Raw genomic sequence first — 72,089 nt, forward strand, 5'->3', positions numbered from 1 at the left:
CTGTTTTGTCAAGACGGACTCTATGGGGCTTCACATATATATGTTAGTGAGTTGGGGAAGTGGTCACTACCATATATATCCGTGCCCAAGCCTCACTCAAGACATGGAAAGAGAACTGCGGAACCTATAGCCAAGTCAACATGTGAGTATGTATTGTGCCTAACGTTATGGTATGTAGGCAGTTTTTTGTTCAACGGCATGCTCCAGAGGAAGTAATAAACATCTTTACTTGGCGACCTCAGGAGTCCATTGGTGACTAGCCCCAAAGATAGTTGTGCGCAATAAGGTCGCCTGTCAGAATGAATGGCTCGGGTAGCTGGTTAACCAGTGCCTCGAAATCAAACCTCAGATGTGTAAAATCAGGAGGGATTTAAATGCAGCATACATTATCCACCTAATAAATAATTTCATACGGATTGCTACAGCCTCAAAGACAGTGCTTGAAGAGAGAGGTTGGCATGCAAATGATTACTGGGTAGCAATGGGCACACCACCCGAAGAGTATGCTCAGCCAACCCTGTCTTTCTGAATACCATATTGTATTGTTGTTTGTATTGTATTGAATTGTTTGTTTGGAATTTAAATGTGTTTCTTGTAGACAGAGGACACTTTGCTGATTGGAGTGCAGTATCTCGTACGCATCGTAAAAATTTATGAGGCCTCTACAGTTCCATTGAATTATGTTTCGTGTTACCGATATTTACTATGAGAGCTAGTGGAGTGTGCATGTTTATGTTTTGTCCTTCAAGGCTGGGACTCTATAATTGGGATTTTTGGCCTTTTTGTAAGCTTGTAAGTCGGAGGCCGCTCCTTGCGCTGCGTTACATGCAGGAACGGCCCGACATCCGTCTTCTCGTCAGATATCAGTGAGGCACCCGACGGGCGCGGCTGGAGGAAGGGGAGGCTGGGACAGGAGCGTAATCGGTTTCAACAGAGACAATATGCCCCACAACCACTGCTGCCTTAGCAAGCGATGTGGTGACTGGTTAGGCTGCCTGAGGCAACCGAAGGGAAGGAGCACGCGGAACCGAGTCCGACTCGTGGTACTGGGTCGCCGCCGAAACCAGACACCGCTCCGCCCCCCGGCAGCTGCGTCGGCGTACCTCTCCAGGAGGAAAGCGCCGAACATCTTTCGTGCCTCTCGAAAGGTGAAGTTTTCAGTTACCTTTATATTTATGATCATCTCCTGCTTAAACATCTCACATTTTTTAGAGTAGGTGGCCTGGGGTCCATGACCGTTGGCGCAGGTGAGGTTTGATAATGGACAATTGTCAGATGGGTGATCACGCTGGGCGCACTCTGCGCATGTCAGATGGCCATGGCAGGAGTTGGTTCCGTGCCCGAACCGCTGGCACTTCCGAAGGAGCGGTGCGGGTTTGGAATGTTATGAAGAAAGCAGCATCGGATGAACCTTGCGTTGATATGTTCAGGAATCAAGGAGCGGTTGATTGTCAGGTTAATATGTTTCGTGGGGATAATCTTATCATCCCGCGCATCGTGATGCGGCGCACGGCTGTGACACCCTGATCCTTTAAACCTTCAAGAGAGTCGCATCTGTCTCGTTAAGAATATCTGGCTCATAGATTACACACTTCGAGCTATTCAGGTTGCGGTGGGGAGTGACACTGATGTCCCGATCGACAATTTTCGTCTGAGCAAGAAGTGTGGTTGCCTGCTGCTGATTTTTTACATCAACAACGACTACACCTGTATGTTGTTTTTGGCATTGTAGGATTGCCCAATTATTCCGTCAAAGTATTTTGTAATCAAAAATAGTGATTGTGAAGCTAGAGGGATGGCTTTGTCAAAAGATTTGATAACAAGGAAACGAGAATAGTTGTTCACGGTTGTCGAAAAGACAGTTCTTGAAAGAGCTGAGAATGAAACTTCTGTGCGGCCCCTTCTGAAGGACCGATCACATTTGGGCGGGTTTTAGAAAATAAAATATAGCATAGGATAAAAGCAGGGAAACGGCAGTACTTTCTTCATCCGCCTTACCTGATAGCTGAAGAGGTCCCGGAGCTCCCTGCCTGGTAAACGGACCGGAAGCCTATTCGCAGGAGCTTGATCGGGGCTCCGACGGCCACCGTTTGAGGTTTCTACCCTTCACCTTAAAACGCATTACCACAGTCGGTTACAGCGTGCGTATTGGGGCTCAGGGTTCGCGGTGTCGCCAATACCGTCACGAAGACTTCTCAAGGTGCTCCGTGCGGGGAGGGTCGTGCTTATGCCATACCAAAAAAAGCATGACGTCATGGTTGTTGTGAAGCTTTTCTGGGAAAAGGATGATTGGGACATGTGATACCATTAAATGCCGAATTGATATGGCTCGGTTACTCAATAACATGGTACCATATGCTCTACTGTCTATCAAGGCATCTCATACTTGCCATTCATGTTTCACTTTTAACAATATCCCATTACAATTTGGTACAGACGCAACGGCTATGAGTAATTCTTTCTAATTCAGATCGCAAAATGAGTGCAAAATAATTGGGGTGTAGAGATAAAGTTCGGGAACTAATACACATACCGATATTGTTACTTCTGTCTAGGCACACATAGCATAACCGGGTGACAAAATCCAGAAAAATCACACCATAAAGTCCTCGTTGAAGTGAACCGCTTGCATGCAAATTTACCATTAAGGGCCAGAAATTGCTATCGACTTTCCAGCCGCCTTCTTTTTTTGCACACTGGTGTCTTTGCATAAGGTGCATATCGACATACGCCCGAGTGCTGACCAGTAGATAAGGTTTACGGGTGTGTTGTATTTTCTAGTGTTTTTTCTAGCCTCACGTTTTGATAAAGGAGCGGTTGTTACAAAAATACAATTCCGAATTGAGTACATGTATTCCCAATGGGTATCTTCCAAAATGTTTCAGTGGTGCTGTGTTGAATCATCGGTGTACTGCGTCACACATTGTGGAAGTTTTTCTTCCTGGTTGATGAATCAATTGAGACAATAAATGAGTTCCTTTCAAGGAGCAAGCAAACATTTCAGAGCTCGTTTCTCTCTCAGCAGAACGTCGGGGGTCTTTTACATAGAGGACGTTCGGTGTAGGGCATACGCTGCTCTATTCGTGAAATACGGCGGCCTGAGCTGAGCTCAATCTGTAGATGCGTCTTGTCATGCTATTGATTACCTTAATGCGAACTCTGGCATTGATGCAAAAAAGAGAATTGGTGGCAAAAAACTTATAAAATAGAACAACGACGATTCCAGAGAGTGTAAGGGTGACCCGGGTGTTTATGGGGTGGCCTTTTGTGCAAACGCGATTTTGTAGGCAGCGAACGCAAACTTTTTCATTGAATATTGATCTCCGCCAATTACAGAGACTCGTGTTGCTAAGCAGAAAATGGTTGCATGCCACACACAGTTTGCAACTGGCTAACCCGCACTGAAGAATACAAGTGGCTGCCAAAAGTAGATAGCACTAACCTTGCCGCATGCAGGCAAACGCAATTGACTAAAATATCCGGATAGCAATTTCGCTAGCCAAGCAGCCATACACAACTGCCTCCCACAAGCGCATATCAACTGCCACGGCCGTAACGTGCAATTCACTTTCTATGAAGCTGGCAGAAACCTCTTTAAGTCTCCGATATGGCAAGTGGAATGACCCCTCTTGGCAGCATGCACTGTTTCCAGGGCTCATATAATAGTAGGATAACAAGTGCTCTCCGTTGGCCTTGTGGTATGGTTCGGTCCAGAAATATTAACCAGGATTTATTGCACAGACAGTTTGGTCGAACTGAACGCAATATAGCAATATATGATTAATTAGGTGGCAAGAAGACATTATAAAATACACTCCCCCAGTCTTATGTACTCATAATAATAAATACCATAACAAGGAACATAGGACATGGAAACAGAAATGTTGCGTATCCCACACTTACGACGGAAAAAATTATGCAAATCCCACAACTTCGAGCGGGGCCAACACCAGCAAAAGTAAGAGGAATTTTGGACCAAATGGCGTTGAAGACACAAAAATACAGTTAAACACTGTAGTGGCCACTGCAACACTTACTTTGTTAATAACGATGCTCCTATAAAAAAAGGGTCCATCTCGTAAAAAGGGCGTATATTTTAAATGGAGAATACATAAGGTTTTGGGCCCCGCACGGGGCACCTTGAGCAATCTTGGTGACGGTACTGGCAATACCGTGGACTCCGAGCCCCCAAACATAAGCTGGATCCAACCGTGGCGATGTGTTTATAGGTGGAGGGTTGGAAACCACGAACGGTGGCCGTCGGAGCCCAGGTCAAGCTCCGGCGGTTGGGCTCCTTGTCTGTTTACCAGGCAGGGAGTTCCGGGACCTCTCAGGCTATCAGGGTAAGGTTTGTGAAGAAAGTACCCCCGTCCCCTGCTTCTTTTACATGCCATATGGTAAATCGTAAACCCCCCCCCCCCAAATATGATCGGCCCCTGAGAAGGGGCCGCACCGAAGGTTCATTTCCCCCACTCCAAACCCTCAGTCTTCCAAAGCCCGATAACTACCCCCGTTTTTTGGTGTTGGAATCCATTGATCAAGAAAAACCTCTTGCATCACACTCCGTGTTCGTAATATCAAAATTTCTGGAGGGCATCATTGGTGACAAATATAAGGCCAAAAAACAAAGAACTGGAGAAATCCTGGTTGAAGTACACAACCAACAGCATGTCAAGATCCTCCTTGAACAAACTCGCATAGCCAATCTTGAAATCAGGGCGACACCCCACCGGAGCTTGAACAGTACTCAAGGTGTCATCTCCGAACTAGACCTGATGAATGAGACAGATGCTGACCTGCTGGAGGGCCTGAGAAATCAGGGCGTGACAGCTGTGAGGTGCATAACTATGAGGAGGGATGACAAAGTAGTTTCGACCAAGCATATCATCCTTACGTTTGACCGGTCCACACTCCCAGAGTACGTCAATGCAGGTTTTGTACATTGTAATGTGTGGCCCTACATTCCTAACCCGTGCCACTGCTTTAAGTGCCAGCGGTTCCGGCATGGAACCAACTCCTGCCGTGGTCGTCTGACCTGCGCAAAGTGCGCTCAGCATGATCATCCTTCTGATAATTGTCCATCATCAACCCTCACCTGCGCCAACTGCCAGGGACCCCATGCCGCCTACTCTCGAATGTGCGAGAAGTTTAAGCAGGAGAAGGGTATAATTAATGTGAAGGTCACTGAGAACATCACCTTCCTGGAGGCGCGAAACATCACCATCCCCCTGGGGAGGTACGCCGACGCGGCTCGCCGGGGGGCGGAGCGGTGTCTTGTGTCCACAGGGACGCAGTTCAGCGAGTCTGACCTGGTCCCTTCCTCACCCCCCCCTGGGGTGCCTCAGGCAGCCCAATCCGTCGCCACGCCGCTTGCTGAGGCAGCAGCGGTTGTGGTGACAACCTCTTCTGTAGGGACCGGTGCCGCTCCCGGCCCTGCCTCCCCGTCCTCCAGTGCGTTGGAGGGTGCCGATCGGATGGACACCGGGGGCCCCGCATCGGCTCCCACTGCCACCACACCTCCCGTGCCACCTTTGGTGTCCCGGGCACCCTCGGCGGTGGCGGCTCAAACGAAGTGCTCCCGAAAGGGGGCCAAGTCCTAGGGGCCTGGTCCGCCGGGCACCCTTCTGGCATCCGACGAGGAGATGGATGTCGCGCCGTTCCTGCCTGCAACGCAGCGCAACGAGCAGCCTGCGATGTCCAAGCCGCCAGAAAGGCCTAGAAATCCTAGAAGAACAGCCCCGAAAGACGACACATGAACAAAAACACACACGCACTCCAGTTATTGTTAAATTTAAATAATGGGAACTGAAAACATCATCCAATAGAACTGCAGAGGCCTCCTTAAAAATCTTGACGATGTGTATGAGATGCTGCAGGCCAATCAGCCAAGTATCATGTGTCTCCAGGAAACCCACCTCAATCCTAAACAAACAAATTTTTTAAATAGGTACATGGTATTCAGAAAGGACAGGCTTGGCTGCACACACTCTTCAGGAGGTGTGGCAATTGTCGCCCAGAAATCCTTAGCCTGCCACCCTGTCACTCTGAACACTGTCCTTGAGGCTGTAGCAATCCGTACGATAATATTTAATAGGTTGATAACGGTATGCTCCATTTACACCTCTCCTGATCATGCACTTTCGAGCTCTGACTTCGACGCACTGGTCGACCAGCTACCCGAACCATACATACTAACAGGCGACCTTAATGCGCACAACTCTCTTAAAGGCTCCACAAGAATGGATGCCCGAGGTCGCCTGATAGAGAAATTCCTCACATCTTCAGGAGCATGCCTTTTCAACAAAAAAAGTCGACATACCATAACTTAGGACACAATACATACTCGCATCTTGACTTGGCTATTGGCTCTGCTATTCTCTTTCCATGTCTTGAGTGGGACGTGTGCACGGACCCATATGGTAGTGACCACTTCCCCACTTCCCTAACATACATAGGCAAAGGCCCATGCAGTCCATCTTCCCAGAACAGGTTTAATGAATCAAAACAAAACTGGAGTACATTCACAGAAACATCTAAACTACACCACACAACCATAAAACACTTGCACGTGGAGGAAGCAGCCGAACTCGTCACGGCACACATACTCGACGCCGCCGAAAAGTCCATGTCCCAGGCCTCCAGTGCGTCCCGCAACCCAAGGAGGCCCTGGTGGAACGAGGACTGTAGGCGGGCGCGAGAGGCCCAGAACAAGGCGTGGGGTGGCCTTCGCCGGTATCCCACGCCAGATAATCTCATTTCCTTTAAACGGGCAAAGGCTCTTGGGAAGCGTGTGCGTCGTGAGGCGAAACGAGAGAGTTGGCGCGCCTTCCTCACTTCCATCAACTCATACACCGACACTCACAAAGTCTGGACATGGATACGCAAGCTAAAAGGGCAAAAGACACACAGCCTGCCCCTGGTTAGCACAACAGGGGACACACTCGAAGACCAGGCCAACATGCTTGCACAACACTTTGAACACGTGTCCAGCTCAGCACATTACACAAACACTTTCATGAAACACAAAACATCTGCAGAAAAAAGCCCTTACACGACAAAGACAAATCAAAAACTTCTTACAACTCTGAATTCACTCTCTATGAGTTGAGGGCTGCCCTGAGCACGTGCAAACCTTCAGCCCCAGGCGCAGATAAGATTACATACACCATGATACAACACCTACACCCAGACACTCTTGAAACACTCCTACATCTATACAACAACATATGGCTTTCGGGGCACATTCCTCGCTCTTGGAGAGAGGCCATAGTAGTGGCTATCCTAAAGGAAGGGAAGGAATCTTCCTCTCCCGCCAGTTATCGTCCCATTGGCTTGACAAGCTGCCTGTGTAAGCTCTTTGAGAAGATGATAAACAGGAGACTCGTGTACTTCTTAGAGTACAATGGTCTTCTCGAGAGCTGCCAGGCAGGCTTCAGGGCGGGGCGATCTACCAACGTTCAACTCGTTGCATTAGAGGCGTATATAAAAGATGCTTTCCTCCATAAGCAGTACTGTATAACAGTATTCTTTGATCTAGAAAAAGCCTACAATACCGCGTGGTGGTATGGCATCCTAAGCGACTTCAAGTCCTTCGGCATGGCAAGTAACATGATGAACACACTTGCCAGCTACTTGTCTCAAAGAACCTTTCGTGTGCGAGTTGGAACTGCACTCTCTAGGGTTCATGTGCAGGAAAATGGAGTGCCGCAAGGTGGAGTGTTAAGTTGCACCCTTTTTATTGTGAAAATGACTTCCCTTAGGAAGGCGCTGCCACCGTCGATTTCCTGTTCAATCTATGTAGACGACGTTCAGCTGTCCATTAAATCCTGCAACTTGTCTGTCTGTGAGCGCCAGATCCAGCTTGGTGTTAACAAGCTAGCTGGTTGGGCAGATAGCAACGGTTTTAAATTTAATCCAGGGAAGTGCACTTGTGTCTTGTTTTCCAAGAGGCGTGGCATCCGACCGGATCCAGACATTCAACTCCACGGTGTCTCGATTCCTGTAAAAAAGGAACACACGTTTTTAGGTATAAGCTTTAACGAAAAGCTCACGTTCATCCCACACATAGAACAACTAAAACATAAATGCTTAAAACCAATGAATATCCTGAAGGTTCTCTCGCACATCTCTTTTGGGGCTGACAAACAGCTTCTGGTGCGTGTTTTTACCAGCTTGATAGGTTTACGATTGGACTATGGCAGCGTTGTCGATGGGCCATCCACTAAAACATCGCTCAGAATGCTGGACCCTGTGCTTCATCTAGGGCTCCACTTGTCGTGTCGCGCCTTCCGGACTAGTCCGGTCGAAAGCCTGTATGTAGAGTGCAACAAATGGAACCTACAACGTCAGCGAGCATACACAGACCTCCTTTAAGCTTTTAAAATTTCATCCATGCCTCACCATTCTTTTAAATCAGTTTTTCATGATACTTCCATGACTGAACTCCTTTTAAATCGACCATCGTTCTCTGCGCCCTTCTCTTACAGAGTTAGAGAGGACGCGTCAGAGCTTGCTGTCTCCTTTTTAGATACCATCCAAAGTTCTGTAACAGATTTCATAGCACCATGGTATGTCCGCCCTCTGTCATGCGACACATCATTCACACATGTAGATAAAAACCGAGCTCCCACATGCGGAATTCCGCAGCATTTCTTGTTTTTGCAGCAGAAGTATAAGTGCTCTGAGTTTTGTACGGATGCCTCTAAGACTTCCACCTCTGTGTCCTGCGTGGCGCATGGTCCCGGCCTTAGTGTCACCAAAACTTTAAATAGTCATACTAGTATTTTTACGGCAGAGGCTTACGGTGTACTTCTTGTTTTCAATCATATACTTCAAAGCCACATCCTACAATTCATTATCTATACTGATTCCCTCAGTGTTGTGTGGGCACTGTCGTCAGCAATGCCGTCGAAAAACCACGTTGTCAATCTGATTGTCAAGGGTATTATGTCTGTGTATGTACGCAAATTTGAACTGGTTCTTTGCTGGGTCCCTGGCCACTGCGGTATAGCCGGGAATGAAGCAGCGGACCGAATGGCTGGTGCTGCTACACTCACGAATACAGTAGACATAACCACAATACCCTACACCGACGTGAAACCACACATCAGAAAACAACATCGCAAAACATGGCAAACACACTGGAGTAAACAAACAGACAAATTACACGTAATAAAACCACACTTGGGACCATACACCACCGACACACGTAATTGATACATTGAAGTCGCCTTGGCTAGATTACGGATAGGGCACACTCATGCAACGCACTCGCACCTTCTCACGGGGTCTCCAAGACCTCTGTGCAGCAGGTGCGGAGAGGCCCTATCCGTGATCCACATCCTTATACAATGTGAGGCACTTGACACAACACGACACAAATACTTCCCACAATTACACACGCGACATATTCCACCACACCCGTCATACTTCTTAGGAGATGAAGCCATGTTTTCAATCAAACGCGTTTTCGAGTTTCTTACCAACGTAAAATTTTTACATCTCATTTCTGATCATGCATGTTGACAACCTGGCCCTTTACACCAGTCATGTTCATTACGTTGTCTTTTACTTTGTTTATTTTTACTGAAATGTTCTACTTTTACTTCCATGCCACTTTCATGTAATCACTATTGTTTGGCGCTCTTTGCCCTTAGTCGGCCTTGCGCCATTAAACCCCAAACATCATCATCATCACATTAGGTTTTGGAAGGAAATAAGTCATCATTAGCAACTAAAAGTGTAAATTAATCCTTTCTCTGATACCTGGTTGAAAATAGGCTCGAAAGCGTCGTTTTTGCAAAGACACTTTTTGCATCGTTTGGAGAGTTTTTATCTGTTTCTGTGAAAGTCCGCAGCCTAAGCCTAATATTTGTAGCTTTATGTCTGCATGGGTGAAATCCTTGAATAACAGCGAGAAATGCCCTCAATAACCTGACCCATTTTTATTTTACTGCACAAAAACTCTTGTAACTTCCAATTATTTGTAACCCATTGCTCTTTTTTCCTATTTGAGAGCGGGTGGGGTCAGAGGGATAGGGTTTTGGAGTAAGTCCAAATATTCCGCCATTATTTGAGGCTACCAGGCATTGTCCCTTTACCATCCCATTTCACAACAAACTGTAAAAGATATAGTAATTACACACTGAAACCTCACAATGCTCAAAGGTGACGCCAGGAAGCGTGGGTAATCCTGGCAGTGCATTCGACATGGAAACAGCTCAGTCAGTTTCAATGCGGACTGATAAATACGCAAACAGGGACCGGGAAGACTCCACCTAATATTTGGTTTTCGTAGGCGATGGCTTTTAAATATCTTATTCATTCTAACTGCAATTATAAGAAGGTCAACAAGCTCCTCACTTGCACTGTTGCCTTCGTGCGTTCTGGCTGCATACTTAAAGGAGTAATGCAGACAAAATAAAAGTTTGTTTTATTCCAAAGATGGCGTCTTTTATAGTGCCCCCAGCGCTTATGGTGATGCAAACGATGCTTAGGCACTGAAAAATTAGTTCAGCTAGGTTAAATTTCTCCGTTTTTTGTCAATCGCGTGTTTTCGCAGTCTTGAAAGGAATCACAGGAGCCGACAGCTGCGCAGCGAAGCCTTGTTTACCGTTACTGAACTTACATTGCGCCATCATAACGCGACAAGCGGTTTTCTACTTTTGGTTTATTTTGACCGTATTTAAACCTTGCTTTTTCAGTGGGAAAATATTTGTTTTTTTAAACATATTGCTCGGTCGGCAAATATGGTCACGCAAGACAGCGTTGCTTGCGTCAGTCGGTCAGTGTCGTCTGAGACAACCCCAAAGCCCATGCAGTCATGTGCAACCAAACCAAGCATACCAACAGCAGTATGCATCGGTTACACCATTCGTTACACCATTCGTTACACCAAGTTACACCATTCGTTCCTTCAGTATTACTATTTTAAAAAAGTGCCATACATTTCACCGAAAACAGCTCTTTCGGCAAGGTAAAGGAATTGCCTAATTTGCCTATTTTGTGCCGGCCTCCGCCAAACGTAAAGCTGGCTGGAATGACATTCTGTTGCAGGAAATAGTATGGTGTGTCAAAGGGCAAGTACTTTTTTTCTTAATTTATATATATAGCTTACTTGAGCGAAGTTCACGCTAAAAGTCTTGTCAGTATGATTGTAACGAGGCAATCTATAAATAAACGAATTTTGTCTTTTGTCTTCATAACCTTTTTAAGCATCTTCTTGTAGTTTAGCTGAAGAGGGATGTAACATGCTCCTCGTCTTTTCTGACCACAACGCAGACTTTATCCACCGAGCTCGCTTACAGAGTTGGGCTCATTCTGGGACTATTCTTCAACTTAATACCTTACTACTCACCGCTGCACGACATATTATCCCAGAGCCGAGATGAAACCATGAAGAAATACCGCGGACATTAAAAGAACTATACATGAAGAAGAAAATCAAGAACGCGAAAAATTGCACAATCCGCACGACCGCATTATGCCGAAAGAGCTCTCCTATCTTGAGTGGTTCCCCCCACTACTTGGCGAGAAGTTTTGTAGAAATAATACATAGAATCACAGCAGGACTACTGAAATACAACGAAATTATTCCCTGGGGACTAACGAATTAAAATTACGAATCTAGTTAAATCTCTGGGCGTTTACTTTAGTGAGTTTATGCTGTGGGTTGCTCATTTCGAGCACCTGCACACTAAACTCTGGTACAGTGGGAATACTTATGAAGTTGTGACAAACGCTGCCGTGAAAACAAAGCTTCTTTTGTGCTTTGCATTATTTGAGTCAAATATGAGATACTGAAATTTAATCTGGGGTACCACCACTTCAACCAATGTTAGTGAACTTTCGGTGTAACAGAACGGCGCTTTGAAAGCCGTAGCAAACGGCCAAAGTATACTTTCTGTCGACAACTTGTACGCAAAATATAACATAATTAAACTTACTTCTTTCTATGGTTTCTGCCTGCTTCAACTGTACAAATCATTAATCCGAACGTCGAGTGACTTTTCTTGATGAAGGAATTATTTTACGAAAGAACAAGCACTCCCACCAAACACGTTATTATGAACGCTTGCACGTGTCTCGCTCACGGACTACTAACGGATTTCAAGCGCTAAATTATGCGCTGCCTACTCTGCCTAACTGTTTCGATCTCCCCAATACTTGCGGCTGTTTGCTGTCCGACTAACAGATAAAAACGTTCTTTTCAGAAGGTGTTTTCAGTGTATGTATTACTTTGGTTGCCTATCGTTTAGTAGTTCACTTGTTTTTTCGCTAACCCTAACCCTGCCATTCTCTTTGCCATATTTTTGATAGCACTTGTGTTGTATATATTTCTGTAAAATTTTTCTGTAGGAGAAGTTTTAGTGGTACACGGGCAATGTATAATTATTCAACTGCATTTCAATAGACCAAACACTGCGTTGCTGTTTTGTTTCTTTGTACCGGTTGTTCGCTACCCTTATTGCCGATGTAGCTCAGGGGAAGGTAGCGTTGTCGAGCCGCTGGCTTTTTTCCCTCCTCCACAGCAATGTAATTTAAAAGTCTCAAATAAACTTTAAACTTGAAACCTTGTTGCGTCTGAAGTAAGTAGATTGTTGATCAAATTGAGCTTGAAATGTCTATTAGCGGCCGCGTCATTTATTAATTCTATGCTCGTGGCCTTATGTTATGTACACTCACATCCTATGGCACTGTTTCATGCGATCATAGCAATCGATAGTGTAATATCAGACATTAATAGAGTTATCTACGGCATCGCGCAACGTGAAATTATCAAGACATCCTTCACTAGCCTGCAGGTATGCCTTGTACCGTAGCCGGATACGGGATAGTGTACAAAGAAGTCTAAAAGTAGGTTTCCAAAATAGCTTGTTACCGTGTGCAATGTTCACGATGTTGTTTTTAATTACGCCTTGTACCTTAAAGGAAAATTTTCAAGGAATGGTTTGGGACTCCATGAAGATGTGTGACGTATAACAAGATGTCCACCGAGTTGTGTTTGTGCTTCCGACCTCACTTGCAAAAAAAGCCGTTATGAACCCTCATTTATCCCAAAACTTTGGGTTTAGTAGCGGCACCCCCCCCGGCACTGTTCTAGCGTGGCTGAACCTGAAAGCAACCGGGTTTTTAAAGCAAATGCTCCTATCAAATTGTGGTCATTGGTCGCAAAACTTCAAATTATCGGCTTTTTCAGTCGCGGTGCCACATAAAACCAGATTAGGGCCGATGCAAATTCCCTCTGCACTAGTCTGCAGCCAACCGTCTACCCTCCGTAGAGCGCACGAAGGTAAAAAGGCTACGTTAAGAATGAGCCAGCTAGATATCTCTCCGGACATCCCAACGTGTGCGAACCTGTGATGCATACTCGCATTCGCGCACCACAACCCAAGTGCGTGCGGACATTCCCGCTAATCACTTGGTAGATGACTGAACATGTGGTGCCACTGTGCGATTTCGAAGGATAGCTTGGGTAGAACCAGCGCGATAGAAAATATTTAGTGCATGTACACCTTTGAGAGAACAAGTGAGTTGGGAGACCGTTGTCGATTTCTTTTTTCTCTGCTCAGACAGCGGCCACGCACTGGCGCCGTATTGGGCAATCTGGAAGGCCCGGAATTCATCGTCCGGGTGTGAAATCAGCTGCTGCTCTCCCACATCTCCGACGAGGTAACGCCTAGCGTTTGAATGTTTTTGTTGAATAGGCTCCATATTCTGGATCGAAATAATTTACACGTATTTTCATAGGCACCGGTGTAGCAATGGCTCTGTGGCATTGGGTTCTGGAGTGTGTAGTACTGAAGTGGACACCACGCTGCTGACTGTTACATTCTCAAGGTGGAATGCCTAATCGGTTTTATCAATGTGCCCTACAGGTTGCGAGGCGGTCTCTATAACCCGTGCGGAATGATGTCTCAGGTATTTTTGGACAGTCTCGGAAGCTCAGGCCTCGAGCTGCTTCGTGAGCGTTCGTCCCCAGAAGTGCACAAGGCGGCGGTGAACATTTACTACATCAGAATGTAATGCGCTAAAGTAATACAAACAAAGCCACTGGCTTGGTTTTTCGTTTGTCTATGTGGTTGCCAGTGTTTTCTCTCTGTAAAGTCTCCTTTCCCCTGCTGGAAGCTCTATTCAAGGCGAGCGGAGTTGAGCAGAGTAGAACGAAGCGTGCGCTAACATAATCCTGGCATTCGAGCAATGCCAGCGCCTAAAAGCACACTGTTTGGTTTATGCGACCTTCTGTTTTTAGCACTCGGATGACTCCAACTGCGTATTTATTAGACAATACCTGTTGAGGAATAAATCATGGGGGAAGTGAAATAATTTTCAGGAGTTATTTCTGTGGAATGATGAAGGTTAGCAGCTCGAAGGGCATGCGTCGAAAAATATTGTTCTTGTTCTTTCGACGCATGCCCTTCGTTCTTGTTCTTCTGGTGTATATTTTCATTGTTCTTGTTGTGTATATTTTCAATAAAAAGAGTCTTTTGTTCTTCGAGGGATAGCATGTTTGTGGTTTTATATGCAGTGTGATGACTGCGCTACAGGTATTGCAATATCATTTTTCAGTTATAGTGTACTCTGGTGCATTTATGATGAGAAATGATAGCGGCAGTTTTTAACGTAAAAAGGTTTATTATGATAGGCTTCATATAAAATTTATTACCCATAGCCCTGCTTTTTGAGAAGCTCTCTCGGGATTCGGGTGTATGATTATCCTATCTTGACTGAGTGCAATAAATAACCATTTTTTTGTTGTCGCGGTATTTTCAGAGTAAGACAAAACTTTCGTTAATTAAAATGCAATATAAATTCAATTGTACACACATGAAGCATACGGGACATCTGATGAACGAATGTGTTAGCTGGGAAGGTAGAATTTGCAATACGTAGTCTCGTGATAGCACGATGCACGTCAGGGTCGTCTTTATATCATACAACAAAAAAGCATTACGACATAGTTGTTGTGAAGCTATTCTGGGGAAATGGTAGACTGCGACATGCTTTCCCATTACATGCAGAAATCATATTGCTCTCTTACACAAGAATATGGTATCCTAAGCTCGACTGTCTTTTAAGGTATCTCCAAACTTGCAATTTACGCTTCAATTTTAGCAATAACCCAGTCGTACTTGGTACAGATGGAATGGCTATGAGTACTTTGTTCTAATCCAGAGCGAAAAATTAGTTCAAAATATTTAAGACATAGGAATAAAGCTGAGAAATTAATACACATTTAGATATAATATGTTGCTGCTCTTTGGACACTTATATAATAACAAGGCGAAATAAATGCAGCACAATAGTTCCCTAAATAAACCATTTAGGGCCCAAAAATGCTATGGATGTTCCATCTGCCTTCTTTCTATGCACACTGGTGCCTCTGCATAAAGTGGAATTGCAAGGCACCAGATTGCTGAGTAGTAGCTAAGCTTTATATTTCGCGCATCTTCAGTTATGTGTGTATTGTATTTTGTGGTGTTTTTTCTATCCTCCCTTTTCTGTAAAGTAGCTTGTGTCACATACACGCAATTGCAAATTGAATACATGATTTGTAAAAGGTACTGCCTTGTTGTATCTTCCAAAATGTTTCAGTGATGCTCTGTGCAATCTTCGGTGTACCGCTTCACGCAATGTCCAAGTTTTTTATGTGCGAATGCACTTCTTCAGCGACCCTGAACCTGCGTCCACCGGCGATGTCCGCATAGCATACCCACGTGGGGGATTGGCCAGGAATCTCCTCGTCTTCCTTGCAACGGGGGGAGATGGGCGCGCGCTGCCTGGCCGCTGACATGGCACATACCCACGTGGGGGATTGGCCAGGAATCGGGCGTGAGAAGGGCTAATGCACCCGCTTAAAGGAGTACTGACACGAAATTTCAAATCTGAGATCCGCTCTAGCAATCAAGTACAACGACAACACAAATAGGTGTCTGTGAATAAATGCATCTTTCTTTCATTGTAGTTGTGTGTGTGTGTGGGTGATCTCTCTTTCGCGAACATTACCGAACCGCGCAAATTCAACTCGTGCATTCGCACTTTCACATTCTTCCCCTCGGGGAAATGCGGGGAATTTTTTACCTTGTTAACAAATCACTTAAGACAATAAATGAGTTTCTTCCAAGGGGGCAAACAAACAGTTCTGGGCTCATTTCTCTCTCAGTGGAACGACGGTGGACTTTTGGATGGAGGACGTGCGGTATAGGACATACCCAGGCGGCACAGAAAGTGTGTCCTAAGGCCGGCCCGTCTATGGCCGCTTTCTGGTATGTCCGGCCAGCATCCAGGTTCTGGCAGCCACTGATCATGCGTTGAACGGCCAACATTCGGCAACCAGCGCTTCGGTATTTTTCCGTCCGCCCGTGTACGGACGTACGACGGCAGCTAACCGGCTGCCAGATATTAAGTTCTCTTACGGCTGCCGATGTTGATAAAGAGAACGGCCGAAGTACGGCCTTAGGGCATCCGTTTTTTCTTCGGAAAGCGGTAATCGGCTGAAGCACGGCACGCGGCCGGCCACCGAGTATTGAATTCTTGTGTCAGTTGGTTTTTGGCTGGAGACCGGCCGGAGTGCGGCCCTCGTGCATTCGCTTTTCTTACGGTGAACGGCAAACGTCCGGCGGCAGTTCTTCCGGCAACCGGATGACCGGCTGACGTACGGCCGCAGAGCGTACGTTTTGCATTCGGTGAGCGGTTTTCAGCAGAATCACGGCAAGCGACCGGACACCGAATATTTGGCAGCCGGTGTTCAAAAGGATAACGGCCGGCGTAAGGCCCCAGGTTATCCGTCTCGGCAAGCGTCTGGATGCCGAGAACCTGGCAACCAGTGTTTTGAAGGAGACCGGCCGATGTACTATCGGCGTCAAATGAAACGCGAAAAGGAAAATATAAACCTTAACGCATAAATAGTGCGATTTGTTTCCATGCAAGCCAAAATGACGCGTGGCTTAGTTCCAAAGCTAAAATTCCAGTAGAAATTTGTATCGGTCCAATAGAACTAATGTATTGGTCCTATAGGTGAGGCTATTGGTTGTAGCAGCCAATGCGGCGCACGGTATACACCACAGGTGGTCAAAATTAATCTGCAGCCCTGCAAGCAGCGTTTCTGCACGAAGACATTCGATCAACTTAACCTGCAAGCATTTTGCGTTTAGCAAGACTCAAAAATAATGTCCCTGTCGCGCTTAAAAATTTCCCGGTAGAATTAACGAGTTGCACCCGCCGGCGCATGTTGGATGCCCGCAATTCTTCCGACAAGCAAAAACGCCGCGCGTATGATTCCGGGCCTACATTAGTTATATATTTTTTCGCGAGCGTCAGCTCTCGCCTTCATAACCATTACCTATAATTTTTCTAATCTCGTTGTACCGCTATAGTGCCGCTAGTGCCGCGGAGCTAGCGGAGCGGCCATATTTGGTTTCGGTGCCGATTCAACGCCGATTCTTAGGGTGAGTGTCGTACTTCATATGTCTGCGGAAAGTAAAGCCTACATAATCAAAATTATCACAAATAATTAAGCCCGCATTATAAAATTTTGCCATAAATTTAAGATAAAATACATTAATTAAAACTGCTCAATAATGCTTTTCTGACAATATGAACGTGGCGGAGATGGCGGAGGTTTCGTATGCAAGACAAAGCAATATGGCTTCTTCCATGTCCGGCGCTTCGCTTTGGCACGATCCCCGGCACGGGCGTTCATCTCAGCGGCCAGCCACCGTGTTTGTGAATTTTAGTGCCACACATTGTATTTGCTAGTTTAGAAGTTATGGGGACATCATCTGTGGAGCACTAGAACGTAAAGACACCTTCGACGTCGCTCGTATTCAAGGATTCTTGTCTTCACGCACGCCGAGGTGACGAACGTGCACGCATTACACAGCTCGGATTTTTGCATTTGAAGGTACGTACACATCTTTTTTCACCAGGATGCTGTCAAAGCTTTCGCTTTCCTGATAATTTTTTTTATTATAAATAGCAAAGCAAGTCAACAAGCGGCGCTCTAATTTTTGGAAAAGCCGCTATCGATGCAACCATGTGTGAACTGAGCTCACTGACTGGCCAGCGTCACTGTTAATTATTGATAGGGACGCTGGCTAGTCAGTGAGCGGAAGCGGTTTGGCCGGTTGAGTAAAAATCAAGACAGACTGCTCCCATCCAGTACAGCTATCCTCGCTGGTGTCGTGTCGCAACTGCAACTGATTAGTCTGTCTTGAGCAACTGCAACTGATCAGTCTGTCTTGATTTTACCCAGCCGGGTAGGGGGTTGATTTGGCAACGCCTCCGAGGACCTTGCCGAACTGAGTACAAATACTACATGCAAGACTTTGTGTTCCGATTAACGACTGTGCATATAGCGTTTCGTACAGATGAAACGAAGTTCCGCGGGTAATGTTTCATGCAGATGGAATCGAAACGGAATGTCTAGCTTTCGCAGCGTTCCGTCCACGTCGGCGTACTAACGTACCGTAGTTTGTTGGGGTCTAGCAGCGTGCTGCCGAACAGTGGTTTGTTTCGCTTGGACGAAATGCTAGACTCGCATATAAAAATGTGCAATTATTGCGAAAGTTCCTAATTATTGTCATACTGTTTTTGCAGGTCTTGCAGCTCTGACTCGAGAAATATATGCACCGAAAATTCGACAGCCTGTGGAACATAGTTGGGCAATAAAACTGCAGTCAACCAGCACTTACAGCTTTGTGGTATGTGAAGGATAGTGGGACCACATTGTGTTTAGAAACTTGCTGACATGGCGAAATGAATGCAATGAACTAAAGGCCTTGGCATGCATTTGGCCATATTTCAATTGGTGCTGCAGTGGGCTCATGATACCAATACACCTACAGGACTAGACCAATACACCAATAGGTAGCAATACACCTATAGGACTAGACCAATACACCAATAGGTACCAATACGCCTATAGGACTAGGCCAATATACCAATACACCTATAGACTGATACACCATTAGCTATTGGTGTCAATAACCCAATAAGCTCTTGGTTTTGTATATTGATGATTTTTGCTAGGAAAGACAAACATGGCATAGAAAAAGTGGATTTCAAAATATACCAATAGCGTGCCTTTATATGAAGTCTGAAAACAGTATTTTTCAATTTTGCACGGTCTGGTTCGTATTTTCGTGTTCGTGTTTTATTTGACGCCGATAGTACGTCGGGTTTTTCCTTCAGTGACGAAAAGGCCGCTGTGGCCGAGCGATGCAGACGCATTTTTATCTGCTAGGTGTTTCTACACTTTAATGAACGACCTTCATTTGTAACACAGCAATGAGTGGTAGCAGGTGAACCGGCAAGGTGCAAGGCCTTATTGGACATCACCAGTTGACCTTTTAGGCCATCCTAATACATTTATCGCCACAAGAATGTGCCATGCCAACGGGTCCACCTCGCCTCGTACTTCCCTCTCCTGTTCCCGCATTTTCCTTCTCCACATCACACTTTTCACTACCCCATCGATCTGCCGTACCTCCCTTCCACATCCCCTTCGCCTCCCACTCAACAGTATCGCCTCCTTTTATTCACTCCTCTCCCTCACCCATTTTCTCTTCCCATTTCTCTCCACCATCGATTTTTTCTCTCTTGCTCGCCCTCGTATTTCAACTTTACCCAAATTTCCACCCAACCTTCACCTTGAAATTCCTGCTCTTCCCACTGCCCTTCCCCTCGTACACCCATCACAACACTTTTCATCCCACTTTTACTGCTTTCCTTTTGCATTACGCTGCACTCACACTCCCCCTTTTATTTCCCTCGCTATCGTGCGTAATCTAGAGCTCCTGCACTCCGTGTCCTCTATCACCCATTTCCTCCTGCTGCATTTTCTCATTTCCCTCTCGTCCATTTCATTTTCCCTCCTCCTATCCCACTAAACTCTTCTCTTCCCCTCTATCTATATTACTATGCTTCTCTCTCTAGCCGCCCCATCAAGTGATTCACCTGAGCGTCACACCACCCACAAATGACAAAGTCACAGGTCACTACATAGTAACCAGTCAGTAATCAGTCGGTCAGTGGAGATTTTTTAAGTCAGGTTACTGCATGGTGGTCACCATTTGCTGGCCCACCAATGCCAAATGGGCCAGGGTCCCATACTAGAGCATGCCGGTTCACCGTGTGACATTCACAGGCTGATTCAGGTGGCCGGGTCCGTAGGTGACAGACCGAGGGAAATTTTCGCATTTTGGTGGAGCCCGACTTAGCACGGTTTCAACGGTGCCTGCATTCGTCACCAACATGGCTATCCTATTATAGATAAGACTGTGAAAGCCAAGTGTGACTAAAGTGACTTTTAAAAAGAAAACTAAAACCTTCAACTTTTTATGCCTGACTTCTGCTGATTCTCAAATGTCAAAAATTCATGAAATTTACATGCACAATGTTTTTGTATTTTACCTATATATTTTGCACCCATCACTAACTGCACCAATTGACTAAAAACCTCTTCATGTGCGCATATCCAACCTTATTATGAATTCCTTTCTACTTGCACATTTCATAACCTGATCGATTCGCATAAGGTAGTTGGAATTTAATGTTTAATGTTGATGGGGTGGTGAAGATGAAACACAAGTGCACAATTGTGTCCCATCTTCACAATCCTTGTCCCTTAGCTGCACCCGAACCATCAAAATATTGAGTGTAACTTTGTTTAGAGGCACTTTTTTCATCATTTACATCTCTCTATGGCTTGTTGTTTCATCCTCAAGTGACATCACTGTTATGTCATAAATTGGCACTTCAGTGTCAGTCAACTCTAAAGGGCAGCTCCAGAAATTTTATCATGTTCGCAATACTGAGTAAAAATTGCATATGCTCACCATGCTGTTGCTCAACGCAATGAATGGTGCGTACATAAACTTTTTACACTCCTTCGTATAAATCTCAAAATTTAGCTCCATCCAACCGCACCACACAGCCAGTGAAGCAAATCCTGGTGGTGTAAGTCCTTTTTCCACTATGTCATACTGTTAATGTCACAACACATTGCCTGCGGCCACATCTAGTTTGTTTAGTGACATTTTATTATTTCGTCCCAGATCAAGCTGACACGGGCTGCTTGCTCTGTGGTGGGTGGTAGTTGATTTGCAACTACGCTACTTGAGCTTTGTCAAGATTACCAGTCTGCTGCTGTCTCTTTCTGATGTGCGCCAAGCTTCGGATCATTCTGGCAAAAGCTGTCCAGCACGAAAGCTGGCTTCCAAGAAACCGGAGCTAGGCTTATTCGAAATGGTACTCTAATGAGGCTGTGTACCACAGGAGCTCAGAAAGAAAGCCGACACACAACAAATGTACCCGACTGCCTTGCAAACCAGTAAATGGCAATTGGAAAAGTCAGCTTGAACACATTTAGCATTTTCATAATGTATGTAGCACATTTGACGGAAACAAAATTCAAAATTGCGTAGGTTTTCATCCAGTCAAGCAGCGTGCAACTGCTGACAAGATTACCACATGCAGCAGTCTTGGCATAAGCTGTAAACTTGCTAATTTCCCATTTCAAAAGCACGAAACATACTGTAGAATTTAAGACAATTATCTAAGTACTGCAGCTACCAACCACATGTACAGTGCTTGTCATGTATCATTCCCGTTCAAGTGATTACTATTATTATTGTATTAGCAGTTGATGAACAACATTGCATAATTTTCACAGAGTGCTGTATTTATTTCTGCATTGCCCTGTCAGCAGAGTGAGCATAGGGGAGCACAGAACCACAGGGTGCAGATAGTGCATGGAGCGAGCTGCCCTCACAATGCTGGCCCCATAGCAACAGCGCCGACATATGAAAGCGCGGCATGCATGCTGCTTGTGCCTTGACGGTTCTTGCGGCACCCACAATCGCTTGTGAGCATTATGGAATCGAGCCTGGAGCGAGTGCAGGGTGGCAAAGGTGGAAGAAGTGGAAAGTTTGACTAAATGCTGATACTGATGGGTAACAGAAGAAGGGACAAGCAGCCAAAGCCACAGTTAAAATAAGCAAACCTGACCTCTCCGACATGTAGTGTTCTGTTTGGTGTACGAAAGCTGAAACAAAATGTGTGCATTGGGCTAACATCAAGAGGGAAAAGATGGTCACACTGCCCTAGACAATCAATGAATTTTAAATTTATTTACACAAATTCATCACTTCAAAAACGTGTACACAAGCACAATACAAAAAACATGCCCAATGTGACTTTTTGTCTAGTCCATCACAAACCATCCACAGTACGAGCAGGTGGCTTGCCGTTACACTATCCCTTCAAGAGCCCATGCAGACCAAAGATAAATTTTGTTTATTCATATGGCTGTATTGACCAATATGACATTAATGCAAACTCTTAACAAATCATCAAGACATTAAAGAATACAGGTGAAGTAGTGGCAACTTACCACGCCCTTGTTGGGACTTATTACACTGCGAAGATTTCTTTTGACACTTGGCAGCCATAGACCAAAGCCACTCACAAAAAATATGACTAGGCAACTGCAGCAGTGCAATCGCCTTCCTTTTGATCTGATCACTTAAATGCAAATGTGCAATTATTGCTAAATTGTGTGTTCAGTGTCATGTTTTAATGCTAAACACTGCTGGTGCCATGCAGCGCAAGACTTGGGAGTTTTTTAGTATTACTGCCTGCCTTATTCGGTAAAGGACACATCCTTTGGAGATGGAATCAACTTGAGTGTGGTGTCAAAGATGACTTCTTTGAAATTAAAGTTTTACTCGCTCTTCATGGCCCTTTAAAAATCTTCCAAGGCAGAAGTACTCTAGCACCATATCTCTCCAACAAACTGATTGACACAATCCCCATGTGCACAATCAAGCAGTCACACAATTAAAACAAACATGTTTAGTGCAGTCTGTTTACCTCAAAAAACAAACTGACTTTTCACACTCAATAGTGTAGGCAAGGCATTCACTTGCCCAACGACAGGTGCTTCTCATAGCTATGAGTTATGTGTGAAAGGAGATAGATGAGAAAAAGAAAGTCGCAAAAAGTCTTGTCACCATCTAAAAGCACAAAAAACTCTAAACTTGCCCTCATGTAGCGGAGCGTGTAGTTTACCTGTAAGCAAACAATGCTTGCTGGCTTTGTTTATCAGCACTGAGCAGACCCCGAATGGAGGGCTGTTGATGGCACAGTCTACTGCACCCCTTAAAAGCTGGGATTGGCAATGCATGACTAACGTTGACCACTATGCGGTTTCAGCTCATGCGTTTCTTTTTGTTCTCTTTCAAAACAATTTTTTTCATCTTTTATCTAAACATTTCCAAGTTCTCACTGTTGCAAATCAAGCAAAAACTCAATGTTATCAAATGCTCGCTCAAGCTGCTGTTCATGGTACCACATGATGCACAGCAATGAACTGGTCTGGACCTTTAAACCTTGTTTCATCTAGCCGAAAATAACACAAGTCCACTCCCTGAAGCGCTACAACCTCAACAGACATCTAGTGTCCTGAAAACAACATTTTTGAGAACCCTACACTGAATGGACTGAATGCCTCAGTTTTTGTAATTGAGGCTTTGCTTTTGTTGGTGCCATTGGTATACAGCCAAACTGCCTGTCACAACAGCTTACTGAAATAGACTACCGTGCACATATTGCAACTACAACCCAAGTACAAAAGCAGTTAACGTAGTTTCACTAGCCCAAAGCTGGGTTCAAGGTTGCAGATTGGAATCCCTGCTGTTGCACCTTTTATTATTATTATCTAGGCTCCACTTCTGTTCAATATTTCAACTTAATTAAAGATCACCCGCCACAGTGGCTCAGTGGATATGGCGTTGTGCTGCTGATCCCAAAAATGTGGGTTCTATTCTTGGCTGCAGTGGCCACTTCTCTGACGGAGGCAAAAAGCGAAAATGCCCGTAGGCTCGAGCTTTCGGTGCATGTTAAAGACCCCAGGTGGTCAAAACTAATTTGGAGCCCTCCACTACGGTGCGCCTCATCACCTGTGAAGCGTCTGCTCAGTAAACCTCCTCATCAATCAGCTTAATTAAAGATCTAAAAGTGGTTCAAATTACTATGCCTCGCAGCCCAGGTGACCTTTGGAACCTAAAACACAAAAATGAATTTGTCACTTCAGTTCACGAGTTTCTTGAATGAAGGATTGGGAAGCAGGCGTAGGCATTACCACTTGGGAAGAGACAGCACTTGGCCTTGATGTCGTCAAGTTCGCAGACAAAATTGTTGAGGGACAGTCGGCTCACCATTGCCACATCAAGCAAACTTGACCTGCATGGATAAGTGTACAGGTCTTCCACGGAGCGAAAACGCTTCCCCACAATGCGCACTTTCCCGTCACAGCTCAGTATGTTCTCAACAATCGCAAACTTGCCAGTGTGGAGAAGGATGCAATTGTCCGGTTCAGTTGTCTTCAAGGTGCACCCATTGTACACTACATCTCCAAACTGCCTTGCATTATTGACCCCTGCTGGAATGGGGCCTCGAACGTGTTCATGGGAAAGTGACCGTACATCCTCTGCTTCGCTGGTTACAGAATTATTCTCCATTATTCGCTTGAAAACTTGAACTAATGGCCTGTTCCCAGAGCGGACAGCCCTTTTCAAGCTTCCCAGATAGTTTTCAAATGGGAAGCCTGAGAAGCAGTCCAAAGGACCAAATGTTCGAGCATCTTGTGCGAGATGAATAAGTCCGTGCACATTGTACACCAAAACAGTCTCACCATAAAGTTTCTCTGATCGCGCCTTTTCCACGAAGAACTTAAGCAGTTCTTCAGCATACGAAACCAGCTTGTTGGAGGAGTCTTTTGCACACAAGATTCGGATCGCGACATGGAGGACTAGGAAGTGCTCATAAGATTCCTCAGTAAGCATTCTCTTTAGCACGCAGGGGCAGATGTAAAGCAAAAACAGCCTGGCTTCCGTTGCCTTCCACCTCTCCCCATCTTTCATTGGCCGAAGCTTTCTGCTGAAATCGCAAGGCGTATACGGGTGCAGCAAAGAGATCCTTTCGTTGATAACAGCCAGCTGGGCATCCGATCGGCGGACAGTGTACGGCCCCTCAGCCCAGTACTTCACAAACTTTCGAACGACACCAAGCAGCACCAGGTGCATGTAATCTATCGGAAACTGCGTGACCATTTTCAAACCAAGCTGCTGCATTGGAGAAACTCCAGTGTGATGCTCCTCTTGCAGTTGTGCATTGAATGATGCATCAGTCCGGAGAGGTGCGTTCGAATCGGGAAAAGTCATTCTGCCCAGCCACTTTCCTGTCTGAGTGCACTTGTCACACCCGTAGTACGACGTGTGACCCTTGGCACACTGCACAAATACCCTTGCAGGATAATCACACACTACAGCCCGTATAATCACTTGGCACCGCTTTCCAGATCACACAACACCCTCTCGTTGAACTTCACACATTTCTTTTATGAACTCATCGAGGTAGTCATCCAGGCTGGCAGGCTTCTTTACACCACAGAAAATTCCAATGGGGAAAGGTCCACTATCTCTGGTTTCTTCGACCATTGCCAGTATTGGCCACAGATAGCGGCTAGAGTTCTTGAACAGTGGCAGGCCATCGATGTTCAAAGTTAAATGAAGCTGTTGCAAGTCAGCCACACGCAAACCCGAAGACAGGCATTTGGCAAGTCCTGCCTTCAGTCCAAAGTGGACATATTCTCCATTCGAAAGGCGGCGAATAGGAGATTCCCTTGGTGTCGCTAACAGCGTTCTGGCATCACAGGGGAGGTCCGGTTTCAGCTCTTTAAGAATCCGCAGCAAGTCGTTCAGGGCGGCATGAGAAATGTTGTGGGAGCCAGCCCAATCACGTAGCTTGTCTAATAGACTGGTCTCGGAAGCGACAGATGAACTAGCTTGCTCTTCAAAAGTGCCATCGTCCTCAGAAGTGTCCCCACGTCCTTCGTCAGAGCAATCACCTTCAGACAAAACCCACGATGTTGAGAGCAAACTTCCTCCCGGCGGCTGTGGCTCCCAGGATCATCGCAGTCAGAGCTAAGGGTAGGCTTGTATCTGAAGTAGGGGACTTGAGCATCTCTTAGCTGACTTGCGGCGCGAGCTTTGACCCACCGAAGTTCCCGCCGCCTTGCGTTGCGATCAGCGGCGGCTCGCAACATCGCAGCTGGCAGAGAAACTCGCGGATGTTGACGGTTATGCCACAGATAAAGAAGTGATGCCAGCCGGAGCGACGATTTGTTTTCCGACTCTACCTGTTGCCGCAACAACGCGATAACGAAGCACACAGCCAAGAAAACTGAGTGGAAATTGCTTACCGTTGCCTGAAATTTGCGCGCGCTATTACCACAATGGCTCAAAAAAAAAACCGCCAAAGAAATACATCCTGATTGGTTACCCTTCGTGACGTTGAAATGCAAAAAATGCAAACACAAACAAAACACGCTTTCGTGACGGAGAGAGAGGGATAGCGGGCGTCGTCTATTTAGAACAGCGGTGATGCGACTCGTTCGAGCTTCCAACAAATACTTGCTCACAGAGATTAAAAAAATATTACGCCAGCGCCCCAAGAACTGGTACAAATAAATGTACAGCCCATATATGCTACTAAATTACCCAGATATATGAATGTAGCAGAGGATGAGCCGAAAAATAACGACATGAAGCCGACTGTTTTCAACATATTATTGCAGCAACAATACTCACGCTTACATTCACAGCGTAGCACTCGCACTACTACACACTGGTTGTTTCTCTTCATCAACGCCGAAGGTTCTGTCTCCGTTGAACAGATAGGCACAAAACAGCTGGCAAATCGATCGATCTCTCGCCATTCATTTTCATATCCACGAAAATTGCTTGCTTCTACGACGAAACACGTTTCTACGCACTGAAGATTTCCACATTGTCCTTTGAGTTGACCACATAGGCACGCTGACTACAAACTGCGGTGCAGGGCAACTACTTATAAAACACTGGGCTACATAGACATTACACAAGATGTACACATACGAAAACGCAACTAAGCGCAAGTTGCGCTTTCGTGTCTGTGCATCTTGTGTTGCGCCGTCCTTCGTCTTCGTCAATGTCAATTTAGCGCAGTGTTTTATGAGTAGTAATATACAAACTAGCCCAGAAGCAAGCTCTCATTGCAGGGCAACGTCAGTTTGAAAGAACGGGCCGGGCGCCATTGCAACACGCCGGATGTAAACAAACTGATGCTGTCGGCGCTTTTGCTACTTGCTACTTTCGGTTTCGGTCGCAAAGTGACGTCAACGATTCGCATTTCCCCATGACAATAAGTTCTTTTTAAGCCTTTCACTGAATATTTTGTTTTTTAGTATTGTGTTGTGTTGAAACATTTTCGCAATGGTTTTTGTTTTTTGGCAGTTGCGGATACCACGGCCGCGGTTGTTCCGCGGCCTTTGAATGAAAGGTACACTGTGCCTGACCTCAGATAGAATCCCGAAAGCCGTGCAACAGCACTGGCACTGCACAGCGTTAAAAATATGCGAAAAGAAATGTGTCAGCATGTCCTACAATAACGTCAAGCCAGATACGCAATCATGTAATGAGTGCGAAAGCATATGTATGTGTCGGTAGTGACGTTGTTCGGTGATTAAAGTCGTGCTTGCGGCTGATGTACGTCATCGCGCGAAGCGCGAGATTTAATTGGGACTGTATACGTTCTACTGAAGTGTTTGTTTACCCCGAAGCTTTCTTTAGTCATGGGTGCTGTACACCATTTATTTTGTTTTGCTAACAGTACTCAATTCTAGCCAAGCTGGAAATACTCAACAAACCTGGCATTATAAGCGCTTCCTACAGGGAACTTCTAATTAGTCGGACGCTAACATCAATGCGCTAGAGGACCTCGCTCGCGACAGGCTCGATCCTATTGAGTGCAGATACTATAGTTCCCTCACCCCAGCTTAAATTATCCAAGCTCTGAAAGAACACCTGCAACGGGCAAAAAAATAAACCCCATCGGCCCCATGCACAGTTTAATGGGTCTCCCATTAAACTGCTATCCAGCTGTCGACCTGAGGAACGGCTCCTGCTTCTGAACAGTTTGCTCCTGGATTGAGGAGCCACGCTCACATTATATGTGTAATAAAGTTCTTTCTCTCTCTCTCTCTCTCTCTCTCTCTCTCTCTCTGTCTCATATATATATATATATATATATATATATATATATATATATGTATATAGAATCTATCTATCTATCTATGATCTGTCTCCGTTCTTGTCACAGCTCTCAATGGAAGGCGGGCTGAACAGCAAAAACACCCCCCACAGTTAAAAGACAGCCAAACAACCATGAAGCAGTGGTTTTTCTATTGGCATATCCGTGGGCCTTGTCACGTGCATAGGACGCACATGGGCTTATTGTACGTTTGCCCTGCAGTTGGGTTCTGGACAGCCGATGGAGTTTCCAGAAATGATCGCAATTCACGTTGTTAGACGATGGCTTCAGACACTAAAAATCGGGAAAGAATCCATGGTGAGGCCTAAACGCGCCGACGATGACATCGCCACCACCAAGTTGTTAAGGCCACTATAGGCCACTTTTTCCCCAGGTGTGTGCCAGTTCCATATGCAGGATTAGGAAACAAGTGACTGCAGTTAGCGGCAGTTTTTACTTTAACGTACCTAACGCGTTCGCCGTTTTCCCACTGCTGGCTCCCATTTAATATTTCGTGTGTCTGTATTAACATTCACATGTCTACGTGAGTCTTGGACGCTTATAGTGGGGCTGCTTGTAAAGAAATAAACTAAACAATATCTTACTACCGAGTTCTATTTTTGGTAACTCGATCAGATATCGCTCGTGCCGGGCGGTAAGACTCTAGTCCTTTCCTTTAGCGCAATTTTTATAATACATAGAATGATGTGGCTGTTATAATTTTTGTTCATTCGATAAGTTGTTTTGAGGTTACCAGAATTTTACTTGACATCGCGCTGAGAACACATTGTGGGTTGATTCCCCTAAGCAAGTGTAATAAAGGGCGGTGGATACTCTTGCATGTGCCCCGTGATGTAGGCAATGAGAGCGGTTAAAACTTGAAGACAGAGATGAAAAGTGATAGCTTCTATATCGCAGAAAGTGAAAAAAAATGATTAGTTGCTTCCAGGTTAGAGCCTTGGCAGTGTGAAGCGACTACTTGGTCTACGTATGCGGACTACCTACACACGAGTTCTGCAATCATGCCTTACATTGAGACCTGGTATTTTCTTGTTTTAACAACGTGAGCGTTCAAAAATGGTATGTTTAAAATCCGGAGATGAAAATTGTACCATTCTTAACCTCAGGGTGTAGAAAACACCGAAACCCAGTAGCCCTCGTGAGAACGAATCAATCAAAAAGCAAGGAATTAGAGCTCGAACTTTTGCAGATACATTTCGGCTTCTTCAATCTCTATCCCAATCTTCCCCTCATCAATTACTTGAGTCATCTGCAATCCACTTGTGAGCAGACCCGCCAGTACGCAATTTTGTGTGATATGAGTAACAGGCATTTTCAAGCTTAGGTATCCCCCAAAAGAATAAATCCTCGAAAAAAACCGTAACTATCGCGCAGAACCTGGCAAGCAAACAAATAAAGGAACGTTTTGTCAAGACCCAGGGTGCGCTGAAAACACCCTTTAGTTTATTTGGCTGCACCACGGACAGCAGTACTTACTTATTTTAGGTGCTATATGCAATTGTCGATCGAAGCGCCCTTTCATTGGCAGTAGACGGACAGATATGCTTTACGCTACCACCGAATAAAGCGCCCTCTCACTTGTGGTGAACCAGCGGAGCCCGGCTGATAAGGAGGAGTCGAACGGAATAACTGTACATGTTATGACTCACGATCCCTGCGCGGGCTGTCGTTGGCGGGAGTCGGGAGTGGCGGGATTGTCCATTTTGGCAGCGGCCACCTCCATTGTGCAACTGTGAAGAGAAGGTGTTGCGGCCTCGACATCCTAGGAAACTTTGCAGTTCCAGATGGCCAAGCCGTGAGTATTTGCAGTTCTTTTCGCACCGTCTGCCTTGCTACGCTAATTACGAAACCATGGGCCTAATTATGTTTGACGGCGCCCTCATTTTCTCTTACGTGTTATTGGCGTGACAAGTGGGTCATTTTATCTTTACGTGGTACTAGTGTGAGAAATACGTGTTTTCCTTCGTTCAGGAGTCCTAGCATGCGAGGGCAAAGAGGAAACAAAGAATGCAGCTGTCCCTATCAAGCTACTGCACTCTGTACGTGTTTACTTTCTGTACTCGCATGCTAGGGTCCGGTGGCGTTCCTCAGGGGATTAGCAATGACTCCCTCGTTGTGCCGGCGAGCGCGCGCGGACAACTGCGGGGCGTCGAGGCCAGGACACTGGGATGTTGTCCGCGCCAGAACTACGCTAGGCGTTCGGCTGTGGCCTTGTGTATGCGCCGCCCGCCTGGCGAAATGGTTTGACCACTCCGCGCGGTCAGCGACTCTATGTCTATGAGTGCATGAGAGTGAGTGCTGTGTGACGTGACTGCGGGTGGGGACATGTGTGGGATTGAATTGGTTCATGTGGCCAATCAATGGCTCATATCAATTATTTTGAAAGGGGTCATCGCTCCTTATTTTTATTGTTACAGTTCCTTTAGGTACATATGTATATATATTTGCTGTGTTGCTGCCATTTCTTTATGAATCTGCCTCACTTCTACGCCTGTACCATCAACCATCACCTGCTGTGGAATTTCTGTACTTGCTCTCCCCTTATGTAATAACCCCGCAAGGGGCCCACTAAAGTATAATAAATGATGATAATGATGGTGATGATTGAAGGAAAACACTCATTTCTCACATCCGCACCACGCAAGGTTAAAATGGTAATTAGATCTCATGTATGCATTACGGTTTTCAGTGGGTCTTTTAACTGAACAGAATGTAGTTTTTCTGCAGTTCTATTGTTAGGCTTTTTCAAAAAGGCCGTGAAGACAAAATACGATGTACATTGTTCATTCATAAGAACCATAGCTCTTTCTAATTCTTTCAGCGCCATTCCAGCCTCGAAAGATGCTTTGCAACAAAAAGAAAAACGCAGCAAATGGTTAATTGATAATGAGGCTTAACGCGCCGATGCAACGCAGGCGATGATGCGCGCCGTATTAAAGGGCTTCGGATTAGTTGTGACCACCTGGGGACCCGTTAAACGGCAGGGAAATATCGAACACACGGGCGTTTTCGCTTTTCGCCTTACAAGAAAAGCGGCTCGCAGCAGGGAATCGAACCCGGGTCCTTGGCCTCAGCAGCACAGCAACACAGCACCTTAGCCACTGAGCCACCATTAAGGGGGGGGGGGCGAGGGGAGGCAAGAAATGTCAGTAAACTCCAATTTAATGCAACAGTGTTTAAAGGGCAGGTGTGACGCAATGGAGGCCAGCTGTACAAACAGTTATCACTGTGTTAATTGCACGTAAGCATGAAAGTGACAGGATCAAACAGTACCAGACACTCCACTACAAGCGCCCCATTATGTATCTTAGCAGTGGCTTTGGTAGGCTACCCTTGATTACACACGCAATGTTATGATATTATAGCGGCGTGGTGAGAAAGGAATTGGGCAGTTCCGACTGTTTCTTCTACTTTCTTTAATATGTACATCATTTGTTTGAATTTTGTGATGAAATTGGTATCGCTGTTATCAGAATAAAACAGTCTTTTCAATGAACCCAACTTGTATTTTGCCTTCACAGCCCCTAGGAGCCTTTTTTTTCGGTATTTGAAGAAAACCGTGACACGTCTTTTTTATGTTGATGTTTTTCTGTACGCATTAAAGCTAATCATTTTTTCTATTCATTAATTTTTCTAGATCAGCACTCTTTTGCTGGGACATAAAAAAATATCAGGCTGACACTACCTATCATCCTGATGTTGGTCACTTTTCAGGTACTGAGGGGGCATCAAAAAGCTCTGATATAGTGTGTGGATCGTTTTTAGTATTTTAAGGCATTGTTAATTCATTTCAGGATGCGAGATTTGGTGTGTGTTTGTTACCATTCGACTGCAGTACCTTTCAAGATTTAGACAAGACTCGTGCATCTTTCCAGGCATAAAGCCACAAAGTTGGCAAAAACTGCAGCCACTGCTTATGCATTTCAATTTTTTTTATTGCGAACTAGAAAGGTTACAAAACAATTGAGTTCACTTTTAGGTTATTCACCTGTACGTGCATAAAAAAAATTGAAAAAAACAAAAAATACACACATACAAGTACATTTGTTCTCATGGGGTAACCCTCTGATGGTTTTGAAATGCAGGTCACAGTAAAAAGCCTAACCCAAATAAATTTTATTCCACAGATTCCATGTAGTCGAATTTTTGAAGGACAAGAGCACGTATGCTGTGCCAGAGTGGTGGTTACAAAGGAATGAAACCGGGATCACTGCTTTTTGGCCACCTTTTTCATCCAAGCAACAAGTCATCCAAGCCATGCGAAGACGTGAGCCAATTACAAGGCACTGGGTTCAGCACGATGTCAAAATATTGCACTCGTACAGTAAGTTACATTTTTCTTTTTTTACGTAGTATTTAAAATATCACAGCACAACCAAGGAGGGACAATTTTATACACGTGAATAACCCTAATGTAGATGCAGGTGGCTTGCATTATACTTGCTCTGAGGAAAATAATACCCCCAAATTCTGGGGTTTTATGCACCGAGGTTGCCCATGGGCAATGAGGCATTTTGCATGCAGATTACTATAAATTTAGACCAACTGAAAAGATTCAACCTGCCCTGAAATCTTATTGCGTCTGCATTTTTGTTTTTGCTTTTTGAAAGAAATCCGATGAGGCAAGGGACAATCTGAAGCTCTTTTTCCCAGCAGGATGCTTTAAGTTGTGAGCTTCCACGGGGGGTAAACATCGTACATGTAAACCGTGTTTCCCCTCATTGTCCCAGAATGCATAAAGTTGCCCTTTGGGTTAATGGCGGTCATTGGCATAAAGTAAATTTCAGTCTTTCAACCATTAGAGCACAAGCATCCTGCTCAGATACTAATATGTGCTACACGGAAAACGGCCACTCAAGTTTCGTGCTGCCACGAGAGATGTCATACGTTCTTTTCTTACTTCGACTCGGTTGCATAATAGCTTTTCTACTAACTCTAAAATCAACAAGCTTAAAGGCAACACTTTTTTTCTTGTTGGCCTCCCAAGAAGCTCTTAAAAATTTTCTGAAAAAATGTATATCTTTTAAGAGCTATGCCTTTGTATTATCAGAATGACTTCAGACAGCCTTAAAAAAGCAATGTAGGAGTTTATTGCAGCCACATACGACATTTAAGCTTCTTAATTAGCCATGGCAAGTAAACTTGGAACACGTCACGGTACATGATGGCATGCTTGCGCTGAAAGGTGGCTCACAAGGACCTTAGCTTAGGTACGGGTTAATTGGCGTATTCATACCTATAAGGAAGGGAAGCTTAAAAGTGTTGCCTTTAAGGGCGTCAGAGAAGGAGACACAATCTCCCCCATGTTATTCACAGCATGTTTACAAGAAGTATTCAGAACGTTAGATTGGGAACAGCTGGGTGTGAGGGTTAATGGAGAATACCTCACTAACCTCAGATTTGCTGATGACGTTGCCTTGCTAAGTAACCCGGGGGACGAATTGCAAAGCATGCTTTCCGCACTGGACGAACAAAGTAGAACCCTGGGCCTGAGAGTTAATATGCAGAAAACAAAAGTAATGATTAATAACATCGGGACAACACACCGGTTTGAGATAGGTGGCGAGGCAGTGGAAGTCGTAAGCGAATATATCTACTTAGGCCAAGTTGTGACCCGGGATCCAAACCATAAGGCAGAGATAATTAAAAGGATCAGAATGGGGTGGGGTGCATATGGCAGACATTCTCAGATAATGAATAGCAGCCTACCATTGTCGCTGAAGAAGAAAGTGTATGACGGCTGCATCTTACCGGTACTCACCTACGGGGCAGAAACTTCGAGGCTCACTACGAGGGTTCAACTTAAATTGAGAACGACTCAGCGGGCAATGGAGCGGAAGATGATAGGTGTAACATTAACGGACAAGAAGAAAGCGTAGTGGGTCAGGGAACAAATACGTGTGAACGACATATTAAGTAGTAGAAATTAAGAAGTGAATGCGGGAGGGGCATTTAATGCAAAGGCAAGATAACCGTTGGTTATTAAGGGTAACAGAGTGGATCCCTAGAAAAGGCAAGTGTCGAAGGGGGTGGCAGAAAGTTAGAGGGGCAGATGAGATCAAGAAGTTTGCGGAGATAAATTGGTAGCAGTTAGCCCAGGACCGGGGTAATTGGAGATTAATGGGAGAGGCCTTTGCCCTGCAGTGGGTGTAGATAGGCTGGTGATGATGATCATGATGATATAAGTATGGATCTTATGGTCCTACTATCTACCATCACCTCTGTCTGCTGCTGCACGACAAAGCTACCTATGTTATGCGGGTTGATTTTTGTTATGTGTTCTCTGTAATTGTCTTGTTGGTGTGCTTAATTCTTGTTTCATGTTTTGTAGTGTGTCAACACCCTGTGGCGACTGTTAGAAATTCATGGCAGTTCACTGCTGCATCCAGCATGCAAGTGACGAGAGTTTATCAAAGCAAAGGGCAGTACAGTGGCCTAGTGTCATTTTAGTGTGCCTAATAAAAGTGCTTGATGGTGGAGCAACTGGATGTTGAAGTTGCCATGGAGCCACCCACAGAAGAAATAGGTAGCTTCACGGATGTTATGAAGTACACGCAAGGTTGCAGGATAAGGTAGCAGTCACATCTGAGGATATCTGTTGCAGAGTACCTGGGTTCATGGGCTGAGTACTATGAAAATAACCTACAGCTTATAGAGCACTGTCAAGTACCGAGTATAACTTGCCGAGTACTATGAAAAGAACTTACATTCGGGGAAAGTGTGGCAGCTCTGATGGGTGACGTCAGTAGATGAGAATTCGAGTGGTGAATGAGGACCAGAAAAAAGATTTTGGCGAAATTTTCTGTAAGGTGTTTTTTGTCATATTTTTTTCACTTCAAGTTAGGCGATTGACCTGTATAGAGGATTGGTGGTAATACATTTTTGTCGCTTGAATTTTAATGCCTTTGAAAGCATCTAACCAGGAAAACCATTATTTATACAAAGGGGAATGCTAGAAGGAAGGTAGGCAATGCGGTGTGTAAGAAAATTCGTGTGCAACTGCTGACAACAAAAGTCTAATCACTCACCACATTCCGTATAAGGGCCCAGTTTTTGTCTGTACAGGTACTCTACAACAAGCACTCGATAAGCTGAAGGACGCCGAGCTCACGTCGAACCTAGACTCGGATGACGAGGAAGAGCCCGTCAGGAAGCGCCCCAGGGGGTCCCGGGTGTACACCCGTGGGGGGCCTCCACACGGAGTACAGCAACGTTCTTCTGTTGGTAGGCCATGCATTGCGTAACTAAAGAGATGTGTCTGGCATTGCAGAGCCTTCGATTGAATGCCATTAGCATTCGTAGCCCTTCCCTGAGATTTTCGTTGGTGTGTATTTGCGTAACTATTTATCTGAGGTAGGGCTCAATTTGATATCTGATATGAAGAGAGTGGAGCGAGGATAGGGTGTTACTGCAAAAGCAGTGAAAATGACAAACAAGGGGACCATTTCGGTCTGGGGCAACAGTCTGAAGGCACAATTCAGACTTCAGATGAGGGAGCCTGGAGTGAGTAAATAGATGGTTGGAGGGAGGGGAAGGTGGGTGGGAACTTCAGCTTTTAATGAACAGGAGGGAAAGGGTGAAATGAATTTTGGTTATTGAGAAAGAAACATTTAGGAGGTGCGACATCGCTGCCTCCCACATGTATTCTCAGAAGCACAGCAGTGGCATTTTAGCAGAAGAAACAGTTCACATTACACTGCAGTATGTCATGTTTCATCACTGCGTGTAATGTGGGCAGAAATAATTTCTATTCAGGATATGCCTTTCCATTATTTGTATACTCAGCACATTTCACTAAGCAAGATCTATAAACACTCCTCTGAGGTGCCAAATTATTTCCATCTAATTAGGGCAATCCAGACTGAGCAGATTTTGTAGATTTTTTTTTTATTTTGATGTTGAACGCAGCATTATTGGTTATGTTCCTCAGAAAGCAAGAAAACAAGAACAGAAACAAACCAAGAATAGAATGAGCACTACACAGGTGCTCTTGTGCCTCTTGGGGTCAAAGAGTATTCCTCCCCATTAGCATGCCAAAACAAAACCTGTACCACAAAAACCTCGAGGCCATGCCATGAGCACGTGCACAGCCACTTGCTGATCATTTGACCACTACTGGCTGGCCTGATGGCAAGCATGGAGAAGGAACGGGATGTAGAAAGTACGGAACAAGCAGCCCTGTTACATTGCAGCTTTGCTAGCCATCTTCTCGTGTAGTGCAGGCTGGGGTTCAATTATTTTACTGGGAGAAATTGCAGAAAAGTTATTTTACGTGCATTTTTTATAGAAGGACAACCAACAGAACTCTTTTTAAACCAGAAGGCTCATTGTTTTACTGTACTTTATTTTCAGGTTTATCCTAGTTGTGAACAAATAGCTGAAGCTAACGGCACAAGAGCAACAAAAACAGGGTCATGGCTTAAAAACTGGTAGTTGTATGCAAGTTGCAAAAATTATTGCTGCATATTTATGAGAATTAAGGTGTGGTCACACCATGAGCTGATTTGGTTGGCCGACACCATGTCAACAAGCTGTTGGTGGCCATGTCGCACCATGCTAAAGCTGATTGTTGGCCAACAGCCTGTGTCAAGACCTGACAGAAGCGCACGACCAAAGCATCGCAAGCCAAAACACAGTTTGCATTAGTGCACTGGTGGAGTTGTTCGAGCTTACTGGACCTTGCTAAGTTTGTTGAACTGTAGAAAGTAACAAAATAGAGTCACATGTTGTCACGGTGCTACTCTATCAATTCCTGACGACCTGTCGGCTGACTGGTTGGCTAATTGATTTTGACCGTGTCTTGCAGTCAGCAAGCACTACGTGGACTTCCGATTGGCCGATGTGTTTGTGTTGCTGTCTGCATATTGGGGCAATGTCGTCTGCCAACTTGGAAGTCAACCAACAAGTCTGACTCGCCGGCATCGTATCAGCCTAGTGTGACAGCGCCTCGAAAAGGTCTAATTACACTATATTGGTAAATGTGGGAGGATGCTGGTCATGAAATTTTGTTTCTGGCACAATTGAAAATGTATTGTAACTAAAGCCAGACAAACGTATTACTTGGTACTGCCACGCTTACTCTGAAAGATTTGACTGCTGATTTTAAAGGCAATCGTGAAATAAAATTTAAACACGCTGTTTAAAAATCTCCGCTTAGATTCTCTATTAAAACAAGAAATTCCTGACCCCCCCACCCACCAAGCCTCTGGAAGCGTATAGCATTCTGGGCTGCTGATATCCACTGTGTTACCCAAACAGCACACCCTTCCCAGTCACCCTGTGGAGCACATGCTGTCCTTATAATGATGGTTTTGGCCTTGGTTTATTTGTCGGCTACTTATATGACCCCATCATCGTGCACTAAATGGCTTGTGGATAAAAATATTCCCTCTCTCGCACTCTATGGATAAAATATGCAAAGAGAAGGGTACGAGCCCTGCCTCCTATAGCCGGTTAAAGTTGATGCTTGGACGAGTTGGTGCTCCATAATCTTGAATTCACAGCGCAAACACAAAGGGAGGGCACGACACACAGGCGCTGACTAACAACTGAAGTTTATTGCTGTGACGTCTGGCATATAAATACAGCAGAAATCAAGGCAACAAATAAATCGACACATAACATTTGAAAATAAAATATAACAATTCCGCCACGACATCACTACCACCACGTGCTTGCAAACCGTCTAGATAGTCGATTTCTTTTATGATAGCGCGACAGAAGGGACGCTTACACACTTTTCTTCTCTTTTTGCTATCTTATGAGCCTCAATAATTTCCCTTGTCAGTTTATGCGTATTTCTACACAATATTTCGGTACTACTGAAGATAGGCTTGCACCCAAGACAGTCTCTACAATGTACTCCTAGGTGGCCGCTTTTGCCTTTTTTCACGTTGTAACTATGTTCCTTTAGCCTATCATTAACGTACCTCCCCGTTTGCCCGATATATTCTCTGCCACACACTAAGGATATGCTGTATACTACGTTTGTGGCACATGGGATGAACTGTCGTTGGTGCTTCTTCCTACAAGCCTCAGAACTTGGGGTATCACTTTTCACGTGTCTACATAGTCTGGAAAGTTTATCTGGAGCTGAAAAAGCAACACTTACATCGGCACGCTTGGCAATTCTTTCTAGATTATGCGACACTGTATGTATGTACGGCAATACTGCAACCTTCCCTTTCTTTTTGTTATTGCGATCATTTTTTTTTGCCTAGCCTTAATTTTCTTCAGCAAACCTTCGGCCACGGACGTTAATAGATATGTAGGATAACCTGCATTAATTAGGCAATAATTCTGATCTATGAAACTAAAGCACATCATGTGAACGCATAACTTAACAAGTGAATTTTACAGGCACAGATTCGCAATTCCTCTTTTTACAAGTTCCTCTTTTCCATGTGACAAACAAAGCACTAATGCTTTGATGCAACAACTCCTAACAATTTTTGATGACTGTTTGAAGAATCCAGTAGTAACCCATGAACTAACCGTTGGAGGATGTATTCGTTTTCTCGATCTTCACCTTTCTTTTATTCATGAGCACATTTGTTGGAAATACGAACCTCGAGGCAAGAAGTCGTTTCTTGCGTATGACTCTGCGCATTTGAAACTTGTGAAAAGAGGAATTGCGAATCTGTGCCTGAAAAATTCACTTAAGTCATGCGTTCATATGATGCGCTTTAGTTTCATGGATCAGGTTAATCGCCTAATTAATGCAGGTTATCCTACATATCTAATAACGTCCGGTGCCGGAGGTTTGTTGAAGAAAATGAAGACTAGGCAAAAAAAATGGTCGCAATAACAAAAAGAAAGGGAAGGTTGCAGTATTGCCGTACATACATACAGTGTCGCATAATCTAGAAAGAATTGCCAAGCCTGCCGATGTAAGTGTTGCTTTTTCAGCTCCAGATAAACTTTCCAGACTATGTAGACACGTGAACAGTGATACCCCAAGTTCTGAGGCTTGTAGGAAGAAGCACCAACGACAGTTCATCCCATGTGCCACAAACGTAGTATACAGCATATCCTTAGTGTGTGGCAGAGAATATATCGAGCAAACGGGGAGGTGCGTTAGTGATAGGCTAAAGGAACATAGTTACAACGTGAAAAAAGGCAAAAGCGGCCATCTAGGAGTACATTGTAGAGACTGTCCTGGGTGCAAGCCTATCTTCAGTAGTAACCCAATATTGTGTAGAAATAAGCATAAAATGACAAGGGAAATTATTGAGGCTCATAAGATAGCAAAAAGAGAAGAAAAGTGTGTAAGCGTCCCTTCTGTCGCGCTGTCATCAAAAGAAATCGACTATCTAGACGGTTTGCAAGGACGTGGTGGTAGTGATGTCGTGGCGGAATTGTTATATTTTATTTTCAAATGGTATGTGTCGATTTATTTGTTGCCTTGATTTCTGCTGTATTTATATGCCAGACGTCACAGCAATAAACTTCAGTTGTTAGTCAGTGCCTGTGTGTTGTGCCCTCCCTATCGTCCTCGTTTCGTGTTTGCGCTGTGAATTCAAGACTCCTACAGCCACCAAAAGTGGACCTCCATACTTGCAGCTCTGTGTTTTCATGTTCACTTTTCTCCTCCCCTGCTTTGCCGCATGCATGTCCATGGCTATCACATTAATTTATTGACTCCTGCTCTCCACGTTCGCTGTCTTTCACCCACCCCTCTGGAAATACATTGTTTGCTCGATTACGATGCTGGCAATGCTTAGGGTGCTTCTAATGTGTTTAACACATAAACGAGTGCTTAAGGGCTCTGCTGTAAAATTCATAACGGCACTGTTAACCGCTGAAGTTGGAAGTTTAGAATAATCTAAAAGCTGCCATTATACATATTTGAAAATGTGTGCATTCTTCATGTGTCTTTGAAAGCCGAATACATCTTTCAGTTTAAAAAAAATCAGCATTGTAAACTACCCTGATTGCTAATACCTTTCTCTTGTTCCTTAACTTAGGTCCGGTTCTACCAGTGTTTCCAGCTACAGGTGAGCTTGTAAAAAATAACTGGTTTCAAAACAAACTGACCTTTCCAAGAGGTTTCCATTGAATGGCTTTCCTTGCATTTCTGCTACTCCTAACACACATGCTGTGCCTGCCTGTAGCTATGTGGTACTACAGGAATTACAAAAAAGTGTTTTCACTTGTTTGTACTGTGAAACCTCACTGAAATTCAAAACAGCGCTAAAAGACGGGACAAGGAAACGACGACACAAGGCGCTGACTAGCAACTGGTTGGTTTATTGCGCGGATTGCGAAATAAATCCAAGAGAGGAAGGCGAGAAGGAAACACGATAAAAAAAGGAGAAGTGCACGAACATTTCACACAAAACATAAGATCGATACACGTGCATTGATTAAATGATAGCAACACTGATATGAGACGTGGCCAGAGGCGCGAGGCAAGGAAATGCAATCCCGAACAGTCGAGCTTTTTATGAATCCAGATAACGGATTTCCTTACTTAGTAATTAAATAGACGGCTTACTAACACAATCACCGTCTGCTTTGTGAAGGCGGTAGGCTTCATAGATTTCACGCACACGCTGACCCTCATACGTTCTTACAACACACGTGTCGTGGGACCTGGGTGAGCAGCCGTGGTCGTGACAATGTGTGGCAAAATGGCTGCCTGTACCTATTTTTAATGTGTTTGCATGCTCGCGGAGACGATCGTTCAAACAGCGCCCAGTCTGACCAATATAGTTCTTTCCACAAGACAAGGGAACTTCCTACACAATGGAGCACCTACATTCTTCAAATGGTTTTGTGTGGCCTATTTCGCAAAAGGTGCCCCTTGGCTCATTTATTATCACTCGCCTACAAGGGCCACCCAGTTTGTTTGGTGCAGAAAACGCTACTCCTACACCTGCGCGACCCATTACCTTTTTCAGCATATGCGAAACCACATGCACATAGGGAACGACAGCGATTTTCGCCGGCCTGTCCTTCAACGATCCAGCTTCGCTGCGTTTGCGAAATTGCCCTAGCAACACTTCAGCTAAGTCACGTAGCAAGGCCAGTGGGAAGCCTGCCGACAAGAGCCTGACAACCTGCGAATCAAAACTGGCCTCTACTTCATGCGGGCAAGACTTCTTAAGGGAGCCCCTTGAAGCAGCTAAGACAATGCTCCGTTTCACGATTTTGGAATGGGCAGACGAGAACGAAAGAAGGCTTTTCCTGGAGCGGGGCGCATACCTCCAACAAACATGGCTTGGCCTGAAATGCAAGAGGAGGTCCAAAAACCACAGCTTATTGTCCAAACGAAGTTTCTTTGTAAGCGTGAGATCAGCTAGGGTGGTGTTGAAAATTGCCACACGAAACCTTATGTATCCGTTGTGTATGAAGTTTTTTTGTCTTGTGGGAAGACCTATATTGGTGAGACCGGGCGCTGTTTGAACGATCGTCTCCGCGAGCATGCAAACACACTAAAAACGGGTACAGGCAGCAATCTTGCTACACATTGTCACGACCACGGCTGCTCACCCAGGTCCCACGACACGTGTGTTGCAAGAACGTATGAGGGTCAGCGTGAGCGTGAAATCCATGAAGCCTACCGCCTTCGCAAAGCAGGCGGCGATTGTGTTAGTAAGCCGTCTATTAAATTACTACGTAAGAAAATCCGCTATCTGGATTCATAAAAAGCACGACTGTTCAGGATTGCATTTCCTTGCCTCGCGCCTCTGGCCACGTCTCATATCAGTGTTGCTATCATTTAATCAATGCACGTGTATCGATCTTATGTTTAAACCAACCAGTTGCTAGGAATAAACCAACCAGTTGCTAGTCAGCGCCTTGTGTCGTCGTTTCCTTGTCCCGTTTTTTTGCGCTGTTTTGAATTTCAGCATGCACCAACTAGCCCAAACCACCGTTCTAACGCAGAAACAAAACTCACTGTTCACTTGTCGGCAGTTTTTTAGTGCGTGTACTATATACCACTGGTCTACACACACAAAAGAAGGGCAAAGTTTTAGGGTCGGGGTGAATGGTGAAGCACCAGAAAGACAGGAAATACATGACCAGTGGTATGTCATGTATTTCTTGTCTTTTTGGTGTTCATCTCAGTTCAAAGTGATTGCCCGCTGATTATGTACCAACTCACACAGGCCAGAGCCACTCTGCTGACTGATATCAAATAACAACTATGCCAATATTCGTTTTTCAGTTGCAATTGTGTTTGGTTAAGCTTATACAGTTTTGGCCTGTGCTGTGACCATGGAGGTCAGCCATTTTTCAAGACCCACGTAGGGAAAAAAAATAAATTGGGCGATCATGTGGAAGTTATGTGCTCCTTCTGTGCTATTCAAAAGTTTTCAGTAATTTGTTTTCCTTTTTACCGTTTTCCAATTTTATGCACTCCCACTATACCCCTCGTTATAACGAACTCGCTTTACTCGAAATACCACTTTATTCGAAGTTTCTTCTGGTCCCAACCCAAATGCATGCATTTTAGACCGCATTACTCGAAGCACATGAAGAGCTGGACCTAACGCTAAGAGCGAAGGGCCGAGTGGAGGCGTCGCCGAGCGGTGGCGACCCAGCAGCGAGTCGGGTGGTAAACGTGGTGGGTTAAAATAAACTGGTATTTCCCGGGAGATTTTCACAAGCCGGTCATGCTTGATTCGCGCCATTCGTCTTAAGACAAACGGTCCAAAAGCGTGGTAGGGTGATTGAATTCTATCCCTAGACATTGGTCAATAGTGTGGATGCAACGGTGGGCGAACACTGACACTCGAAGTGCGGAATGAGCAGTGCCGCCGACAAGGGGGGGGGGCAGAAAAAACTTGTTTTGCAAATTTCACAGCTGTACACTCCGGGAAAAAATTGCCCAGGGATCCTGCAAGGCCCCTAGTGCAAAACTGGTCAGTTTTAAAGATTGCATTGTGTACCGACAATGAACCGTTAATCTTTTTTTTTTGTAGCTCAACAAACACAGCGTCAGACTCCAGCCACGGCATTTGCGTTGCTATCCAGTACGAAACTCATAGTGTTCCGTGACGCCCCTACCTCCCCCCTATGAACATGGCCACTGCCTTCCCCTCCCCATGCGCTTAGCAGTCTGCGAGGCGTTCGGGTGCCAGTCACTGCTGGTCCAATTGGAGCAGGGGTTGCTTGTGCCTGGCAAAAACATGAAGCAGGCAAAGCTCATTGCATTTTTTGCACCTGAGTAAAGTTTTGCTTTACTGAATGCATTGGGTTTTTATTCTTCGCACTTGTAGTGCAATTGAATCTCAACTACTTAAGCTTTTCTTATGTGATCGCTTATATCAAAATACCGCTTATGACGAAATTTTTCGCCGTCCCGCTGATTTCGTTATAACGAGGGATTACTGTATATATTTCTTAGGGTATAGCTTTTTACGAAATAAATTTTATGCAATATCTTTGCATACACCACACTTGGTACATTGTTGAATACAGGGGCATTCATTGGTGGAAATTAAATAAGGGAACATCTGCCAATTTTTTTACAGAGCCAGATCCCTATGAATCGCGTGTGTATCACAATCTGGATGATGGAGGCCACTTCGAGGCAGGTCAGCAAAGTTTGCCCGTACATAATTCTTTTACATGCACATTTATAGCACAGTGTGATAATGCAGTTTTGCAATGTGTCGACGTTTGATGCCATACAGCCGGCGGCATCCCCGAGCGCTTCGAAGCTCCCGCCATAGTGTGCGCGCCTCCCCATTGCTGAAACTGGTCAGGCTCGTCCCACTTCCGCACGCAGTGCGAGTCGCTTTCTGGCCTAGACAAAAAAGGCGGCACCAGCGCGCAATCGCAGACGCAGCCGTGAAAAAAAAAACCCGCGCGTGCAAGGCTCATAAAGATTCACAAATACTTGCTGGAACGATGAAACCCAACAAGCATGAGCGAACTCGAACGAAGGGCAAAGCAGTGGCATACGGCGGCAGTGGCGGCCCCGCCATAGGCGATTAGGCTTACCGCCGCGGAGAATATTTGATGGGTGCTTTCGTAAGCGGCGTGTATGACGTTTTACAGTGAAAATTGCGCCCACGTTGTCCGCTTTTTTCCTCGCGTGCCCTTCGAGTTGCGTTTCAGCGAGCGGTTAGAAGCGGTCGCTGCAGGTCCCCACATAGCGCGAGTGGTCTCAACGGCAGCGTCAGCGTCAGCACGCCTGTAGCTTGCGGGGCGCGTTTTGCGGTTCACGCTGATACCCACTCGGATCGTTAAGCTCCAACAGCTACAGAAACAGTACACCAGCCCTGTATGCACGCCACACAGTTTGTAGGCAAGGGGCTCGCTGCATTGGGCGGCCCGTGTTGCCGTTCACGTTTTATTGAGACCCCATTTCGCCGCTTCCGTCTCCTAAAATCTGCCTCTACAACCTAAATTTCGTTCCTAGTTCTCTGCGAAATTTCGTTACATTGAAATTCCAGCAAACAGGACTTTGTTACACAGAGAGTGAAAATACATGGTGTGCATACACTTGAAGTTACAGAAAATTCCGTGATTCGTTACATAGAGGGTTTCGTTACAGTAAAGTTTGTTTGAAGTTCGTTACATCGAGGTTTAACTGTATTAGATAATGCAGTTCCTTTTTCCCTTAAAATTGAAGAATGGGCTGTTAGTAAAAACAGAATTCCTCTCTTTAAGGTACTCAGATATTTCTTTCAAAACTTATAGGACCATGGCAAGGTCCGGATCAGCAGCAGCAGCAGCTGCCACTCGTTCCTACTGTGCGCCAAGACTGGTGTGCTCCCAATGATTTAGGTGAGTATTAAATATATTACTTTCTTTTGGTTGCTACTGTGCTCGCAAAACTGCAGTCCAATGTATGAAGTGAAAAAATATTGCCGAAAAAAAAGGGTCTGGCTCTTGTTCTACGGTGTAGCTTGCAAAGCCTACACAATGATAAGAGGTTTTTTAGATCAGGAAATGTTCGGAAAATGCCAGGCAGCCTTTACGAGGTGCATCACGTGTACTATTCGTGCCAGTGCCAAAGACACGTACACGCATATTCATAAGTGCATACTGCAGCCTGGCAGATGACACCGAATGCACCAAACTACAATGTGAAGCTGGAAGTGCGAATTTATTCCGCCGTATAACTGTTGCAGTGCACAAAGCAAATTTCAAATTTGTTATTATTAACTGCATGCAGTTTGGTGCATCCAGGAACATGATTGAGGCTAAATGCACCTGCAAAGCTGGCATAGACAGCCCATTCAAGCAGGCTATGGCCCTAACATTCATCATTGATAAAGAGAAATCAGCATTGTGCACACTCGTACTATTATATTTACGGGTGTGCAAATACTTGAATATTCGAATACAAATCGAATACCTAGTACCTCTGTGAATTATTTGATGGGTGAATCAAATATCCACTATTCAATTTTTCGAGTCGTGCGAAAGCAGGAGATGTTGGCACATGCTGACACACTGCTGCTACACCATCTGCTCAGCAAGTTTATTTCAAATTGTGCTTTTGGTGAGCGGACCTTGCATAGGCCGTAAATTTCATCCTGTAGCATGGAGTAATTTGTGATTGCATCAAGATATTTCCTTCATGCTGTCGCCATCAACTCTGGCCACAATTTTGAATTCTGCGAGCGGATGTTCACATGTTAGGATAGCTTCAGGTAAAGAAATCACTGCCGCTTTTGTTGTGTTTTTGAAATCTCCATTATTTAAAATCAGAAGAGATTCTGGCTTCTTTTATTGCAGGTGGTGTATGCTTATTCATTTTTTTTTGCTTGTTTCTTTAGAACACAGAGTATAGCGCAGGCTCGTGCAGGTGACTGTAGTTTGAGCTTTCCTTCTGCAACCTAATGTTCACGCTTCATGTTCCCCATGTCGTTCCAAAGAAGGACCCTATTGTGGTCCGTGATTGTGGTTGTGCTATGCTTTCGTGCCATATTGTTAATGGCTGCAAAGTGCTTGCTGCGGAGTTACGAGGCGCTGTCTAGTTGTTGCCTACGATTGCAGTACAGCAAATATGGTGCAAGCCGTTCTTCAAATGTGTATCGTGCCCGCTCCAGATTCCTGGACTACCCACCACCTCATATTGGTTCAGCAACTAGACTTGCGAATGATTTGAAAAGTGCAATCTTCGGGTTGATAAACAACGTCAGGACTCCCAAACATGCGAAGTACTAGCTTGTTCTTACACAAAAACCTATGAAATATTGAGGCCTGTAAAAAAATTGATTTTCAATATTTGGCTCAATATTTGTTTCTTAATTCGATCCGATATTCGACTCACAGGTTACAATTTAGTATTCCCTAATTATAATGACTAGATGGCTTAACAAGGGTGTACAATTCACGTTGCGGTACAGTTGCCAAAGAATTTTTTTGCATGAAGGCGTTTTTTCCCACAGGTTGTCGTTCATTTTTTCACTGCTCGTACATTTTAGTGCGGAAGCACTTTGGTGGCCGCTACTGCGTGTTGTAGCGGCAATGGTGGCACCGTCGTAACCGAGTGAGCTAAGGCAGAAAGAAAATGGCTGAGAAAAGTGTGGCAAAAGGGTGAGGAGAGGGCAGTATGCTGAGCTCGCACGAGACGCTTGTTGGAGCGTGTGTCAAAGGTGTTAGGGGGAAGTTAGGGGGAAAATGGCACGCGCAACTATGATATCTCTCTCACTGCCTCCCCTGCCAGACACTACTCCGTTTACGACTCAATGGAACCACGTGACATTTGGGCTGGAGGTTCAAACACGATTTGCAACAACACTGTCACCGGGTGCAGCAACACTTTGAGATAATGGCTGAGCAGCACACGCGGCCGTGCGTTCTGATCACGTAATCACTTCATGAGGCGCAGCAGGTAGGCACCATGACCAAGAAGACTGACGAAGAAGACTGCAGTTTGTGCTGTGCACAAATTTCACATGTATAGTAATTGTCATTGCATTTTTAATGCACTTGGCAGTCTATCATATCGGTGCCACTTTTGTTTTTCACAGTGGGTTAAGTGTGGTTATAGCTTAGACTGTTTGATTCCTCCCGTTGTCACTGTTCAGCGTCTGCTCCCAGGCTCCTGTGTTGTCACTACTGGAAAGCGGAATGCAGAAGGCTTTCGGTTGCAGGAAAAAAGAAAATAATTGCAAACTGCCCAAGTGTTTTTACAACCACACATTACTCAAACGCTTTTGTCCCTCTCGTCGAACCAATCATATGGAGGTGTCGTGCCATGGATGCTGGTGTGGAAACTGTTGTGACGGAAACCAATATAAATGAATCTGCTTAGAAGAGCTTGGCAAGTTTCCATGGCTGTTAGTGCCGCCAAAAACAACACATTAGTATAGACTTCGTTTACCTGGTTATATTTACTCAGAACAAGGCCAACTCGACAAAAACCAACGGCAGGGTGCGCATTCTAATCCACTGCAACATTTCAGTCCAAGGGGTCGTGCTGCGCATCTAGCTGCCCGGTCCCTATAGCATTAGGCTTCTGAATACACAAAAATTAGAACTGTTGGCAACTGGATTGTGAGTGCTCCATTTGTTTTCTGCAATATTTGTATGATAGCTGTATATACTGTCAGTGGCATAAATATGTCATAACCATTGTATTCACAATGCAATCGCAGCTGGCCCAAGCAATGTAAACCAACAGGTAATGGAAGCCTGCCGGGAGATCATGATGCAACAAACAGAAGCGTACCAGGTCATACTGGACCAACAAGCAGGTAAGCAAACTCAATAAACATTAACATGATTGGTGTAGAAGGGTTACAAAAGTTTGGAGGCCATCCTTGCAAGGCACTGATGGGTTGGTGGAAGGACATAGCTGTGGGCACAACTTCCTGAGCAGGAGAAGAAGAACCATCTGTGCAGGCTCTTTCACCGCCGACATTGTGTATATACGCCTCGAGCTTCGCGATCAATCGCTGCGCTGCCCGCCGCCGCTTCTCTGCGGCGCGTACGGGATGACGGGTTGTGCAGCTGGTAGTGGCTCATGCATGCAGTGTTTTGGTTCTCTTTCGCTTATTTTTGCTTTTCTGCGCCCTAAACAACTTCTTACGGCCACGTCTCTAAGAAAACAGTACGTTCAGGGCACTTCAAAAACCACTGCGTCCTGATAGAGTGCTCGAACGCCAACAAGAGTTATGCAGGGACGCGGTACTGCGCGCTTCTTGGCCGCTCTTTCGGGCGTCGGCGATGGCAGCAGCATATATCCACTGTCACCTACGAATACGTCAGGCACAAGTGAATTCTATTGTCGCCTCATTTGGACCTGATACTGGCACAATGAGAGGTTGGTTTCGTTTTGCAGCGCGGTCAACGAATGCGGCTTTGTTTCGAATATATACGTCGTAGAAAATATGATTCAGGGATGTTATTACCTAATACCTGACAATGACTTGAGCCTTTTGAAGGAATAGAGGCCACACGAACATGTTAAGTATACTCCAGGTCTGCGGGTCGTTAAATATGTGCCCACGCGTGCCTGATAGAAAGACCAAAAAGACTTAATGAAACCACGGAAAAATGATTGGTCTGCCAAGTCCGGAAGCAATATAATAGCTCTTACGGGAATGAAAGAAACCCAGTGCAGCTTTGGAAATGCTAGAGATGTTCGTCTTAACTTGAGCAAGGTAGGACTGACTAGACAAACGAGATGCGAAATGCAATAATATTTTACAAGGGGGGGGGGAGCAGACGGGGCGCTTAACTATCGTTTTGTACAAATGCGGAGTGAAATCAAGGAATGACTGCTTTAGTAATCACACACACAAGCTGCGCGTTCACTTTTACTTTGTTTTTCGACTTCAACGAACAGCTGATCACTCGGCGGTGAGTGGGCGGGAGACTCCCGTGACTGCTTTCGAAACGGGCCGCTAGGGGGATTTCAGTGGCGCCCCTACAGGCAGCGCTCGAGGCGTATAGTGTAAATACATTGCTCGCATCTTCTATGGTTCATTTCTTGTGTCCTGCAGCAACATAACAATATGCTTTCATAGTTCTGGCAGGGAAGGTGGAGCAATCTCTCTTGTAGTTGCAATCTATCAAGTAGATCATTTTCTTTCACTCACGTCAGCTCCGTACCATATTGCACATGATAAGACAGTGACAAGTTTGACTTGCATATCATGCAGGGGGAAGGTACCGTAAAAACCCGCGTATAATACGAGGTGCATTTCGGGGACAGCAAAATCAGTAAAAAAGTTTTCATCCGCATATAATGCGAGGTAAAAAGCACAGAAAAGATTTATTTGCACTGCAGTTACCATTCAGTCATTGTCAGTTTTTGCTGGCACTGTCTCCCAACGTCCGTTTAGTCATCGTCAGGTTCGCTGCCGCTGTCTACTGAAGTCGCCTTGCAAAAATGTCTTCCCACAGAAAGTGGTCCTCAGTGCCAACAAGGGCATTCGAGATGCCGCATTTCTTAAAAGAGCGACTGACGAGCTCCTCTGGGATGCTGGCCCACGCATCCGCGATCCACCCACAAAGCACCGCTGGAGAAACCCGCGTCAGCCATTCGGTAGCTGTCACTTACGGGTCTCCTGACCTCATCCACTCTTGGTAGCAGGACCTGATGCAGTCTTTGAAAGGCTTGTTGATGCAAATGTCTAGCGGTTGCAGCTGTTGGGATGTCATTCCTCCTGGCATGACAATGAGTTTGGGGCGGGGTTCGCGCAACAACTTCACGGAATCGACCAGGTGGCAGCGGAAGGCGTCCAACACGAGCACTGACAGGAATCCCCAACAATGCTCCAGGCCGCTGACACCACACAGACTTTATCCAGTCAAGCTGCAGTTGCTTTCTCCACCCACGAATGCTGCCTTCAGTGACACCGAACTGCCGTCCTGCAGCGCAATTCCAGATGGTCTCGGCACATGAAATAACTTTTCTTTTATTTGCAGCCGAATACTGTTTTCTTGCAACCGACATCGTGATAGACTTGCAGTGAACGTGCCAAGATCCTTCGCGTAGTCAAAACAATCAAAATGGCCCCGGCTGAGAGAAGCAGCAGCTATAATGTCACTAAATAAGGTTACTAAATAACCTTATTTAGTGAAACTAGCAGCAGCCAGCTAACGCCACCTCAAGATGGCGCACCTTCCCACTGAAACCGAAAGTGAAAATATTCGGCTGAAAATAGGCACAAATTTTACATAGTAAAATTTGGAAAAAAAAAACGTATTATGTGCGGGTTTTTACGGCATGTTGTTTAGCATGTGTGATATTTTATAAAATGTCATCTTAACTGGTTGCTAGTTGGGGCGTGCGAATATTCATGACTTGAATGTCAAAGTAAATAATGCAACATTCGATTTGGTTTTTAATTAGAAAACTTTGAAGTTTTTTAGTGTTTCAATAATAATTTAAAAAGGGGGCAGTTGTTTCATTGAACATAGATAAATGAAATTATGTCTTATTTAAAACAAGAAAGGCTGGGCAAAAATGCATGACCTTTATGGTGCCGGCTTCCTCTGTTAGCAGAGACATGCTTTCCCGCAATGCGCCAGTGACGTGTGGTTAAAGTGCCACTCGCCACTCGCAACTGAAAGCATACTGAAAAAAAAATGCAATGGCATCCCTCAATAGCAAAACTAACAGGAAGGATTTACGAATACAGTACGGAATTCTTTGCAAAACAGAATTGAAAATTTACATGACAATTTTGCTTTTAAGTAATTACTTGATTCTAATATGTCGTTATTATTGCACACCTGACCTTCATGAGAAAAAAAGTAAAAATGGAGCATGAAATTTTTTCGTACACACCTGAACTTAACTTATTGTAGTGGGACAGCTCTTTTCGCTACTAAATAACACCATACAGAGCTTTCTTATACTGCGCCGCCAACACAGGCCCACAAATTTTGGGAGGAAGGTGAGGAGGAGGGCATTCATGTGCATAAAGGGGTGTGATTATGTTCACTGCTTTATATGTGCCAAGGCAAATCATTTTGTTATTTTATGAGCACTCAGGTAGCTAACCTGGAAATGCAGGTCTTTGCACACATGCTTGCAGTTTGTCACCCTTACAAAACGTACAGTTATTGTGCAGTTATTGAAAATAATTGAAGTGTTAAAGTGTTGAATTGCTTGGTGTGGCTGCCATTTTTGTGCACTGCAGAAAGCTTTCCTTCCTGTAGTTGCAGTCAGGGGGGGGGGGGGGTTGTGGCATGCAGTGCAAAACTCTGCAGGAGCTGCCTTTGTTCCACTGGTTATGATGACTCCTTTTGTTTGCATGTTTCAATCATTGTGTTCCAGTATCAATAAGCACTCACCTAATTCCATGGTTTGGTCAATTAATAAATAGAGAAATATAGCTAGTACAGTAGACTCTCGATAAACGGATGCACTAGAAGGTGAATGTACTCATAGGTTTTCAGAAAGCAAGAAAACTACAAGAGGTTTAGGCACAGTATTCACAAAGTTGATTTGGCAACAATGAGTCGCTGTGCACTACAAAATGCATCAATTATTTTTGTTTGAGTCTTTGCAATTGCATCTTCACGGAGGCTAGAGGACTCGACTTCGCGAGTGCTTACGAGCCACCGATTTTGAAAGATGGCAAGGCAGTTATGAAGCGCGAATAGAACAATGGCATGAACGAGGCGGCAGGAGCTGAGACCTGTAACATCAAGCATCTTGAATTGAGACCGAACGACTGGAACAGAAGCTGCGATGTTGCTTTCGCTGCGCTAACATGGCTGACCACGAACGAGGTGAGGTTTACGAGGCCAACGAGGCTAAAAAAAAACATGTAGGAAGAAAACAAAAAAACGAAAGGGAAGGAACTGTTTAAATCTGATTCTCATGACAATGGGTTTCACAGGAGCTCCATTTCTGGTTCCGTTTACACGGTGAGGCTAAAATTTTAGTTCTGATTACCGAGTTTTTTTTACGCTATCTGAATACAAAACGAACCAACTTACAGGCTCCTGTTGCGTTTAAGCGATTTCTGTTTATCGAGATTCTACTGTAGTTTCTATCCAATCCAACCAGTTTTGTGTGCTGCCACAAATCCTCTCAGAGTAACTTATGCCAAATGTTGAAACGAACGTGAAGAAAGATACACAAATGACAAGTAGCAGCAACTTCTTTTTTCCTTTTTTGATATTTGTGGCAGCTGCTTTTTATTTTGATTGGAAATGCTCAGTGTCATTTTCAGTTCTGTCTTGAGAACTAGACTAATTTTTGTACTTATGCAGCTCTCTGGGAAAAGGTTCTCCGGAACCAGGCAGAAATAATAGCCAAGCTTGGTTCTCTCAGCCGACAACGTGTTGGAGGAATGGCAGGCACCCCTACCCTGCCAGAGGACTGCCCCCCCCTGCCGGTCCAGACAGCCGAGGAGTTGAAGGAACTTAACTGCTACCTCGGGAACCGAGAGAAGCTGGAAATGATTGTATTTTTGTGCATGCGTGCACTTTGTGCTTACCGTATTTACCCGAATCTAACGCACCCTCGATTGTAATGTGCACCCGTTTTTTCGCGGTCCGAAGAAGAAAACAACGATTGTTGTCTTCGATTGTCCTCGATTGTAATGCGCACTAGGCTTTACTAGACTTTCATTACTTAATACAAAAATTCAACTTTTTCTCACTTGGAACAAGCAAGGTTTATTCCAAAGGTGGCACGAAAGGAAATGTGCCGGTTTTTGCTGGCAAGACAGTCACCACGACGACGGTCCGGGGCAGGGCCGTTCTGTCGTTATGGGTCTGTGAGTCGCTCGCTACTGCTGCATGTACTCTGCCAGTGTGTCTTCTATTTGGGGGTATGGCTAGAGAAAATTTTCTCTTTCTGTTTGTACCAGTCCCGCATACAAGTGTCCGGAACACTGAGCATGTGACACGGCATCCATCGCTTTCCACGCACAAGTTTACTTCATTCTTAAATGCAGCATTGGGGTGAAGCCGCCGTGTCTTCGCAGTGGGAAATTCCACAGCAGAAGCCATTCCAGAAATTCCAGAAGCAGAAGCAGCCATTTGAAAGCCGATGGTGATGTGGCGCCAGAGTTTTGAGTTGTACTCCATTTTAATGCGCATGTGATTTTGGGACCTATTTTTCCAAAAAAAGGGTGCGCGTTAGATTCGAGTAAATACAGTACATGTTTAAATTTTAAGGGGGGATACTGGTCTTGAGGACATTTTTGTTATTTTTTAACCCATGTGCTTGAGATTTACACATTGAGTGTATTTCAACATCCTAAGCACAAATATGCAGTCAGTTTTCATCTATGTGGTGTAAGTTTAGAGTTGTGCAACATGTTATGTCACTCCGTTTCGGGCAATTTTTTCATTATGTACCTATGAAATACTCAAATAGCTTTTATCCCTTTGTGCTCTAGAAGGACCACGGAGTGCAACTATACCCTTGCAGTAATTTTAGCATGGTTTCTGCGAACGGTTTAAAATTCGTAAATGTCAGGTCATCAATTTACAGTGTTTTTGTAAAACTAACTGCATAAAATTTTGTGCCAGCAAAAACAAAATTCTGTACTTTTGTGGTTTTATTGCACTGTTAAGTTCATAAGCTTTCGAATGCAGCAAAAATGATGTAAATCGAACCAGTACATCCCATGATATTGTACGGGACAGCTGACCATGTGGGAAAAAAATTGGTTCCCAGAAAACAGGGCATAAAATTTGCTAACAGGCAAAAATGGTCATTTAGGCGACTTCAAAGGGTGACAGCTTTGTGAATACTTATGATACAGCTATGATATTTTGGAGGTACATTCTATTCTTTGGGACCTGTAGACTGCAAATAAAATCAATACAGGAAATTGATTTTTTGGCAAATTTTCGGTCCTCAAGACCAATGTCCCCCCTTGCATGTCCGAGACGGAGGCAGCAAAAAGAAGAGAATTGTAATGCTAGATCAGTGGTTCCCAAATGGGGGTCCACATACCCCAGGGGGTCTGCAAAGCCCTTCCAGACATCCCTTTGTCCTTTCTGCCAAACCTTGTTGGCAACACAAAAGGCGCCTCACTGTTTGACTTCCGTTTTTAATTTTTACATTGGCTTTCTTCACAACCAGCTAGCAATGCAGGAAAAGCACACACACAAAAGGCAGTGTATAGTGTTTTTGTATCAGCAAGAGGGAATGGTTTGGCAATACACCAGTCACCAGCATAAAAGTCAGACACAAAAAGCGGGCATTGATATTGAATAAGTATGTGGGCAACTTCAGCTGCAAGAGTATTGTTTGACATTATGACGTGGATGAACACAAATCATTGCGTGGTCCCCCGTTGCTTTGGCGAGCCCAAAAGGGCTCCTCCTCCCTCCCCCTCCCCTCCTTCCCCGGCCACTCATGGTTGGGAACCAGTGCTGTAGATTAATGGATATTCTTGATTTACCAGTCGTGGATGCTCCGCAGAGTCTGGAACTGGTAGTCCAGGAGGCCCATTGATGACCGTAACAGTTGGTTGCCAAATGTAAAAGAGTTGTCATAAACCACAGATGGTAGGTGCATGGCTACTGAGGAAATCACAAGGATTTTTCATTGCAAAATCATTGTCACATGTGAGTGTTGTAAACACTGTACTTTGAAAAAAGTCTTATTGAAGGGTACATGTGAAAACCACATACAGCCAAACCCGGTTATCAAACTAAAAAAAAAACCTAACAATTCGATACAGGGGTCATTTGATACAAGCATGCTAAGGAATTCGGCATGATAAAAGCAGATGTTGTTTATAAACACATTTTACTGATGAAACTGCCCTACCTTCACATGAAATAGTCTTGTATCTTCTGCTTGAACAAGCTTCACTGCCTGAGACAGTATGCACTTTTTCATACTGTTTGAAGAGTCATGCAGCTGAGGCTGCAACGTTTCACATTTGGAAAGAAGTGCTGGACTGGTGCTAGTGCACAAATCACCTCAGACATTTTGAGCAAGGGATCGTAGTGGCTTTCCTCATAGCACCCACTTTTACTTGCGCTTGGTATGGTACAATGTTGGCAAAGTAAGACCTTACAATCTCTCCCATGGTCACAACAGTATCATCCACGAACTCGCTGAATGATCCGGCAATGGTGTCTGGAATTTTCATAGCTCACTCCACAGTTTGGCAACACAGGTGATGGCTTTGTTGCACCCAGGATTTTCAAAGTCATCACTGGCACGCACAAGCAGCAGATTCGAAGCGATTTCAGGAGGTTTCTTCAGTTACATCTGCCCAGAACCTACATCGAGAAGGTTCAAAGCTCCCTGCTGATCGTGCCTAGAGGAATCAACCCTTGTGCACTGTGGGGATGTGTGACTTCTCACCATATTTGACTTGATTTATGATTGCCAGCTTCACAACGAAATGCAAGTTCAGCAGCTTTGCGCTAGCTAGAGCTGTCAAATGAGTGTTTCTAGTGCTAAGCACCACAACTACAGTTAGAAAAAAAAAACCTTAAAGAGCGAACAACTCAAACAAAAAGAATGAAAAAAAAACATGGTGGACAGGCCAAGATTATTTCTTTAATGGGGGGGCAACAGCTCAGACGGGACTGGGGCGTCACAATAGGGAAGGAGAGCGAGAAGGAAGGGAAAGAGTGGCCCACTGCCCATGAGTGGCTGGGCTAAACAACTGGTAGGGGTGTGCCGGTGGAATTTCTCCTCCACCTTGAGAAACAACCAACGAGGGGCACACCTGCGCCATTTGCCGTTCAATATATCGGCTGTCACTGGTATTTTTGTTTGATATAGGCGTAATTTTCGCTATATATTTTAACTGCGAACATGCCATGACCAGAAATAGTTCAATATACAGGGTAATTTGATGGAAACGGATCGGATTGTAGTTGGCTAGTTCGTTAGGTGGATTACTCTGCCTATAAACCCACTATGAGCTAACTTTTGTTACAGCTAAGGTGCAAAGTTCTCTGCATGGGCAGTTATTTTCATCAGAAGCTCACCCTTTTAGGATGCCTTCGGACAGTTGTGTGAGCAAAGTTAGAAGCCCCCAACAGGATACATAAGTGCCATGTATCCTGTTAAAAGTATGAAGTAATTTTGGGAGGGGTTCCTTTAAACTTCTGTAGCCATGTTTAAATCAACTGTATTGCAGTGAGCTGGCCCAGTGGCTAATGCAATGTTCTGCTGATCCCAAGAATGTAGGTCGGTTATTTGGTGTGAGGAACAGATGGCTCAGTGTGGGTGCTATACACGAGCCTATACTGATTCACTTTCTTTGCAAGTATGGCATGCCGTCCCATTCAATAAAGGTGGAGATAAGGTAAAAATATAAGAGCTTTCTGGAAATTCAGGGCTCACAATACTTGCTTTTCTGGGAAGGAACCAATTTGTCTGGGCCGCACTCAGAATGGTGGCTTTCATCTTTTTTTACTGCTGAACATGTGGGTGCCATATCCTGCTTTCAAGAAGTGCGTTTTATCACAGTCAAGTTATGGGCAAAATTATCGAGGCTAAATTAATTTCTGATCCACGTTTAGGTGACTAGCACTAAACTATCTGTAGTTCTGGGAGGCAAAGAACTTGATTACTTGATCTTATATCTGGTTGCCGACCTGTTTTTTTTTTATGTAACCTTTTTTTGCAAGTGTGATAGTTTTATTTCATTTCAGTGGTTTTTATCCAAGTTCTGTTCAATTATTTACATTTCGATGAATTCTTAACAAGGACAAACCTATGGCATGTTACCGTATTTGAATTTTAGCCTGTGTAGTCAGAGTTGGACTGGAACCTGCGACCACTGCCCCCCCCCCCGCTCCCCCTTTGCTTTTTTTTTTACCAGGCCGACTACTTTCGCCATAATGGTGGTCCAGACTACAAAGTGGCCGGAAGGACAATCATGAGCATGCTTGTCAGCAATTCTCTGGCGAAGGTGTGCAGCTGGGCCGGGTCGAAATGCTCGAAGGAGGCATTTGCTGATCATCATAACATCTTGGCGCTTGTTCTTGGTAGGTGGCCTTAATTGGTTTGGTGAATTGAATATGAAGATTTGGCTTTCATGACCCGCCGCAGTGGCTCAGTTGTGCTGCTGAGCAGGAGGACGCGGGTTCGATTCCCGGCCGCGGTGGTTGCTTTTCTGATGGAGGCAAAAAGCAGAAACGCCCGTGTGTACGAGATTTCGCCGCACGTTAAAGATTCCCAGGTGGTCAAAATTAATCCGGAGCCCTCCACTATGGCGCGCCTCATCGCCTGCGTTGCGTCGGCGCGTTAATCCCTGCAATCAGTCAATCAATCAATCAATTTGGTTTTCATACTTTCTACTTTTCCAGATATGTCAGTTTGTTTTTTGTTTGGGCATAAGTTCTGTAGTGAGCAATTAGGGAGGTTTTGCTTTTAATTTCTTCATTTTTTGTTATTTTGCTGTCCTGCTCGTGCAATTCACGTAGTATAAAAGATTTTTCTACTAACCTGTTTGGTTTTCGCATCGCTCAGTATTATTTTGATATTATTGTCATAACTAATAGTTTCTTTACATTCTTGTGAAATTTGGGGTTTCTTTGGTGATCATAATGCTACAGACATAGACCTTTAGACGTGTGTATCTCTACACGCAGGTATATACTGAAAATTGAAAGTTCAAATTTGAACAACTAGAAAATTGAAAGTCGAACAAGTTCAATTTTCTAGCACTTGAAACATTTAATACCTTATTCACCATTATAGCTAGAACGCAAGGCTTGGGGATGCAATAAAAGTCACATAATTGTGACACAGTTACATGCACTCTTGTGTGTCTCTGTTGATTTTCAGTTTTACAGCGTCTCTGGCCTCGTAACCGAGTTAACAAAAGAGACACCATAGACAGACGAAAAACGGAAGAGGAAAGTGTAGCAAAACTGTGAGGGAGAGGGCAGTATGCTGAGGTGGCACAAGACCTTCCCCGGGGTGATGTGCTACGAGATAACAGAGGGAATGGATAAGCCACCGAGTATGAGCCAGCACGAAAGCAGAGAATGAAAGTATTGCAAAAATGTGTAGGGGAGGGCAGTATGCCAAGGCTGCACCACAGAAACCCAGCACATGCTGCGTGCTACAAGTACATCGGTTCTTTGGCGTCCTCCTCGTTGATTGGCTCATCCAAACCACGTGCCATTTGCATGGGAGGTTCAAACACGATTTACAACAACATGCTCGGCGGAAGTGACACGCTGCAAGATAATGGGAGGGCAGCACATGCCATCGTGCGTTCGCTGATCATGCAATCACTTCCCGAGACGCAGCAGCTATGTGCCATTACCGAGAAGACTGCAGCTTGTGCTGTGCACAAATTTCGCATTAGGGAACGGTCAGCCTTTTCTCGTTTTCGCTTGCAGTACTGCATCATTTTAGTGCTCCCTAAAATTCCAAAACATTCATGTTTTAGAATTTTAAGGAGCACTAAAATGATGCATTTTAAGGTTAGGCGGGCTAAGGTGGCTCTAAGATTTTCAAGAGGACTGCCTTAAATGAAATCATAGTTAAAAAGTGGCACAGTACATGTGTAAAGTACACAGTGCCTAATTTTTTCCCCTCCACCCCTTTTTATGCAGCTGCACTGCGCCCAAGGTTTCCCGACCTTGACAAGACCACTTTTGCTGCTGTTGTGAAGAAATGGATCTATTCAGCATCGGACCGTGAATGCGGCCGCAACCAGCGAAGGGCCGACAAAGCCAACAGCATTGAATAAACAAATTTTGCTGTCAACAGAGACTGATCAATAAGCAGGACTGTGGGTTCAAGGCCCCGCGGCTGGGGGCCGCACGGTGGCCGCACAGTGGCTGCCGGTCACAGGCCACGTTCCAGCAACCATAATCCAGCCGCAATCACGCGGCCATTAGCAGGCCGTGCTTGGGTGGCCGTAATTCGGCCTTTTTTCGGTGGCCGTACGCTAGCCGTTCTCCGGTGAACGTAGTCCAGCCGCATTCTGGTTGCCGTCGTACGGCCGGAGCCCTACGGCCGAAATGAGGCCGTATGAACGGAAGCCGGTCCAACGGCTAACGGAGACTGGCCGTTGGATAGCTACAGGAATACGGCCGTGTACGGCCAAAAGGCCCACATTTGGACATGGGCCGAACATGGCTGCCGGAAAACGGCCGGACAGAAAATCACCGGCCAAAGTACACCGGCCCGTTTTAGGCCGAACAGTCCTGCGCTGCCTGGGACGGTAGGTGACGCACCGTGATTGGACGATGTCCAAGGTTAGCGTTCAAACAAGCTTCGGTTTCGTCTCTGTTAAACAACATGCTTGACATCCGACGGCATGTTGTATGGGCATTCTCGATATCTCAGCATTCGTCGTACCGCGCCTCTGCTTGTTGTCGGCTGTAAAATGCATAAGATAAGCCTCCCAGTACGGCTTGGAATCGTAGCAATCACTAGCCGAGGCCTACGCAGTGGATGAATGCCTTCCGCGTCCCCGCAGACGCTCAAATGCCATGCCCTTTTCGCCCATATTTGAAGCTTGCCTCAATCATGCCTGTATCGTAAAAAGCGTGTTCGCACAAGGCCAAGGTTCTGTTGATTCTGGCCTGTGCCCACTGCCCGCAAGCAGTCGGTACTTGTGGCAACAGCACGCCAAAGAGAACTCGCTAGCGCGCCAGTGTCAGCCTGCGCGCGCTCTATGAACCAGTTCGTAAAGCAGTGAACGTTACTGCCCAGAAAAAGATGAACTCAGTACAGAAAACATCGGCCGAAAACGAAAGATTCAACTTATGAAAAAAAGAATGTATCATCGTGAATTCGAACTCGTAACTTGCAAAAGACTTGGAATAACATACCTAGCGCTTCAGACCATCCCGCCACGGGCAAGCGCTGTGGACATTGGAAATATGAGGTATATAATGGTTAACCAGTTTACACTTTTATTTTGTTTTAGCATAATGAAAAGACTAGCTAGTTGGTGAACATCCATGAGTGAAACGTAAGCGCAAACAGACACAGGGACGAGAATGGGAAACGACACCAGTGCTTACTATCAACTGAAAGATTTAATAAAATCGAAACGACATTTATACCATGCCAAAACCCAACATTCAAGCACGTCTGACCGTCGCACATGCGCACGGTTGTCTATGAGGCCAACCGCCTTATTTCCTTATCTTTTTTTTCTTTCATTCTCTGCCACCTCTCCTTAAGACGTTTCAGTTCTTTATCTATAATACTCAGCGACGGGTGACTTATACAATCAGAACCCCTGATCCGGATATGGAAGGCTTCAGGAATTTCCCCGGTAGCACGGTCTCTGTGCTTAAAAACAACTTGCGTTTCTGTGAAGCCTAGCTTACAACCGCAGTCTGAACAGTGCAGCGCCAGGTATGCGTAGGGCCTTCCTTTCAAGGAGGAATGATGCTTCCTCAAGCGTACATTGAGACAAGGGCCGGCCTGGCCGACGTACACCCGGCCAGAGGGCGTGGGATTGCAGTACACAACATTGGTCATACACCGAACAAATGGAAGTCTGCGTTTAATCGAACAGCCACGTGGGGGAATACTGTCTCGGGAATCGAGTCTGTCGCTCACCATGCTGCATATTCTGCCTAGCTTGTTCCTGGCCGAGAAAACCATTTTAACCCCGAATCTGACAGCCGTCTTCTTAAGGCGATGAGAGAGCGCATGTACATAGGTTATGACCGCCACTTTTTTACTCTGGTCGGTGTCTGTTACGTGATGCGCGAACCCTTAGACCCTTTCATTGGGTCTAAGGTTGCTCCAGTGCTGAGCAATATTTTTCTGGGAAAGGTTGACGGTGATTTGCAGCTTGCTTTACAGGGCGCTGCCACTAAGGTTTTCCGTTATATGGACGATTTTTTGGTCCTGGGCTGCAACGTACAAATTCAGTCCTTCCAATGTGCTGTTCGTGATGCCTTCAAGGCGAGAGGTAAAGATTTGAAGTTTACGGCCGAGGTTTCCGTTGACGGCAACTTGAAATTTTTTGACCTAGAGCTCCGTTTCTCGCGGCATCATGCATGCTGTATGTACGCGCCCCGTTCTAGTAAGCCGCTCTTGAACTTCGCTTTTTTTTCATTCGACCTAGCTAAAACCCGGATAGCCTACACGTGCCTCAAATCCGAGTAAACAGTAAACAAGTCCTGTTATCATTTGGCGCAAAAAAGCTTCAATGCACAAATAGTATGGTGTCTGGAAGGGGAAGTGTGACGGGCGGAAGCGAGAGGCTGCACAGATCAGCGATTACAGCTCCTAGGTGGAGCCACAATGGAGGAGGGGAGCTAGCGCTAGCGCCGATACGCTGCCACCGAAAGTACGGGGTGCCGGCGGCTGGCATTGCGTTTCTTCCGAAATCGCCCTTGATAGGCGGAAAGTTCATTTGTGTCCGTAAATCTGCTACGCAAAAAGGGTGCAAGCAGTTCCTCAATTGAAGAAACGACTAAAAGGACGATGTAATTTGGAACTGGAGCTGACACATGTTGCGTGCACACGGCTTCGTTGCTACGCTGGTTCTTTCTCGTCTTTCGGCACCTAAGCAGATGAGCTCCTTTCATTGTCCAGAGCTAGAACGGCTGTCTGATTGATGCAGTCATTCACTAACAATGCTGCGCCTAGATATTGATCCAGGTGCATTGATAACTTCCGCCAGTCTTTTTTTGCCATATCGCGGCAAAGGCAGTTTTCGTGCGCATGCGGGCGAGCTTGGAACATGAACGCATACTGAATGATGAAAATAGCGCGAAACGAAGACGGGCCCAATGCCTCGGAGGCATTGGCGGAGGCATTGGTTGTGCTGTCGGTCTTCCTTCCGTGCTATTTTTTATCGTGAACGGACACCAACTTCCCGAACTCAGTACTGCACTTTCAAACGTGAATAAGACAATAGAAATGTACACAAAGAAACGTAAACATAGTAGCTTCTGGAAGAGGAATACCAGCGATGTTGAATAACACTTTTAAAGGGCAGTCTTTGCGCCTTCAAAGCGAAATAACCTGGGATAGTATCAACCTTTCCCGGCCTATGATTGAACTTTGCTTTTCGTGTTTCCGCTCTTGATCGCGGTTCATTTGTTACTGGTGTACAATTATTTAAAACGAATTATCTGACACCCAAGAAAACTGTTGCAATGTTTACAATAGCAAATGTCGGAGAAATAATTACAAGTTCGCTGGGAATCAGTATACACCTGCAAAATAAGTACACACCAGCACAATTTGAAGGACATGTTCCAGTTTATTTCTTGCATACACTTCAATAAAGCATGTAGAGTGCATAAATGTGAAAGCGCAACATCTCCGAAGCTTTAAATGATTTTTCCTCCCGGCCGCGGTGGCCGCTTTTCTGGCGCGCAAAGCAAAAAAGCCCGTGCGTTCGAGATTTCGGCGCACGTTAAGGATCCCTAGGCGGTCAAAATTAATCCGGAGCCCTCTACTACGGCGCGCGTCATCGCCTGTGTAGCGTCGGCGTTTAAACCCCGCGATCAATCAATCAAATGCTTTTGCCGGCCGGCGGCTGAAATCTTTCCTTATTCAGGGCCTTACAGTGAGCCTGACAACAGGCTTGGTCGAATTTGAGGCAGCTTAAAGAAGCGATGAAATCATGCATGCTGAACGCATGTAGTTTCATCCTATGAGAAAAACATTGTAAAAGCCTCCTATAGCACCAATACAAGCTTGCCGTCCGTGGCTTCGGCGGAATGATGTGCTTGAAGGTTTCGCTACATTCCTGCCAATGCCGATCGACAAGGAAAACGCACGACGTACATTCAAGACGATAAATACGGTAGGCGTACAGAACAGGCAACATCCACAGCACACCACCGCAGGACAACACGCTCGGCTGAAAGGTGAACACAACGCCGGCACAGAACACGCCGGCGACGCATCCGACGACACTTCCAAGGTCGCTCACCTCCCTCGTGCAGCGCCCCTAGCGGACTGCAATGTTTTCATCGCATTTCGTGCAGCAGCCAAGGATGGCGCGCATATAGCGGCCGTCACACTTCCCCTTTCAGACACCATACAAATAGCTCGGCTGGAGAACGCTGGCTTTCTCCAGCCGAAAAAGGCACACCTCTTCCATTCACAAACGCTTCCTGGATTCGTTTCAACGAAGCGAAAGAATTACGATCACCCGTGCTCCAGGCAATTACGACCACCTGTGCTCCAGGCAATCTGTCATCATCTTGTAAGCAATTGAAACGGTTCGCGTATCGCATAGCAGATACCGACCAGAGTAAAAAAGTGGCAGTCATACCCTATTTACATGCGCTGTCGCATCGCCTTCTGAATACGGCTGCAGATTCGGGGTTAACGTGGTTTTCTCCGATCGGAACAAGCTAGGCAGAATATGCAGCATGGTGAGCAACAGGATCTATTCCGGAGACAGTATTCCCCCAGGTGGCTGTTTGATTAAACTCAGACTCCAATTTGTTCGGTGTATGACCAATGTTGTGTACTGCATTCCCATGTGCTGTGGCCGGGTGTACGTCGGCCAGACCGGCTTCTGTCTCAATGTACGCTTGAGAGAGCATCATTCCTCCTTGAAAGAAAGGCCTTACACACACCTGGCACTGCACTGTTCAGACTGCCGTTGTAAGCCATGCTTCACACACAGGCAAGTTGTTTTTAAGCACAGACACCGTGCTACCAGGGAAACTGCTGAAGCCTTCCATATTCGGATTAGGGGTTCTGATTGTATAAGTCACCCGCCGCTGAGTATTCTAGATAAGGAAGTGCAACTTCTTAAGGAGAAAGGGCAGAGGATGAGGGAACAAAAAAGAAGACAAGGAAATGGGGCGGTTGTGCTCATGTATCGGCCTAAGCATGTGCGACGGTCACACGTGCTTGATTGTTGGAACTTGGCGTGGTATAAATGTAGTTTCGATATTAATTAATATTTCAGTTGACAGTAAGCACTAGTGTCGTTTCCCTTTCTCGTCCCTGTTTCTATTTGCGCTTACGTTTCACTCATAGTTTTAGCATTTCAAGCAGCTAAGGTGACTATATGTTGTATTGCTCTCGTGCAGTAAGCGTCCCCTAAGTTTCCACAATATCTCAGGCCTAGCAGTTGTATTTCCGAGACGGAAAAGCGTTCGCAGATGCGTAGTCGTGATGCTTACCGCTGTGCTTTTTCGCACAGCGCAGAAATGTGCTTCCTGCACCCTAGTTTTACGCTGTAAGGTTAAATTATCAGGTCATTTTATTTCCTTAGTACCTATATTTACTTCGCTCACTCTTCTCCCGCCTTCGGGTAGCCTTATATTTTCCTACTGGCGTACCAGTCAGCGAAGCGTCGCATCTGCGCTGGAGCAGCGTTTGCGTGAAGCAACATTGACTTGAAGCTAGATATAGTGTACAAACTTACAAAGTAAAGAAAGGCACATTCTTCCATTCACAAACGTGTCCTGGCTTCGTTTCGCCTGAGCGAAGGAAGTGCGACCACCCGTCGGCCGCCTGCGGACGAAACACTGGGCCGACTGACTCTGTCGGAAGGTCGGTGAGCCGTGGAGTAGCGCAGCCAAGTACCAGCTCATCCCCTCCTGATGTCACACGAAAACTCCACCGAAAGTGGGCGAGGTTGCAGAGAGGAGGACAGCATTTTCGCATTGATTTTTCTACTAAAGAAATTTGCGTAAGCGCGCTCAGAGTGGTCGAAACAGGGCCTAGGGACTCCGGACTACAAGTTCCCCTCGTAGTCCTGCAATGTTTTCAAATCACTTCTGTGTCGCGTTGAAAAATAGCTGCCAATAAAAACGACACCCTAAGTAGTAATGGTAGTTAAATAGCGCTATACGTGTAAAACCAAGCAATGCTCAAAACAATCTCCTGATTCTAAAAAAAGCGGGAAATTATTACGCCACAACAGCGCCTTATAAGGAGGTGAAGGACGCGCTGGTGTGCGTGTGGAAATGACGGGCAGTGGGGTAATGTATCACAATATAGATAAGTTGGTCCAGGCGTGCGCAGCGCTCAAACTCACAGGGAAAGAAAGCTGCCTCTGTCGTGTATCGTGGCTGGCACCAGCGTCCCTCAGTCGGAAACACGCCGAACTCCACACGCCGAACTTCACGCGTTGTGTTTAAAGGCCGAGGAACTCTCACCGCATGTCATACGAGAAGGAAGTTCATGTGCCGGCTACCTGGTGCGTTGAATCTTGGTCAGCATGGTGACTTCGCTTAGACACGTAGGCCCGACAATTGGCGAACATGCTATCGGTGAGTGCGGAACTAATCGGGCCTTGTGGAGGAGTAGTTCGATGATGGGCGATCATTGGCAATAATCGATGCGACAATTCTACTGGTAATGGCGGGATGTGTCAGGTCAATTTCACCATACCAAGGATGGATGCTTACTTGGCTGCGAATTCAACCTGTACTGAACCGGAATCGCACTGTGTGCTTGGGGCGGAGACCCCAAGCTGTACCAGACTTCTACAGGCTCACCGTTTCACGCGTAAGAGGTTTTGTAACTTGTCCCATGCATGGGAGGGTCCGTAGTCAAGTTGCACATATATATTACGGGTTTCCTTTATTGGAGAAGACATGGTGTTTATTGCGTCACATGTAGTTCCCATACATGAATTCTGACCAAGTAGAACCAGGTCTCCACGGTTGTTTGTAAGTACATTAATCCCTCGTTATAACGAAGTCAGCGGGACGGTAGAAAATTTGTTATAAGCGGTATTTCGATATAAGCGACCACTCGAAAAAACGCAAAGCAGTTGAGCTTTACTCGAAAAGACCCAAAGCAATAGAGCTTTATTTGCACCACAACTGCAAGGAATCAAAACAATGCATTCAGTGAAGCAAAGATTTATTAATTGTAAAAAGGAAGTGAGCTTTGGCGGTTTGGAGTTCTTGCCGGGCGCAAGGAACCCCTGCTCCAATATGACCAAGCATTGCCCGAGTCTGTGGTCGCCGCCCATTAAAAGTGGTAGTGCATTTTCCCTCTAGAGTTAGCTTCCAAAGATCCCAAGCAACTTCCATGCACAACTCGAAGCAATTCTCTAAGATACAGGTTGGGAACCGATGTGAACTACGACCGAACGAACACATGTTTGTTTAGTATACAGTAATCCATCGTTTTAACTAACTCGCTTTCCTCGAAATATCGCTTAATTCGAAATTTATTCTGGTCCCATCGCAAACGCACGCATTTTAGGCCGCATTACTCGAAGTGCACGAATAGCTTGACCCGCTTAGAGCGAAGTGGCGAATGGAGGCATGGACCAGCGGCGGCGACCCAGCGGCGAGTCAGGCGGCCAAAGGGCGGGTCAACGCAACCTGGTGTTTTCCCGTGATTTTCTCGAGCCGGTCATGCTCGATTCATGCCATCCGACTTTACACAAACGGTCCGAATGCGTGGTAGGGTGACTAAATTTTGTTCCTAGAGATTTGTCAATTGCATGGACGCGACGCTCCGCGAACACCCGCACTCGAGCCGTAGAATTCGAACCGCAGCGACGTCGAAAACGGGGTTCCGAAAAAGTCTTGCTTCGCAAACTGCACAGCTTTACTCCTCGGAAAAAAATTTCACAGAGATTATGCAAAGGCCCTAGTGCTAACCTGGTCAGTTTTATGATCGCACTGTGGGCCCAAAATCAACGGTAAATCGTGTTTTGAGAGCAACAAACACAACGTCCCTATCAAGCAACAGCATTTGCAGAACTTTCCAGCGCAAGACTCGCAGAGCCTTTCGTGACGCCCACAAACCCCCCTGCAAATTGGCCACAGCCACTGTCGTTTGGAAAGCCATTTAAGCTGAAGAAGGTTTACGGGCTCACGCCGAAGTTCCAACCAGCTAAGTTGCTCTTCAAGTAAGTTGCTCTTCAAGTTAAGTGAGTGGTTGTTCAGGCACAAAAGGAGCGGGTCTGTCTTGTTGGTGCTGGTGTTAAATCGACTTGCGGTCATTTTTAAATCGCATTAATCACGCTTGTAGGTTAATGAATACAGGGTGAGCTATGGGCTCTTATGCTATTTTCTTGTTCAAATAAGTGCAACGTAATACATCAATACCGGCCAAAATATTCCTAAGTCTTAGAAAAGAACACCATTGAAAGACTTCAAGGACGATGCACTACCGGATTACCCCATGCAAGCCTTAACACATCTGTTTGTGTCCTCTGATACTATTTAAATGCCGTCGTAATTTGTACACCGTATGCAACGATGGTAATTTTTATTTTCACATCCTCAAGCCGTGGTGTCTGCGGCTGTTTCTTCTGATTAGAAAAAAGCACCGGAAACAAGCGCGGAAGGTAAATATAACTAGAGATTGCGTACCTAATAAAGACTGATTCGGTGCAATAAGTGCTGACAGGAAGGTGAAAATGAAAGTAGGAGATAAGTGATAATTTGATTTGACACTTACGACTATCTGTCAATAACAGTCAGATAGCCAGATTATTGTGTACTCCATGAAAGTAAATGCGAGGTATAGACGCCGTGTTAGATCTACAATCGTTCAAATTGGGGAGGAAACTGATTTTCGTAAACACCAACTGACAGCAGCGATGTCATCAGAGCACGAATTCGACTGTCGTGTTTTTCGTAAAGTGACGAGGAGCGGGAATATCTTCCTTGGTGAATTATTGGAAACAGTCTGGAAACAGGAGCTTCGAATTAGTTCCCGAAACATACTCAATGGCTGGTGCGGCTTGAAAAGGCACATGTTTCTTGACACTGGTACAGTCATGGACAATTGAAATACGAAACGCAGAACGCACGGCCGCAGATACCGGTGCCGTCACCTGCCAGGGGCCGTGGAAAAATAGGGGCATGCGCAGTTGAAACAGCGGTATGTTGCCCTGTTCTCGCAGGCACGCTTGACTTGTCGCCATGCCGCAAGAGTGCTGAAATCAACTGTCAGCCATGCGACGCGCGATAACTGCGGGCACTGCGTCTTCGGCGCACACGAGCGCCCGATCCTCGTCCGTGCCCCGGCGTCACATTGCCGGCAACTCTCACAATTATGTTTATCATTTCCGGTAAATATTGCCAGCATGTTTTCAACCACAATATCTATTGGTTGGTTAAAAAAAAACTGAAACTTCCGTCAATTTGCCTTCCTTTGGAACCAATTACAACCATTATTACCTACACCGCCTTAGCATATACCAATTCAGATGTATTGCTATTTCTCAAAAGGCTATTTTGCCACGTACACAGCTCACATTTCGTGTGGGTCCACCACAAGCGATTTGCTGGCATATCGGTCTCATTGGCGAACGTTACCTGTCACAATACGATAGCTTAAAAATCCGTTAGGGTAAGCGTTCTGTATCCAAACGTTGTATTAGTTGTCACGTTTGCTGCGGTATTGGAAAAAGTTCCTTCTCTTTTCCGGCGCTGAAGCTGCCGTGCTCATTATCGCAGCTGGGCGCAGTCAATGAAGTATAAAAGCCTCCTTTTTGAGGGTAGGTAGGTATCCACCATTACTGAAGCATTTTCTTCACTGCCGTCTAGACGCTCCATGTACAGAAATGTCCGCAAGTGAGACCACATTTATAGCGGAATTTCTTTACTCAAACAAGGCTAATAAAAGTTCGGAGCTTTAACGACGTGTCTTTTGACAATTACTTATTAAATTTAAATGGAATGTTTTTTTGTTTTTTTTTTTCCAAAACAAGAATGCACAGTGTCCTTAGCGCTATCTGAAGAATATTTGAAAACATTCTTTTTATTTTGTTCTTCAAAACTATCAGTAATTTAGTATGTAAATTGTTGTAAGCTTCCTAGTACCCACTCGTCCGCCGTCATGGAAATAAATAAAATTCTGAAGGAATGGGCTTGATAACAAAAAGCATTTGTCATAACAGGCTGCCTGGCTATTTGACCATGTAAGCACTCCTTGGAGCAAGTTCCTTCGTTTCCAAACACTAGTCCTACGTATAGAAAAGAATCACACAAAATAAAGCATGGTTATAAGGCTTTCACGTCTTCCCGAAAAAGCCTATGTGCTAAGAAGTGTAGCCACCTTTACCATATAGGTGTTTGCCGCTTGTACCATGGGGCTTTTTGTGCACAGAGGCCTAGTCCTCGACGGGAAAAGTAGGTCTAGAGAAAACCGCTCTAATGCTTGTATTATCGGAAATACCCCGAACCAAGTGATATTACAATTACACGTTAATACATGTCTAACAGTGCGTAAAGATTTAACAATATCTGTCAACAATACAAATCGCTACGACCTTTCAAAACATTTTTCATTGGGTGGGACTGTTTTTGCTATTTTCAAGGGTTAACGTGAAAGCCACGACTGATAGAACGAGTTTCTTCATACCGCCAAGCTTCAACAGAATTGGGCAGGTGGTTTTCCAGCTTTTTCAAGCTATTCCTGCTAAGCTAATAAAGTCAAGCCGATCACAATAACATAATTAGAACAATGATTCTTTCTTTTACATATTTTATCTATATTTTTATGCGAAAGCTGCCACGTGAACAAATTCGATAGTACTACATAACGAAACCCGTGTTTGAAGGCGCGGTGCTTAGCACTGTTTTAGAAGGACATTTGTCGAGGTACGCGTCAAAGCTATCGCTGTATTTCACGCAAGATAGTGGCATACTTCTCGAAGGCTATAATGTGAGATACAAAACGATATCAAAACGTCAATTAAAAATATGTAACCGATCTTAGGCTCTGCGCCGCAACCAACGACATTATAGTGCAGCAAGAATACTCGCAAGGGAAGGTGTTTCTGCTGAAAGGCAGCATTACAAAGCGCGCACAGTGTGCAGGTGTATCCAGTTAATAAAAAGGTAATATATAAAGAAGATCCGCTAAGCCCCCTTGATGCGTGAGCCACCCTTCTTGCTGAGATGTGAAAGCGTATGTGGTAGTGGGGCGTCGCTGCGATCCGGAACAGTGAAGTTCAGCTGTGAGCCTCTGACGGCTGCGGTAATTGCCACAGGGTCCGTAACAGTGGGTATTTTAAAAATGATGATAATCAAAATAGGAGTTCTGAATTGGCCAGGGTCCTCTGACGGTAGCGTATGTCGTTGTTGGCCAGGTAATTCGAATCGCGTTTCTCGAACCGCGGGTGGTCGTACTTACGGCGGTGGAAGCTCTGATTTTCTGAAAAGAATGATCGCGAACTCATAAGAGCTGCTCGCGTTGTCAATGTCGCTACTCCGCTGTCACTCTGCCGCATCGTACGTGCCTAACATACGCACGTGTCAGGTAACGAGCACACGTACAAAAACCAATTTTCCACATTGTGTCAGGAGTCAAACACATTGACATCTTTCAAGATGTATTAGCTTTAAAAAACTACGCTGAAGCCTGTTTCAGCAAAGCATGACCACTTTCTTTGTATGCGAAAAAATATTGCCTTGTTGGTGTCGGCGAAAAAATTTAAAATAGTACATTTTTTTATTTCTTGTAGTATTAATAAGTCATTGCTTATACAACTATTGCCATACACAACGAATTAGACGAAGTAAATAGGTGCCTTTTACATCGGGGTGATCGCACTTTTGATGGACGTTTATAACAGCACAGTTGTTCTCGGCCTGGTCTTCACGACAGCCCCCTCTGGTACCCTGTCAAACTCTATCCAGACAAGGTTCTCAACAGCGCGAAAATCGACGGTTAGATAAATTCCGTAACGCAAACACTGTTACGGCCATGATTGCACAGATAAAGACCTATACTGCTCCTGAAAGCATGTGTGGTCAGTATTGCATTTGTTTGTATGTCAGCCCGACTTTAAAAAGGTCGGCGCGTGCTTGTTGTTTACGGGCTGTTTTTACACATTGCCTCATCCGCAGTGAATAGCCACAAGGTATGTACAGTGAGCATTTAATTATTGGGCGAAACGAAATTGGAGGGGTGTATTTACTATCGTCTTCCTGTTTCTGCAGGTGATATCCCCGTTGACCAAATCAGTTCAATGGACCCATTTTGAATCTGGGTGGCGGGGCTGACAGCGCTGGAAACCTGAAATTAGATTACTCGATTGTCGTGAGGTCCTAACGTCCGCTTACCTCACCAGTGGCCAACCCATCTCAGTGGGTAAGGTGGCCTCTAAGACAATAGATGAAAGAGTTGACACCAAATATACAGCTGACGCCAAGAAAATAGGCGAAAACTATCTTCACGGGAATGCAAGCCATCATTGCAGAGTTCGCAGGAAATTACCAGAAGAGGAGCTAAACGAAAACACAAAGGCAAAGCCTTGTCACGCTACCCACCATCAGATTGTTTCTCCTTAAGTAAGTACTCATTTCTGCACGAGGCCGTGGGTTCTAATCCCGGCCGCGGTGGCCGCTTTTGTGATGAGGCGAAAAACAAAAACGCCCTTATGTGCGTGATTTCGGCGCACGTTAAAGATCCCCAGGTGGTCAAAATTATTACGGAGAACTCTACTACGGTGAGCCTCATTGCCTGCATTGGTCGGTGGGTTAAACCCTACAATCAATCAATCAATCAAGTCCTCATTTCTTGTCCTCGGGAGGAACTTGTAAATTGTAAACTCCAACTTCAGCTTCTGAAGGCTACAATTCTAACGGGCGGATCTACCTGACTAGTCGCATTATGAGGTTGTTGCAGGCAAATGAAAGTTTTGACAAGGATTTCACGCTACATAAGGAGATGGGAACTTCGGGGACAGGAATGATTCACCAGGATCCGGGACCACGGAGTAGTGCGAAGTTAGCCAAATCATGCATGAAGGATGACGCCCATTTTGTGCCTTGTGCTGTATCGGCCCAGTTTCACGTACTATATTTATTGGGTGGATGTTAAGAAGGGGCTCTAGGGAGTTTTTATATGGCCTATAAATGCCTGTTTGGGCTATTGTGCCTAAACATCTCTAAATACCAATTTGAGGAATCGGCTTTATGTGAACGCTATTGAGTCCCCCTTTTGCTATCATGTGCAGTTCCACATCGTTGTTTATGTTATCGGGCAGCACTGACTGTTTGAAACACTATGGGGTTCAACCTATTCCTCTAGTTAAACCAAACAGCCGCTTGGCGCAGTTGAATTGGACGCTCATTCTGAGTGCGAAAAAGCGCAATATTTATTCCAAGGATATGGAAATGATGAAAGTTTGCTTTTGTTTAAATATTTTTTTACGTTCCCCGTGCTCTGAAAACAGATT

The 72,089-nt window shown here is 45.2% G+C and overlaps 1 pseudogene; it reads right to left on the reverse strand.

Annotated features, from left to right (window-relative positions):
- Positions 1–24,068: 24,068 nt before the first annotated feature.
- Positions 24,069–35,389, reverse strand: LOC144163777 (uncharacterized; annotated as a pseudogene).
- Between the last annotated feature and the right edge of the window lie 36,700 nt (positions 35,390–72,089).

This window comes from Haemaphysalis longicornis, unplaced genomic scaffold (assembly GCF_048455015.1).
Source record: "Haemaphysalis longicornis isolate Haplotype H1 unplaced genomic scaffold, Haemaphysalis longicornis Haplotype H1 scaffold_13, whole genome shotgun sequence".
NCBI classification, from domain to species: domain Eukaryota; kingdom Metazoa; phylum Arthropoda; class Arachnida; order Ixodida; family Ixodidae; genus Haemaphysalis; species Haemaphysalis longicornis.